Source organism: Myxocyprinus asiaticus, chromosome 33, assembly GCF_019703515.2.
Source record: "Myxocyprinus asiaticus isolate MX2 ecotype Aquarium Trade chromosome 33, UBuf_Myxa_2, whole genome shotgun sequence".
In the NCBI taxonomy this organism is placed as follows: Eukaryota; Metazoa; Chordata; class Actinopteri; order Cypriniformes; family Catostomidae; genus Myxocyprinus; species Myxocyprinus asiaticus.
The window spans coordinates 43,582,522-43,654,610 of record NC_059376.1 but is presented as its reverse complement, the minus strand read 5'-3'; the positions used below and the strand labels follow the sequence as shown (position 1 = coordinate 43,654,610).

The following is a 72,089-nucleotide window of genomic DNA, read 5'->3' as shown; positions in this document are numbered from 1 at the left end:
ATTATGAACGTACGTTAAACTCGAACTCGTTTTTTTGTTTACTTTCTCAATACACACAGACCTGGTCTAATCGTGAACAATTCATCAGTGCACGTTATTCCAAAGAAAAAAAAGAAAACAACGTTTGTGTTCGTGACAGCAGTGTCAGAAATTAACTTTTTTGTTTTCAGGGCCATTTTTTACCTTTATGTGGGCTTATGTTTATGCCTAGAATACAATAATATGAAATACATCAGATGTTAAAAAATAAAACAGAATCCATCGTTTTGAATCTCGAGGGCATTTTTGTCACTTTTGGTGGCATTTTTGCCCCAAGCACCCGTTAATTTTTTTTTAAAACGCTTTTTTGTTGAATGTCTCTTCACACTGAACTACATCACATTATTGAAGGATGACGGGTGTCAAACTAATTTTTTTTATATTGACTTTATATCTACAAGGATTTGCGCACCTGTCCCAGATAGAGGAAAAAGCTGGAATACTGTCCGGCTTCAGGCAGATACGACAGGAATACTGTGACACAGATGAGCAGCACCGTCGAGTCTTTACCAACCTTCCGCAAAGACTGACAGGAAGAAAGAGTTTCAGTGATGTTTCATAACAACAAAACTGTTATGAGCAGAACAAGTGTGCAACTCACAGCAAACGGATCGGCCTGCTCCCAGGATATGGGAAAACCCCACGATGATAATCTCATTTTATCAGGAAGTGACTCCGGAACGACCAGCAGAATAAAGAGAATATCCAGCACAGTGATTATAGTTGCGAGCAGCACCACCAGACTGTCTCCATACCGGACCGACAGGAACGCTCCGATCGCCGGACTCGTCACTAAACTCGCCGCAAACGTTGCAGAGACCTGAAACCAAAAGACCAACAGACAGTCCTGATGCAAACACTGTGGACTAAACATACTCGATTATGTTGTTTAAAATGAAGCATCATGGGTGGAAAAATCTGAAATATCTGGAGTGTCTTTCGTAATGTAAGAAGAGTGAGAAACACTTGTGATATAAATCTGTTCCATAAAGCAGATAGTTCTCTACAGTTTACATGTCAGGGATTAGATCTTCTAGTGGAAGGACGAAGATTTAGTAATAGTTTTATTTTGAAGTAACCGTTTTATGAAAGCAATAAGGCACTCGAGACTAGGGGTGGGAATCACAAGGTAACTGGCAATACGATATTATATCAATATCTATTTCACGTTACAATATTACTGTGATTCTTTATTTTTGATGTATTGCGATTCAAAACTGTGATACGTTAGGGATAATGTACAGTCAGCCAGCTGTTATCGCACAATAAACCCCAACAGGGTGATCAGGTCCCCGACGCAAAGCGGAAAACTCTTGTATCATCATGAAGGGGTTTATTGAGCATTAACAACCGGCTGACCGTACATTATCCCGCTTACTACATGGCTACTAACCAAAGAAATAAATACACGGACATAAAATATTGATTTGGGTTGAAATGATTTAATTTGAGAAGAAATTGCTGAACAGCTGGAATACACCTGTTGGTGTTTATTTTGTGAAAATGACCGTCTGACTCGTCATTATTCAGCTTATTAATTACTTATTACTACTTGCCAAATAAACAAATAAATGCACATGAAACATTGATTTGAATTGAAATTATTTTATTAGCTTACTTGTTGAGATTGCAAAGTGATCTGAGTAGAAGAGACGACTCGCAGAACCCGGATGAGCGATCTGATACGTGGATGTGCGAGTTGTTACTGAGAAACATCTGACCGCTAGATGGCGCCATTGACCAATCAGAATCCAGTATTCCAGAGAGCCGTGTAATAAATTACGATATTTTACTTACTGTTTCTCATCTTCATAAACTTCAGAGAGCTGTTACCAAATCACCAAATGCATTGTTTTTTATATTTTTATTTTCTCCCCAATTTGGAATGCCCAGTTCGTAGGTCCTCGTGGTGGCGCGGTTACTCACCTCAATCCGGGTGGTGGAGGACAAGTCTCAGTTGCCTCCGCTTCTGAGACCGTCAATCCGCGCATCTTATCACGTGACTCGTTGTGCGTGACACCGCGGAGACTCACAGCATGTGGAGGCTCGTGCTATTCTCCACGATCCACGCACAACTTACCACACGCCCCACTGAGAGCGAGAGCCACTAATCACGACCACGAGGAGGTTACCCCATGTGACTCTACCCTCCCTAGCAACCGGGCCAATTTGGTTGCTTAGGAGACCTGGCTGGAGTCACTCAGCACACCCTGGATTCAAACTCACAACTCCAGGGGTGATAGTCAGCATCAATACTCGCTGAGATACACAGGCTGAATGTTTTTTAGGTTTTTAAACTAGTAGTTTCCTTCAGAATCAAAGCGCAAAATCATGCTCTACTAAAAAGAAAGAAACCTAACTTTTTCGGGCAAAAGGAAGTGGTATAATTCCAAAAATTTACTGTGATAAACCATTTAGTCTTTTGTCTCATTAAAAATGATCTGAACAAAATTAACTGGTTATTAACTGGTTACCAACATTTAAAAATAATGTTTTCACTCCAGAATGATTGAAAGGGATTTCGTTCCTCTTTTCGGTTGTGTTCTGTAAAACATTTGTTTTCAGTTTTCGTTCCTTGAACCGTTTTTAGTCCCTTAATGTGACAAACCATATTCTGGATTTGAAGGCGGATTTTCAATAGTATCCATGCTGTAAACAAATTTCGGTGTTGTGGGTGACATCAAAGAGTTCCGTTCTGTCTCAGCGGTAAAGCATAATAACTGCGCCATCTAATGGACTGTTGTTGAAGTACTAGAATGATTAAGTAAAAAAGTTATTTTCCCCTTGACCATAAAATGAATGTTGAGAAATGTACAGTAAAAATATTGCAATGCTTTAACATATCGATTTATTCCCCCACCTCTAAAAACATTCACTGACACCTCGTGGGGATTTGCAATATTCATCCATATTTTTATCCTCACTTCAATGCATATATTGTTGGTTTGATTAGATAATCAATTGCTCTAAATTGAAGCGAGAGCATGCAAAGAAAAATGCGACAATATGGAAACGTGCCCCGTCAGCACATACATTGTTTCTTCAACTTCATATCTTGTGATTAATAATAGAAATATGTGAATACATAGATTATAAAAAGCTTATTTTGGTAAATACTTGTATGTTGGAATGGAGCAAAGTCTCTGTCATTTCAAAATAAGAGTTCCCGCTGGATTTCGGGCTTGTTTGTAGTTAAAAGTCCCGCATTACACACCAAATCATTAATTTTTTCCTGGTTATAATTGGGATTTTGATTCAATAATAAACTGCATCTGGGATTTTATTCATTTTGGACTTCTGTAGCCCCAGTGACTGTGCCCGTCATAGTAAGGAAAAACTTTTTATCATAAAAAACATTCTATAAATTGATAAAACAATTAATTTAAAAAAAAACTATCGGTCGTTGAATTACTGTAGATGGCCTTTTCCACCACCTACAGTAAGTGATCGATATCTGCAAAATCCACTATCGGTCCACCTCTACTCGATTGCTGAATATAGTTGCTCTGTGTAACGAAACTCTTTAGCCGTGACTATATTCTCAACATTACACCACCTCAAGTGCATTTTTGCTTAACTACGACTAAGATGCATGTTCTTACCAGTCCATACGCTGTGCTTCTCTCATGTTCTTCTGTAATATCAGCCACATATGCAAATATAACAGAAAACGTAACAGAGAAAAGTCCAGAAACTGACATCAGAGCAAAAAACCACCTGCAGAGAAGAGACACAAACATAGAAACACAAATCTTTGGCTTTTATGCTTTAAGGAGTGATAAATGCATAGAATATTTATAGTTCAGACACAGAGCAGCACAGAGAAATCGAGCTTTTAAACTAAAAAAGAAACAGTGTTATCAAGTCTTTCTGTTAATCTGTGAATCAATCTTTAAAGCTTTTTGTGCTTGTGTAGAATGAGCAGCCACTGAGTTTGAAACATGGCCGATGGGCTTTAGTCACATGAGAGCCATGTGATGTCACTCACACACACACACACACACACACACACACACTCGGCTCGTACCATGGGCTGATCCTCATTAGTGGGATGGGGGCACAGGTGAAAAACACTGTGAGCAGCAGGAAGGACTTTCTGCCCCAAACATCAGACAAGGCACCGATCAGAGGAGCACTCATGAACGACAACAAACCCTGCAAACACACGCCAGTTAATACACATTTATATCGACAACACACGCATTTATAACAAAGAAGAAGAATCAAGCAATGTCTGCCTCTTTTCTTTTTTTTTATCAATGAAAGCAGTGTTGGTGAATGAGTATTTAGCCTTTAACGATCAAAATGATTGAGAACTGTTTCACAATATGATTGGAGCATGTCAGAAAGTAACAGTGGACACAAATGACATGCTGTTCACCTCTTCAACTCTGGTGCATTTTTTGGCTGCTTCCTGCAATTATTTACACCTCAATTTAAAAGCTCACCTTACATGTATAAAGTGGTCTAATTGCATAAAATTGCTCTCATTTGACAGGCAACCCCCCAAATTTTAAGAAAAGTTTCCAATAACTCATAAATAATATTGTATAATTTTACAATCTTTTTAAATTTTGTTTTTTATTTTATTTTATTTGTTGTCCTAACTTCATAAGCATGTAATTCAGGTTCTGTTTGCTCAATCTCCTTGCAAAAATTCTTATTTCATTCCACTAGATGGCAGCAAGTACAAGAAAAAATAATTTTTCCTCTAACACCTTCCATCGCAATGCACAGCTCTGAAATGTAGGTGGTGCTGTAAAGCAGTTGAGCACTCACACATTTAGAGCGCATAGACCTTCCTCACGGTTTCATCAAATATCTCGACTTCTGAGTTGAGTAGAAGCTCAATCTAGGTGTTGTTGGAAAGCGGAGAACCTTATCCTGAGATTTTTTTTTTTTTCTCAATTTGGAATTCCCAATGTGCTTTTTAAGTCCTCATGGTCGCGTAATGATTCGCCTCAGTCCAGGTGACGGAGCACGAATCCCAGTTGCCTCCTCGTCTGAGACCGTCAACTCGCGCATCTTATCACGTGGCTTGTTGAGCGCGTTGCCACGGAGACATAGCGCATGTGGGGGCTTCACGCCACCCACCGTGGCAACCATGCTCAACTCACCACGCGCCCCACCGAGAACGAACCACATTATAGCGACCACGAGGAGGTTACCCCATGTGACTCTACCCTCCCTAGCAACCGGGCCAATTTGGTTGCTTAGGAGACCTGGCTGGAGTCACTCAGCATGCCCTGGGATTCGAACTAGCGAACTCCAGGGGTGGTAGTCAGTGTCTTTTACCACTGAACTACACAGGCCCCCTATCCTGAGATTCTTAGCAATGGTGTAGAACATTTTATGATCAATAGTTGAAAACATACTATTGCCAATGATTTGTTTAGCATGCTTTTTCTGCATGTTTTGTTCTGAATTTCTGAGACATAACATTGGATTATACTAGCTCAGTGAGTATTGATGCTGACTACCACACCTGGAGTCACGAGTTCGAATCCAGGGCGTGCTGAGTGACTCCAGCCAAGTCTCCTAAGCAACCAAATTGGCCCGGTTGCTAGGGAGGGTAGAGTCACATGGGGTAACCTCCACGTGGTCCCTATAATGTGGTTCTCGCTCTCAGTGGGGCACGTGGTGAGTTGTGCGTGGATGCCGCGGAGAATAGCGTGAAGCCTCCACACGCGCTACGTCTCCGCAGTAACACGCTCAACAAGCCACGTGATAAGATGCGCGGATTGACAGTCTCAGACGCGGAGGCAACTGAGATTCGTCCTCCGCCACCCAGATTGAGGTGTCACTACGCCACCACGAGGACTTAGAGCGCATTGGGAATTGGGCATTCCAAATTGGGAAGAAAAAAATAAAGAAATAATAAAAACAGACTAAGGAAAGAGTTGATATAGAGTTTGTGGCTATTTGTAGCTTACAGAAGCAGTGATCAATGCAGACATGAGACATTTCTCAATATTGTCTTATACAGAGATACTTTCTTTTTGATAACATTCAAACTGTGATGTTATGACAACAAAATAAACTCCTAAGAATGTGAGCTTTCATTTGAGATATGACATGACTATTTATGTGTTATATGAAACACTTTCATATTTATATTTCTACATCATAACCAAAAGGTGGCGCTCATTTGCGACACAGAGGCTTTCAGGTCTTATTTGTTATTTTATGTAACAAATGCAAAAGTGATGAGAGTTATTTGAAAAGTTCAGATTCTAAGCTTTCAAATGGTACCACATATGTATGATTTGTTGATCCAGGGACTTTTATTACCAGGTGTGCAATGATGAAGAGGTTAAATACAACAGATGAGCTGAATGTACCTTCACTCCCTGGATGAGGCCGTTCATGAGAAACGTGTGCTGTGGAAATGTTTCATGCAGGACCTGAAATGAAGAAAAAGCATTTATGTTTTCACAGAGGCAGCCGTAGAGTTTCTCTTTGAAAGGAGTATCAGTTTACTATGGTACTGTTTACATTTGGACATGAATTATCTCCTGAATACTTTGTTTATTATTTGCATCTGCAGTGCATCAGGTTTCTTCTCAATCCTGAAGAGAGACTTTCACTTCTTACTGAATAGAACAGAAACTGAAACTGATGCCCACATACAAAAGCTTGACCATATTATGAGCTTTAAATAAAGTGCAAGTGATGCAATTAATGTTAAAAAAGCAGATAATAAAATCTTCAAATAGCCTATATTCACAGTTGTGTTTTGGAATGACTCACTGTCAGCATCGGTGTGGTCAGGAGACCCCAGGCGAAAAACTCCAGGAAGATCACCACCACTGCATGGGTCACCTTCGCCCGACCAACACTGCGCTGCTGGAATAAAATATTCTGTTTCATTAGCATGAATGGTAAACAAACCATCAAACTAAAATCCACATTCATGTGAAAACATGCACAGTGGTTACTGTAAATAGGCACCACATTTTACTTATATGCTGATAAGTTGCTGCGTAAAACCACACAGTTTTTCCTTATGTATATATATATAATATATATGGTATAAATTGCCATTCTGCAACATGTTGCTATTAATAACATTATAATTACATCACAAATTATAGACAATTTTACAACTTTGTTGCCATGACGACGTAACGCAACAGTAAAAATGACTATATAAACAACTTTACAGCTCAAATAATACACGAGTTTTAACAGTAGAATGAATGTAAGTGCTTTTATAAAATTATAATCTTCACATTTCTGTCTTTAAACACTCTAAAAATTTACCCCATTGACTTCCATTGTAAGTGTCTCACTGGAACACACATTTGTGCTTTTTTAAAGAAAAGTAGCGACGAGACGAAATTAATTTTTGTGGTAATCAACATTATGATACAAATGCTGTCGATTGAGATTAACTTGTATTGTACCTGACATATACCTTTAAATGACTAAATATTGAAATCTCTCACTTTGATATCTTTGACCAGCATGATGTTTTCCGTCGTAAACGCTCACATTGTGTTCGATCTGTCAATCATCATGATCACGTTTAATGAAGATATTTTAATAATTTCAGCGGCTCTTCCACTTAATAACATGAACATTCCTCAACATTAACTTCCTACTTCCGGCTGCGCGGGAGTTGACTTCATAATAAGAGTCTTTTGATGACAAAACATCAATCTGAAGAGAATCTGTTTATATTCATCCCTCCTCCACAATTTAAATGGATTTGGAGGTACAACATGGAATAAAAACATTAACAAAATACATATCTCTAGTGTCAAATTTCCAGCATGCAACATATAATTTTATCAGAATGTTTCCCCAAGCATTTGATTCTTCTAAAATATCCAACATTACTTATAAATATCACTTATATAGTCACAGAAGTCGTTTGGGACTGGGATTAAACTGGTCGGGCAGTATGCTTTTGATTTATTAAAAGAACTGGTTCACACAAATCAATCGTTTGAGAATCGAATGCACTGGGCACGTTTGATTCACTAAAAAGATCCGGCTCATATGAATCAATCGTTTGGGAATCGGAATGCACTGGGCACATTTGATTCACTAAAAAGATCCGGCTCATAAGAATCAGTCGTTTGGGAATCGGAATGCACTGGGCACGTGTGATTCACTAAAATATCCGGCTCATAGGAATCAGTTGTTTGGGAATCGGAATGCACTGGGCACATTTGATTCACTAAAAAGATCCGGCTCATAAGAATCAATCGTTTGGGGATCGGAATGCACTGGGCACGTTTGATTCACTAAAAAGATCCGGCTCATATGAATCAGTCGTTTGGGAATCGGAATGCACTGGGCACGTTTGATTCACTAAAAAGATCCGGCTCATAGGAATCAATCGTTTGGGAATCGGAATGCACTGGGCACGTTTGATTCACTAAAAAGATCCGGCTCATAGGAATCAATCGTTTGGGAATCGGAATGCACTTGGCACGTTTGATTCACTAAAAAGATCCGGCTCATAGGAATCAATCGTTTGGGAATCGGAATGCACTGGGCACGTGTGATTCACTAAAAAGATCCGGCTCATAGGAATCAGTCGTTTGGGAATCGGAATGCACTGGGCACGTGTGATTCACTAAAAAGATCCGGCTCATAGGAATCAGTCGTTTGGGAATCGGAATGCACTGGGCACGTTTGATTCACTAAAAAGATCCGGCTCATAGGAATCAGTCGTTTGGGAATCGGAATGCACTGGGCACGTTTGATTCACTCAAAAGATCCGGCTCATAAGAATCAATCATTTTGGGGGGCTGGGTATCTCAGCGAGTATTGACGCTGACTTCCACACCTAGAGTCCTGAGTTCAAATCCAGGGTGTGCTGAGTGACTCCAGCCAAGTCTCCTAAGCAACCAAATTGGCCCAGTTGCTAGGGAGGGTAGAGTCACATGGGGTAACCTCCTCGTGGTCACAATTAGTGGTTCTCAAATCAAATCACTTTTATTGTCACACAACCATATACACAAGTGCAATAGTGTGTGAAATTCTTGGGTGCAGTTACGAGCAATATAGTAGTCATGACAATGATGAAACATATACCAATTTATAATAAACATCAGATTTACACAACACAATTTACATATCTAATATACACATAATTACGCAACACAATAATAATACAATGTATTATTAAATGCGGAGGCAACTGAGACTTGTCCTCCACCGCCCGGATTGAGGTGAGTAACCGCACAACCACAAGGACCAACTAAGCATTCCAAATTGGGAGAAAAAGGGGATAAAAAAAATTTAATTATAGAATCAGTCGTTTGGGAACCGGAATGCACTGGGCACGTTTGATTCACTAAAAAGATCCGGCTCATATGAATCAGTCGTTTGGGAACCGGAATGCACTGGGCACGTTTGATTCACTAAAAAGATCCGGCTCATAAGAATCATTCATTTGGGAATCTGAATGCACTGGGCAAGTTTGATTCACTAAAAACATCTGGCTCATAAGAATCAATTATTTGGGAATCGGAATGCAGTGGGCACGTTTGATTCACTAAAAAGATCCGGCTCATATGAATCAATCGTTCTAGAATTATTCCTGCAGGTGGCGCTAAAGGTGGGTGACATACTATGATCTAAAGCACATTTACTTGGTTTAATGGCTGTTCTTACGGAGAAGTACATTTTAGGGCATTTTTTATTTGTTCAGAATATAGGGACTCGTTAACGTGTGTCTTTTGTTATCAAATCTACAACAGTCCTGACTCCTGTCATTTATTTTAATAAGATCAATTTATATTTTAATACGAAATATGAAAGCTTAACCAGTCACATATCGATAAAGGTATTTATTTATTTTTTTATTCCTTTGACTAATCAGAGCACACGAGTGAAATTAACTAGAATTAATGCTGTTTACAAATGAATGAGGCGCGCTCACGTTTACGTTGGTCTACTTTGCGCGTCCCCGCGCTGGGCAGAAATACGCTCTCGAGGGATACTGGCTTCGGATTTATTAGTTTGACCGTTTATTATATTTGTAATAAGTCAAGTTAAGATTAAACACCAATGGAGTTTGGAGCAACTACACACAGATGAGAAACGGAGGCGTGAGGTTTGTGTTTGTGTGTTGTTGTTTGTTACGGGGGACACGTGGTCTAGCAGTCAGTAGCACACAAGCACACAGAGAGTTTAAATGTAAACATAACACTCAAGTTAACTTACACTTCACACTTAAAGATCTATGAGCAAAAACATCTTTCAGTGTCGATGGAGTTTCTGAAATGTTCTAGAAAACACTTTGTTTTTGTCTCAAAATCTAGTGTAATCTAGTAGCCTATAAGCTGTTTATTTAGAAAGCACTTTTGGGCATCAGAGGCATTTGCAGAATTGTTGAGCATTTAAATAATATATGTCATTGTGTTGTGTTCTGTGAATGCCCTCACCCCTACAGAAGAGTGTCAGATGGCATATTTATCACAATTGGACATTCAGTGGGTGAAATGGGCCACTACATGGTCTGTGAATGATATCTAACAAACATGCGTGTAAATGTTGATTAATTTATGAATATGTTAAATGTTTAAAATATATATACATTTTCCCCAAATCTTCGCATAAGTGGACATGTTATGCTATACACTATAATCACAAAATAAAGGAAAACATAAATAAATCAGAAGAGTTACACACTTATAATAACTCCCACATAATTTTGCTGAATTGCTAATGTAATTTCTGGTGTGTGACGTCATTTCATAACATCGATCTTCAATTAGCCTAATGACATAATGGGGTGGATTCCAGTTTCAATAGTTAAAGGAATATTCTGGGTTCAATACAAATTAATCTCAATCCACAGCATTTGTGGCATAATGTTGATTACCACAAAAATTAATTTCGACTAGTTCCTCCTTTTCTTTAAAAAAGCACAAATGTGTGTTCCAGTGAGACACTTACAATGGAAGTCAATGGGGCCAATTTTTGGAGGGTTTAAAGACAGAAATGTGAAGCTTATAATTTCAGAAAAGCACTTACATTATTATTTGAGCTGTAAGGTCATTTAAATTGTCATTTTAGGGTTTAGACCGTCACATCGTCATGGCAACAAAGTTGTAAAATTGTCTATATCTTTCCACAGATGTGGTTAGTAAGTGATTTTATGACAGTAAAATCATGTTAACACACATATTGTTTATGTCTTGTGTCTATACTTTTGAAACAGTGAGTATTTTAATGTTTACAGATTGACCCCATTGACTTCCATATTCCTTTAAGTTTAATTGTTTGGGGAAAATGTAGAAATCCAATGATGTAGCACTTGTTTTTGCCAAATGTGATTGACATGCAGCTGTGACGAAATGACGCTATTGATTTTTTTTTTTTAAATAAATATTAAACAATTGAGAAATTATTGAAAATTTCAGTTATTTAAAATTGGACTTTTAGGCCCCCAGCAGTGTGTAACATGCCTATTGAAATTATAAACATAAACATTATAAATACCACAATTTGTACTGGGGAATTGTAGAAGTGACCCATCTGACTTGACTATTTACGTGGCACCCCAAGCCACTTCAAAGTCCAAAAATTATAGTAGCGGTATGGTACATGTTGGCACTTTTTTTGGTAGTGTATAATGCCCAGAGAAGCAGTCTAGGTAGGCAGCTTTTAAGTTGTAACAACTATGTCTGCAAACAGGACGATCATCAGAGTTTGATTAGATTTGTGGGATGGAGTCTTCATATAGAAACCGCTCCAGTTCACATCGCTCCAAAGACACCAGAGGTGAAACAGATCTGTGTGATTACCAAATTAACCAGAATTATTAACAAGTAAACCACTGTTCAACCTGTTATTTATTTGTGCTCTTGTGTTTCAGTCCATGGTGTGTCAAGTGGCTGCTCTATAGTGAAGAAAAAGAGCTCGCACAAGTGAGTAAAGTTTATTTTTATTCCAACCAAATACAAGTTTACAGTGGGATGAAATGTCATTTCACCAGGTCTGCAGGTTAGATTTTAGGCTAGACAATAAACAGTGCTGTTTTCCAGAATTGGTACTCATGACATGTTTTCAATGTCTCTTTCTGTTTTAAAGTTTTGTAGATGTTACCAATCATTTGTAAGCTGTAATCTTTCTAGAATGAGCAAAAGAAACCTACTTTACTCTTCACGAAGACATCTCTTTTATCTTAACAGGCACAAACGCTGGCACGGAGCGGATCACAGCGATCATGTTGGATCTCCTCAAGAAAGCATCGTGGGTTGTCAAATCCAGCACAAGTGGAAAGAATACAGCTACAGTCCAGTTTCAAAGTGGACGGGGACGGTGCTAGTGCAAATCCAAGTGAACCCTTCTCTGTACCTTATCAAGTATGATGGCATTGACTGCGTCTATTGCCTCGAGATTTTCAAAGACAAGAGAGTTGAAAACCTGGAGATTTTACCCACGAAGATTGCCCCGTTTCGAGTGAGTGACAGTCGTCTGGCGGACAGGCTGCTGGGCCGGGCGGTGGGACATCTGTTTGAAACGGAAGACGGGTCGAAGGACGAGTGGAGGGGTTTGGTTCTCTCTAGAGCTCCCAGTATGCCCACATGGTTCTTCATCACATATGAGAAGGACCCAATACTGTACATGTACCAGCTGTTGGAGGATTATAAAGAAGGCGACCTGCGGATTCTGCCAGATTCAGGTCGGTGAACTCAGTGGTCACTCTGTAGAGTAGATCAGGGGTAATTGTAACATTGTTTGTTAAAAGAAACATTTAAATGTTTCAAAAGTAGGTGTACCATTAAACTATTTGCTAACAGAAGTTTGAATGTTAACAATAGTTTGGATATTAACCAGCATGTCCCATAAGAGCAGACCAATAAATAATATTGTTGCTTTAATACTTATTTATGTTACTTGTACAGCAAATGAACAATAAAAGGTTCATTTACCAAAAGGAATAATTGTAATTAGTAAATCAATAGTTAAACTTAAAGTTGAGTCTGAACTGTTAAAGGGATAGTTCACCCATAAATGACGATTCTCTCATCATTTACTCACTCTCATGCCATCCTAGATGTGTATGACTTTCTTTCTTCTGATGAATACAGATGAAGATTTTTAGAAGAATATTTCAGCTCTGTAGGTCCATACAATGCAAGTGAATGGTGACCAGAAACTCAGAGCTCCAAAAAGCACATAAAGGCAGCATAAAAGTAACCCATACTACTCCAGTGGTTTAATCCATGTCTTCAGAAGTGATATGATAGGTGTGGGTGAGAAACAGATCAATATTTAAGTCCTTTTTTACTATAAATCTCCACTTTCACTTTCACATTCTGCTTTTGTATTTGGCCATTCGCATTCTTCCTGCATATCACCACCTACTGGTTGGGGCTGGTTAAAGATGGAGATTTATAGTAAAAAAAGGACATAAATATTGATCTGTTGTTTGAAGGTTTGAACATTCATTATTATAGTAAATGCCTTCCATGTTTCATCAGATGATCCAGCAGTGTTGTCAGAGCCGGGCAAAGCGTTCGACTCGCTGGTGGGCAAACAGGTGGAGTGTTTGAATAAAGAAAACACACAGAAGATGGGCACCATTATCCAACAGGTTCACGCAAAACCGTCTGTTTACTTCATCAAGTTTGATGACGACTATCACATCTACGTCTATGACATGGTCGGATCATAAGTTTGTGGAATATTCAGTCTTTATTTTCAGTGTTTTACAGTCAGTTTCTGTGATTACTTTTTTTTTAATCTTTTGTTATTACAAGAAGTATGTTGTTCACAAATGTACTTTATATGTAAAGGCTCTGATGCGTCAAGTGTTTGATTCATCAGGTTCCTCTTCTCTCTTGAACTACTGTATGTGGAACACATGACCAAACATTGATGTGTTTGAAAATACATAACGCTGGTCTGATTAAGGGCATGTGTGTTGGCTCCTTCTGAGTTTTCATCTTTAGACACATGCTGAACTTAAAACGCTGGTTGGGAGTTTTTGTTCCACGTGTCATGAATGGACAGTTTAACTGGGATCAGTTGGAGTCTCATTTTCTTGTGTTGTTCATTTCAAAAACATGTTGTTACCTTAGAGTTTATCATCTCTTCAACATTAAAGTTCTTGCACTGTAAATAATATCTCAGTCTCTTCTGAGATCATTCTGAAAAGAGACAAACTGTTAAATGCATTACTAAAAAAAATATTTTTCTTTAACATTCGTTGTGTTCCACTTTTTACATACATCACATCATTTAGCAGACACTTAGCTTAAGTGACTTACCAATGAGGAACATCAAAGCAATTTGTCATACAAGTGCAACAATGTCTCAATATCTGTCATGTTTCAAGAGTAAGCTAGAGATGTACAAAAGCATCAGCAGAAGAATAAATGCAGAGAAAACTGGTTTATTTTTACAACTTGTTTGCAAATTTATAGAAAGCACTTATTTTCCCAGCAGATAACTTGATGAATTGCATGCACCTGTTGATCAAAGCAGTCTCATATATGAAGACATTTCCTGTTGGATGAAAGAATATCAGCTCAGTCTAGCAAAGCCGGAGCTTCTCGTTGTCCCAGCAATACAACATGACTTCACCATTGGGGCCTGGGGAGCTCAGTGAGTAAAAACGCTGACTACTGCACCTGGAGTCGTGAGTTCTAGTGAGTGACTCCAGTCAGGTCTCCTGAGCAACCAAACTGGCACGGTTGCTATGGAGGGTAGAGTCACATGGGGTAACCTCCTCGTGGTCGCTATAATGTGGTTCGCCCTCGGTGGGGTGTGTGGATGCCACGGAGAATAGCGTGAAGCCTCCACACGCACTACGTCTCCGCAGTAACGCGCTCAACAAGTCACGTGATAAGATGCGCGGATTGACGGTCTCAGACGCGGAGGCAACTGAGATTCATCCTCCACCACCCGGATTGAGGCAAGTCACTACACCACCACGGGGACTTAGAGCGCATTGGGAATTGGGCATTCCAAATTGGGGAGAACAAAAAAACATGACTTCACCATTCAGCTGGAATCGTCAACGATTACACCATCCATTAAAGCCAGAAACATTGGGGTAGTGTTCTCAAAGACACCCCGATTCTGCAGATTAACACTGTACAACATTAGGGAGATCAAACCTTTCCTATTTGAGCATGCTACACAACTCCTTGTCCAGGCTCTTGTTATATCGAGACTGGACTACTGCAATGCTCCCTCCTCTAACCGAACAGCCGTCTCTCTTGCAACTTTCAAGAGACATTTTAAGACGCATCTCTTTCGTGAGCACTCGACTCAATCATGCCAACAATCTCACGGTCTTCTCTGCTTGTACTTCTCTGAGCAGTTCTGAAATGCAAACTGTATTGCAGCACTTCTCATATCATTGACTGACTAAGATGAATCGCTTATGGTTTATTCAGCATTTGTGAGTTGCTTTGGATTAAAGTGTCTGCTACATGAATAAAGAATGATTAATTAAAGGTAGTTAAAGCACTGTTTGTATGTCGCTCTGGATAAATTAGCTAAATACCAGAAATGCCAGGGACAATACCTGGCAGACACATCCAGTACTTATAAAAAGACATTTAAGTTAGATTTCTCAAGTTTTGTGAATTGAGCTCTAGTTTCTCACCCTTCCAAAACAACTCCGCTTTCATAGTTGATGTGGGAGGAGTCGTGTGGAGCACAACAGAGCATCCAGTGAGCAGAACTCTTGAGTTTCCCCTGAAACCCCAGAGAGAAATACAGAGGAGCCGTTCACAAAACCTCCTACAGGTAATCTGCAAACATGCTGGGGAGGCTGTCACCATGAGGGTACACATTTAAATACAGCTGGTGCTTATAAGATCAATCTTTATCTTAAGTGAGGAATCAAGAACACGGTAAGTAGACATTTGGTTTTTTTGCTATAAGGGGGAATGCGTTTTAAGTGACAAATGATCTGAAGAGGATATGATGGGTTATTGTGCTCTTGATCCATATAGTATGTTTTACAGTCATTTTGCAATTTTGGTGGAAAGTTGCAGTCAGTGTAACAATTTCTAAAGGTTAATTCATCTTTGGGTTTATGTCCAACAACGAGTTTTATCCTGGTTAAATAAAGGTTACTAAACAACTAACTGAAGGTTCAAAGTTTTGCAAACTGACAATGGAAAAAAAACCCCATCTTAAAATATTAAAGCATGCAATATACAGAAAATAACCTGTGTGTATTAGGGCAGCCACATGTGTAAATATTACGTGTTTGTTGGTTTTCAGCGCAAGTGTGTCTTAATTAGTTGGGCAGAAAGTGACTTCAGTAAACGCTGATTAAATCAGTACTAAATTAAAGAACTAAAATAAATAGTTCACTTAAAATGATTAACTTATGGTAAATTAGTTGCACCAACTTAATGAAACTTATATTTTAAAGTTATTTTTACATGTAAATCTACTGTTAGTTCAATGAACTTGCATTCTCGGGGTTAGTTGACCATAACTTTTGAGAATTCTTGATGCATGAATAAATTAATAGTCTTAAGATATCTTGACTTCCATTAAATGGTGTTTGTTAGCTCCACTAGATTACCAGTTACTTGAGCAAACTTATCAAAAGGATTAAAAATCACAGTGACTTCCCCAAACATTAGTCTGTAAGTCTAGAAACTTCAAAGTAAACACTAATCACCCTGATGGAGACAAAGTCTAATTTAAAAAATTCCAAACAATTATTCACATGCCTTCATAAGTTATATAAATACACACACACACACACACAAAAATAATAATTAAAAAAAATACACATAAATTCAAGTGCAAAGAATTGTTTTCCCCCCTAGCCACTATCACAGAGGACAAATCAAAAAATTTTAATTTCCTAATATTTACTTATTTACTTATTTTTCATGTCTGTGGGAGCTCTGGCTTTAGATTTACAACAGTAAACATAACCCTCAAGTTCTGTTCATACTGGGCTAAAGCTTCATGGTCAAAATTGACCGAAACAGTCTTCGTGTATCACCTTTTTTTTTTTTTTTTTTTTACCCAGTACATATAACAAATGTTTTTGACACATTTTCTGTCATACCTCTTAACTAACCTCTTGCATAGCTATTATCACATTTATTTATTTTTTTATTTTCATTTTGGTGGACTTTATGGATTTAGACCTAAATGAGCTCAAATCACACCATTCAATTGTTCTATAAAATTAGCCATTTTTCTTACCTTCAGTAAAAAGCAAACTCGAATTTATATGAAAAGGCTTCTATGAGTCATGCATTATGGTAATCTGCTGCTGCTGGAAGAAAAAAAACAAAAACAAAAAAAAACCATGATAATTTAATTGCAATTACAAGTATAGCCTATAGGTGGCTTCAGTGTTCCCCTTATTGTTTCCTGGTCTCTATAACTCAATGCCTTAACTTAATTTCTAGATATTATCACAAGTTATGCATCTGGATATATGCAGTATTTAGACATTATAAAAGAGTACTATTTCTCAAGGTTAAGCTATTTTTTATTTGTTTTGCAATGGAACAAAAAGATACAATGATTATTTTTTTTCTTAAAGATTAAACTTTCCCTACAGTGGGATCTGACATGTCAAGACATTTTTATTTGTATAGCGCTTTACACAACACGTATCATTTCAAAGCAGCTTTACAGGAAATCATGCATTAACAGAAAATGAAAGTGTAATATCTATAAAGTCTTAGAGTCATCATTGTGTAGTTTGATTTAATATGATTGTAAATTGTGTATAAAAATAATTTAGAAACCCAGTGAGCAATCTGAAGGTGACTGTGGGAAGGAACACAAAACTCCATAAGATGTTGATTAATGGAGAAAAATAACCTTGAGAGAAACCAGACTCACTGTGGGGGCCAGTTCCCCTCTGACTAACATCATGAATATAATGACAATATTAGTTATTTATGTGCAGTACAAGTCATGGGTTAAAATGAGTAAACTAAGTAAGTGTTAAGGGTCAGTGTTTAACAGATTTTATATGAACTGTAAGATTAATGACTAATGTCTTTGAAGTTCATCCTGGATTAACTGCAGAAGTTCACATAGATGCATTGTTCTTTGTTAGTTGGCTGATGAAGGCTTTTGTTGGCAATTAATTTATAATCTATGTATTCCATTATAAGAGTGTAGTCCATCAATAGATAAAGGTGATGCAGTCAGAGATCAGTGAGGTGCATCACAGTTCAACCTGCAGGTCATTTCGGTGAGGTTCAGTGGGGTCCATCCTAAATCCAAGGTTCAGGCAGTGGCATATGAAGTATCTGATGTCTTACAATTGGAGCTGGAATCAGTTCATCCTCTGTGAAGTCCGGAGACATGTAGTGAACCATAAGACATGTAGTGAGTGTGTGTGCGTGTGTATGTATGCTCTGTTTTCTGGCTATGTCACAATCTCACCAAATCATTAGATTTTTTTAATAAGTAATTCATTTTTTTGTACTTCAAATCAACTTTTAAAATATAGATTGTCTGATCAAATGAATTTTTTCAAAGTCAGCCAGATTTAATAATTGTTGATGGATCAATTTGTCTGTTAGTGCATTAATTTATCAATCATTGAATAAATGTATAATAAAATCATGACACCTGTTTGTTTTTGATTTCAGGTAAAGCCTTTAGAAAACGCTGGAGTCTCAGACACTTTTTGGCATCAAGAATCCGGAACCAAATTTATGGAGGAAATAACATGATGTTGAAAGAGTTTTTATTGGAATCAGTCTGCATTATCTGACCAAACTTGTGGCTCGTTAGTTACAAAGCAATCGTACAATTTCACCCACTGTTGTCCTGTTGCAGTCAGTCATGCTGAAGAGATGGTTTCTCGTCTTGACACACAGCAGGCGTGTTATTCTTGTGTTGATGTTCTGCTGTGTGTTGCTCCTCTATTGTCTGGCCTGCAGAACACACAACCAAAGACCTCAACACCAAACCTGGCCAGGACACACGGTGGCTGGAAAGACATACAAGGTTTTACTGCAACATCATGAGGAGCAGTATCTTCAGTACACCAACAACCTAACCAAACGAATCTCCCAGCTGAAGAAAGAGCTGCAGGAGCGGAGCAGACAGCTGCAGAGGTCTGTGGAACAAGCTGCCATCATATTCCCGCTGGATCATGGGGACAAAAGCCCTTCAGAGCTGGAGGAGTTTCTGCAGAAACAGCTCCAACGTTCAGAGGTCCACACAGGTGAACGGGTGCCGAATGAGTTTGCTGTTCTGCCATTTGAAAGTTTCACCCTTCACAGAGTGTATCAGTTGGAGATGGGCCTCACACAACACCCAGTGGAAAGACCGTTCCGTCCAGACCGCAGGAATGAGCTGAACGGAGCATTAGAAGCTGCGTTACATGTGCTGAATGAACCGCAGGTTGGAGACACACAGCGCAGAAGGATTTACTCACCTAAAGATTTCTTGGAGGGTGAGAGATCTCGATAAGCAATGATGATTTCCTTAAGGGAGCACTTTTGTAAAATGACAGAGCTGTCAAACGTTAAAATAATTCATGATTTTTTTTTATACAATAATAACACGACATACCGATTATCTAATTAATAACTGCATATCAATATTTGCTGAGAAAGCCCCTCAAATAAAGGTAAGTAAATAAATAATACAAACAAATAATTCGAAATATAATAAGATATTCAGATTGAAATATATTGCATTATTGTGGCAGACGAGTAGCTAAAGCACAGATTAGACAATACAAAATGGGTCATTATCTTGTTTGTTTTATTCCCATATTGCACAGATAGCAATTTTATTTTGCATTTGAGTTAATCAATCTGTCCTGATCTCACAGGACGCGTTCTTGCATTCTGTCTGCGCTATTTTTAGCTGTTGGTCTATGTATGTTTGCGTCAGATGGACGCTTTTTGAGAGTCTCTATGGTTTTCAGCGTCATAAACGCTGCATTTTTAGGATGCTCTGTTAACTTAAAATTAGTTGAAACTTTGAAAAGTGCATCTTGAGATCTCTGCATTATGTTGTGCTTTGTCCAGCTGTCATGAACGCATCCTGTGTGAGCGGTTCTCATTTTGTGGCAGCGCTGCTTGTGAGGTTTGGTGACACACGCTGACTGCCCCCTGCTGATGTGGCTCGTAAAAACAGCAACTTGAATTGCTCCGATGGTTTAGGAAAATACATACTATTTTAATTATGGAATTTGCATACAGATGAGGGGGGCATGATTAAATGTGTTAATTTATATATAATTAAATCACACTAAATTAACGAATTAAATTGACAGCACTAAAAAAAATAAAAATAGGAAGAATTTGTTAGGAAAGACCAACTAAAATGTAATTTCTCTTTTGCGACAGGAATCTTTCGCACAGAAAAAGACAAAGGAACGATATATGATCTTGCATTCCGAGAAAACAGCGTTCCAGACTTCAGAAGACTCGTTTTCTTCCGTCCATTTGCACCACTGATGAAAGTTAAGGATGAATTAGTTGACACGTCCAAAATCCTTATAAACATAATTGTACCACTGACCAAGAGAGTGGACACATTCAGGCAATTTATGCAGAATTTCAGGTAAAACTGAATCTCAAACATTTGTTTTTAAATGTGAACTAATTAAATAATTAAGTTTAATTTCCTCTTCTTGTGTCTCAGTGAAGCTGGCATTCGTCAGGATGGAAGAACGCATCTTACCGTGGTTTTTTTTGGGTCAGAAAAGCTGGATGAAGTGAAAGGAATTCTGGACTTAATATCAAGGTAGAAAAGACACTTTTAGGAAATAAAATATGTATTGTAAATACCAAGCAAACTCACACTTTACTGCATTGTGGTTGATTGTCATGCATTTACAGTATGGCATCTAATAAATATTTTAGACATAACTGAGAGGTGAATGAGTCATTCTTTGTTTACTTTCGTTATGAAAATTTGCTGATGCTCTACAGGAGGTTGAACTACAAGAACATCACTCTGATTCATCTACATGAAGAGTTCTCCAGAGCTCGAGGGCTGGAGGTCGGTGTTCGAGGGTGGAAGCACAGCAATGTTCTCCTCTTCTTCTGTGATGTGAATGTTCGATTTACTGCAGAGTTCCTAAAATCCTGCCGAATGAATGCAGAACCAGGTCTGGAGAGAATTAAAAATAAAAGATTTAAAGATTTAAAAAAGCATTTGACTGACTTCATGATCAAGTGATAATGAATATTCATACAGTAAGGTCACCATTGAAAATGCTTCTGTTTTGGACCACTTAAGAGTTATTTCAAATGTCAAAAAGTTGCACATTTGACCAGAATTCACACTTTAATGCATATGCTGCCACTGAAGCATATTTGTGTTTCAATAGGTAAAAAAGTGTTTTATCCAGTGATGTTCAGTCAGTATAATCCAGAGGTCCTCTATGGTCACAGTATTCCTCGTGTTGAAGAACAGCTGGTAAGATGCGTTTAATTCATTGTTATAAGTAATATACACTCAAAGAAATAAGTCTTTGCATGAATGCAGTTCAATCATGGACAGTGGTTTCACATGTTTGAAATTAGTTTTCTTGAATTAAAATTATCATGTAATTTCAACTTAATTACTTCAAGTAGAGGGAACCTAACTGAATCAAGTAAACCCAACAAAATAAAATGTAACTCTTTTAGTGATACACTAAATCCTAGCATGCTAAATACATTCTGGTGGAAAATAATAAGTGATAAATTAAAACATTTTATACTCCCTGTCGATTCTCTTGCAATGCATGCTGGGAACTAGAAATCTCCTGCCCAGTTTCAGTTAATCAAACAAAAAACATTCATGTTGTCACAACGCATATGGATTAAGTAAAGATGACAAGATGCTTTTTTAGTTAAATCAACTCAGTTAATTCAAGTCACCTTGGTTACATTAACTTCCTGAGTAATATGAACATGGGAATATTGAGTAAAACTGTCAATAGTGAATTTCTTTGTGTAACTTTTTTTTTTAAGATGTTGGAGATGTCATGTCATTTCTCATGAAAAATGCCTCTCATCTGCAGGTGATCAGAAAAGATTTTGGATTCTGGAAAGATTATGATTTCAGGATGACGTGTCTGTACAGATCAGATTTCATAAACATCGGTAATGAAATTAAACGTTGTTTTATTGCTCATGGCAAGCTTTTGTTTGAGTCCGTCTCATTATGTCTGTTCTTCTGTGTTTCTGTAAGGTGGATTTGATCTGACAAAGGATCGTGCTACAGATGACGTACATCTCTACAGGAAGTTCCTTCACAGCGGTCTGCTGGTGGTGCGCGCTCCGTCACGTGGGCTGTTTCACATGTGGCATGAGATACTCTGTCCTGAGCATTTATCTGCTGAAACATTTAAATTGTGTTTGCAGTCTAAAGCCATGAATGAAGCGCCTCACAGTCATCTGAGCAAACTGCTCTTCCAGCAACACATCAACAATCAAATGCACAAATACAACAAACACAACGTAAAGCCATGAGGAACAATTTTATACACTTCTACTATTGTCTGAAAACAAACACTTTAACACTTTCGCATAGTTACCCACAGGACTTTAAAGTCACAAAATGTGAGTGATCTTTGTTAATTCATTGTTTGTTTGAGGCTAACCATAAAATCGCCCGCTCATGGAGTAATGAATTAAGTTCTGGTGTTTCTCAATGGATTAAAGAGAATGAGCTTGAGTCCCGCTTTAGAAAACACTACTTATTTTATGATAAACATGACATGATTTGTTCAATTAGGAAAGGTCTTTTAATTCTTATGATAATTTTATTTTATTTTTTTGTATTTACTTAATAAAAATTATCTTATTTTATTTTGATTTAATTTGGTTGTATTTCAAATCTAATTTGCTGTCTATTCTCTCAGATCTAAAAAAAAAAAAAAAAAAAAAATGCATGGTATATCTCTTGTAGGACCAGTATTGAAATGTTTGTGAGGTTTTTTTTTCCCATTACAATTGAGAGCATTGTACACCTTTTCTTTGACTGTATTAAAAAAATGTTCTGGTGTCATTTGGAAATTTTTCTTCGGTGGAATAGGTACTGATGTACATTTAAGGAAAAAGGATGTTTTATATACGTATTATAGCAAAGTTGAATATACCATGGTATATTATAAATGTATTGATAATTTATGTGAAATTATTTATTCATAATGTAAATGGTCATCGTGTAAACCAAATTTTGCACATTTAAAAAATAGGCCAAAACATAAATAGCTCATTATTTTAATACATTGACAGGAGTCAAAAACCTGTTGAACCTTTATATTATACACTTTGCTTGTGTTATATTAAAGAGCCTTCTAACACACACACACTCACTCAAGTACAGAACTGAAGTTGCGGGAATTACCCATAAGCCCTTGCACTTTAAGAATAACCAGATGTGTGTGACTTTCTTCAACAACACAAATGAAGATTTTTAGAAGAATATTTCAGCTCTGTAGGTCCATACAATGCAAGTGAATGAGTGCCAAAATTTTAAAGCTCCAAAAAGCACATAAGGGCAACATAAAAGTAATCCATATGACTCCAGTGGTTTAATCCATGTCTTCTGAAGCAATACGATAGGTGTGAGTGAGAAACAGATCAATATTTAAGTCCTTTTTTACTATAAATCTCCACTTTCACTTTCACATTCTTCTTCTTGTGTTTTTGGTGATTCACATTCTTCATGCATATTGCCCCTTACTGGGCAGGGAGAAGATTTTCAATAAAAAAAAGCACCTAAATATTGATCTGTTTATCACTCACACCTGTTATATCACTTCTGAAGACATGGATTAAACACTGGGGTCATATGTATTACTTTTATATTGCCATTATGTGGATTTTGAGCTTTAAAATGTTGGCACCCATTCACTTGCTGTCATGAATGGTTGCTGAGAGGAGACGTAGGATCTAAGTACAGGCTTTAATAATAATAATAATAATAATAATAATAAAAGCCTGACAGTCAAAACAACAAACAAGAACTGACAAGGGAATGCAAAAACTAGAGGGTATATATATACACAAACAAGAGCTAATGAGTGAATGGAAAACAGGTGAGAACAATCAGGAACAGACGGCAGTGATGAGTGCAGTGCATGATGGGAAACGTAGTCCGGGGGAAACACTTCAAAATAAGAGTCCTAGGAAACACGAGGGAGACAGACTGTGACACTTGCATTGTATGGACCTACAGAGCTGAAATATTCTTCTAAAATCTTCATTTGTGTTCTGCAGAAGAAAGAAAGTCATACACATCTGGGATGGCATGAGGGTGAGTAAATGATAACAGAATTATCATTTTTGGGTGAAATATCCCTTTAAGCATGTTTGTTTGGCCAAAAGAACTTGCCTGACCTCAGATATTATTTTCTTAATAGTCAAGTGAATTAAGTAGAAACAGTGGTATAAATGTTAATTATAAAACAATTTGCTATTAGTTTCTAAATGTGTATGTGTGTGGCATACATTAAGTAAATAAAGTTGATTGAACTGATACAATTGTGTATATCTAACAAAGTTTTTTTGGTTGTGCTGACATAAAATGACCACAGGTTGAATTTACTTAAAAAGCGTATTGCAAAAATGCTACATAAATATTTTAAGTAAATCCAACACATCATTTTTTCCCCCCAGTGTTGGTTACTATGTACTGTTTTATTTACTATTTTGAAAGTATTTTCTTTGTCTTTTCCCCCTTCCTTTCCCATTTCTTTTTGTACTCATCTGGACTGTTATTTTACTTATTCCAGTAATAAAAATGTATGACTAGTATTTATTTCCAGTGGATCAGATTGCAGAAGCTCTGTTCTATTTTAAGCATCAGTGAATGGGCGTAGATTTAGCTTGAACATTGAGAGGGTTGCAGTATGAAGAATTTACATGTTTCCATTAATCCTGGTGACTCTGGTGTGACTGCACAGAGAGGGAAGGAAGTGGTGGGTGGAGCCTGCAGATGATTGACACACGGAGGGATTGACCTCACCATCATGCGATATGAAGTAACCGGAGATCTAACGGCGACTTTCATCGGACCATCACCAGAAAACTGAACATGATTCTCAATGATTCATAGCGGCACAGACGAACAACTCGCTTTAGAAGCTGCCGGATCCGAATATCTTCAGCTTAACAAATGTGCTTAATAAGCAGTTGTTTTCATGTGATTTAAGTAAATGTGAAAGTGTACATTGCCCACTGAATACAGAAGTGTGTTTGCGGAACTGAAAATGTTCGAGACCAAAGGAGCTTTCTGCATTTGTCTGGATGTGATCTGTCTGCTGCTCGGTGAGTCAAATACATCCTGACGTCTGGCCTCTCGAAGATTATTTGTCTATTTAAAGCACGATAATAGCATAAATTGTTTTATCTATTTTTCGGTGTTAGTATTTTCATTCATGTCCAAAGAAAAGATCTGAACGCGTTTGATCGCGAACTCGTAAAACTGGTCATGCGATTATTCAAATATTCATACTGTACAAACAGAGTATCCTCTATAACATATTCATACTGTACAAACAGAGTATCCTCTATGACATATTCATACTGTACAAACAGAGTATCCTCTATAACATATTCATACTTTACAAACAGGATATCCTCTATGACATATTCATACTGTACAAACAGAGTATCCTCTATGACATATTCATACTCTAAATACAGGATATCCTCTATAACATATTCATACTTTACAAACAGAGTATCCTCTATAACATATTCATACTTTACAAACAGAGTATCCTCTATAACATATTCATACTCTAAATACAGGATATCCTCTATGACATATTCATACTGTACAAACAGAGTATCCTCTATGACATATTCATACTCTAAATACAGGATATCCTCTATAACATATTCATACTCTAAATACAGGATATCCTCTATAACACATTCATACTCTAAATACAGGATATCCTCTATAACATATTCATACTCTAAATACAGGATATCCTCTATAACATATTCATACTTTACAAACAGAGTATCCTCTATAACATATTCATACTTTACAAACAGAGTATCCTCTATAACATATTCATACTCTAAATACAGGATATCCTCTATAACATATTCATACTCTAAATACAGGATATCCTCTATAACATATTCATACTTTACAAACAGAGTATCCTTTATGACATATTCATACTTTACAAACAGAGTATCCTCTATAACATATTCATACTTTACAAACAGAGTATCCTCTATAACATATTCATACTTTACAAACAGAGTATCCTCTATAACATATTCATACTTTACAAACAGAGTATCCTCTATAACATATTCATACTCTAAATACAGGATATCCTCTATAACATATTCATACTCTAAATACAGGATATCCTCTATAACACATTCATACTCTAAATACAGGATATCCTCTATAACATATTCATACTCTAAATACAGGATATCCTCTATAACATATTCATACTTTACAAACAGAGTATCCTCTATAACATATCCATACTCTAAATACAGGATATCCTCTATAACATATTCATACTCTAAATACAGGATATCCTCTATAACACATTCATACTCTAAATACAGGATATCCTCTATAACATATTCATACTCTAAATACAGGATATCCTCTATAACATATTCATACTTTACAAACAGAGTATCCTTTATGACATATTCATACTTTGCAAACAGAGTATCCTCTATAACATATTCATACTTTACAAACAGAGTATCCTCTATAACATATTCATACTCTAAATACAGGATATCCTCTATAACATATTCATACTCTAAATACAGGATATCCTCTATAACATATTCATACTTTACAAACAGAGTATCCTTTATGACATATTCATACTTTACAAACAGAGTATCCTCTATAACATATTCATACTTTACAAACAGAGTATCCTCTATAACATATTCATACTTTACAAACAGAGTATCCTCTATAACATATTCATACTTTACAAACAGAGTATCCTCTATAACATATTCATACTCTAAATACAGGATATCCTCTATAACATATTCATACTCTAAATACAGGATATTCTCTATAACACATTCATACTCTAAATACAGGATATCCTCTATAACATATTCATACTCTAAATACAGGATATCCTCTATAACATATTCATACTTTACAAACAGAGTATCCTTTATGACATATTCATACTTTGCAAACAGAGTATCCTCTATAACATATTCATACTTTACAAACAGAGTATCCTCTATAACATATTCATACTCTAAATACAGGATATCCTCTATAACATATTCATACTCTAAATACAGGATATCCTCTATAACATATTCATACTCTAAATACAGGATATCCTCTATAACATATTCATACTCTAAATACAGGATATCCTCTATAACATATTCATACTCTAAATACAGGATATCCTCTATAACATATTCATACTCTAAATACAGGATATCCTCTATAACATATTCATACTTTACAAACAGAGTATCCTTTATGACATATTCATACTTTACAAACAGAGTATCCTCTATAACATATTCATACTTTACAAACAGAGTATCCTCTATAACATATTCATACTTTACAAACAGAGTATCCTCTATAACATATTCATACTCTAAATACAGGATATCCTCTATAACATATTCATACTCTAAATACAGGATATCCTCTATAACATATTCATACTTTACAAACAGAGTATCCTCTATAACATATTCATACTCTAAATACAGGATATCCTCTATAACATATTCATACTTTACAAACAGAGTATCCTCTATAACATATTCATACTTTACAAACAGAGTATCCTCTATAACACATTCATACTTTACAAACAGAGTATCCTCTATAACATATTCATACTTTACAAACAGAGTATCCTCTATAACATATTCATACTTTACAAACAGAGTATCCTCTATAACATATTCATACTGTACAAACAGAGTATCCTCTATAACATATTCATACTTTGCAAACAGAGTATCCTCTATGACATATTCATACTTTACAAACAGAGTATCCTCTATGACATATTCATACTCTAAATACAGGATATCCTCTATAACATATTCATACTTTACAAACAGAGTATCCTCTATAACATATTCATACTTTACAAACAGAGTATCCTCTATAACATATTCATACTTTACAAACAGAGTATCCTCTATAACATATTCATACTTTGCAAACAGAGTATCCTCTATGACATATTCATACTCTAAATACAGGATATCCTCTATAACATATTCATACTTTACAAACAGAGTATCCTCTATGACATATTCATACTCTAAATACAGGATATCCTCTATAACATATTCATACTCTAAATACAGGATATCCTCTATAACATATTCATACTGTACAAACAGAGTATCCTCTATAACATATTCATACTTTACAAACAGAGTATCCTCTATAACATATTCATACTTTACAAACAGAGTATCCTCTATAACATATTCATACTTTACAAACAGAGTATCCTCTATAACATATTCATACTCTAAATACAGGATATCCTCTATAACATATTCATACTCTAAATACAGGATATCCTCTATAACATATTCATACTTTACAAACAGAGTATCCTCTATAACATATTCATACTCTAAATACAGGATATCCTCTATAACATATTCATACTTTACAAACAGAGTATCCTCTATAACATATTCATACTTTACAAACAGAGTATCCTCTATAACACATTCATACTTTACAAACAGAGTATCCTCTATAACATATTCATACTTTACAAACAGAGTATCCTCTATAACATATTCATACTTTACAAACAGAATATCCTCTATAACATATTCATACTGTACAAACAGAGTATCCTCTATAACATATTCATACTTTGCAAACAGAGTATCCTCTATGACATATTCATACTTTACAAACAGAGTATCCTCTATGACATATTCATACTCTAAATACAGGATATCCTCTATAACATATTCATACTCTAAATACAGGATATCCTCTATAACATATTCATACTTTACAAACAGAGTATCCTCTATAACATATTCATACTTTACAAACAGAGTATCCTCTATAACATATTCATACTTTACAAACAGAGTATCCTCTATAACATATTCATACTTTACAAACAGAGTATCCTCTATAACATATTCATACTTTGCAAACAGAGTATCCTCTATGACATATTCATACTCTAAATGCAGGATATCCTCTATAACATATTCATACTTTACAAACAGAGTATCCTCTATGACATATTCATACTCTAAATACAGGATATCCTCTATAACATATTCATACTCTAAATACAGGATATCCTCTATAACATATTCATACTGTACAAACAGAGTATCCTCTATAACATATTCATACTTTACAAACAGAGTATCCTCTATAACATATTCATACTTTACAAACAGAGTATCCTCTATAACATATTCATACTTTACAAACAGAGTATCCTCTATAATATATTCATACTTTGCAAACAGAGTATCCTCTATGACATATTCATACTCTAAATACAGGATATCCTCTATAACATATTCATACTGTACAAACAGAGTATCCTCTATAACATATTCATACTTTACAAACAGAGTATCCTCTATAACATATTCATACTTTACAAACAGAGTATCCTCTATAACATATTCATACTTTACAAACAGAGTATCCTCTATAACATATTCATACTGTACAAACAGAGTATCCTCTATAACATATTCATACTTTGCAAACAGAGTATCCTCTATGACATATTCATACTCTAAATACAGGATATCCTCTATAACATATTCATACTTTGCAAACAGAGTATCCTCTATGACATATTCGTACTCTAAATACAGGATATCCTCTATAACATATTCATACTGTACAAACAGAGTATCCTCTATAACATATTCATACTTTACAAACAGAGTATCCTCTATAACATATTCATACTTTACAAATAGAGTATCCTCTATAACATATTCATACTTTACAAACAGAGTATCCTCTATAACATATTCATACTGTACAAACAGAGTATCCTCTATAACATATTCATACTTTGCAAACAGAGTATCCTCTATGACATATTCATACTCTAAATACAGGATATCCTCTATAACATATTCATACTTTGCAAACAGAGTATCCTCTATGACATATTCATACTCTAAATACAGGATATCCTCTATAACATATTCATACTTTACAAACAGAGTATCCTTTATGACATATTCATACTTTACAAACAGAGTATCCTCTATAACATATTCATACTGTACAAACAGAGTATCCTCTATAACATATTCATACTTTACAAACAGAGTATCCTCTATAACATATTCATACTCTAAATACAGGATATCCTCTATAACATATTCATACTGTACAAACAGAGTATCCTCTATAACATATTCATACTTTACAAACAGAGTATCCTCTATAACATATTCATACTCTAAATACAGGATATCCTCTATAACATATTCATACTCTAAATACAGGATATCCTCTATAACATATTAATACTGTACAAACAGAGTATCCTCTATAACATATTCATACTGTACAAACAGAGTATCCTCTATAACATATTCATACTTTACAAACAGAGTATCCTCTATAATATATTCATACTTTGCAAACAGAGTATCCTCTATGACATATTCATACTCTAAATACAGGATATCCTCTATAACATATTCATACTGTACAAACAGAGTATCCTCTATAACATATTCATACTTTACAAACAGAGTATCCTCTATAACATATTCATACTTTACAAACAGAGTATCCTCTATAACATATTCATACTTTACAAACAGAGTATCCTCTATAACATATTCATACTTTACAAACAGAGTATCCTCTATAACATATTCATACTGTACAAACAGAGTATCCTCTATAACATATTCATACTTTACAAACAGAGTATCCTCTATAACATATTCATACTTTACAAACAGAGTATCCTCTATAACATATTCATACTCTAAATACAGGATATCCTCTATAACATATTCATACTGTACAAACAGAGTATCCTCTATAACATATTCATACTTTACAAACAGAGTATCCTCTATAACATATTCATACTCTAAATACAGGATATCCTCTATAACATATTCATACTCTAAATACAGGATATCCTCTATAACATATTAATACTGTACAAACAGAGTATCCTCTATAACATATTCATACTGTACAAACAGAGTATCCTCTATAACATATTCATACTTTACAAACAGAGTATCCTCTATAATATATTCATACTTTGCAAACAGAGTATCCTCTATGACATATTCATACTCTAAATACAGGATATCCTCTATAACATATTCATACTGTACAAACAGAGTATCCTCTATAACATATTCATACTTTACAAACAGAGTATCCTCTATAACATATTCATACTTTACAAACAGAGTATCCTCTATAACATATTCATACTTTACAAACAGAGTATCCTCTATAACATATTCATACTTTACAAACAGAGTATCCTCTATAACATATTCATACTTTACAAACAGAGTATCCTCTATAACATATTCATACTTTACAAACAGAGTATCCTCTATAACATATTCATACTTTACAAACAGAGTATGCTCTATAACATATTCATACTCTAAATACAGGATATCCTCTATAACATATTCATACTGTACAAACAGAGTATCCTCTATAACATATTCATACTTTACAAACAGAGTATCCTCTATAACATATTCATACTCTAAATACAGGATATCCTCTATAACATATTCATACTCTAAATACAGGATATCCTCTATAACATATTAATACTGTACAAACAGAGTATCCTCTATAACATATTCATACTGTACAAACAGAGTATCCTCTATAACATATTCATACTTTACAAACAGAGTATCCTCTATAATATATTCATACTTTGCAAACAGAGTATCCTCTATGACATATTCATACTCTAAATACAGGATATCCTCTATAACATATTCATACTGTACAAACAGAGTATCCTCTATAACATATTCATACTTTACAAACAGAGTATCCTCTATAACATATTCATACTTTACAAACAGAGTATCCTCTATAACATATTCATACTTTACAAACAGAGTATCCTCTATAACATATTCATACTTTACAAACAGAGTATCCTCTATAACATATTCATACTGTACAAACAGAGTATCCTCTATAACATATTCATACTTTACAAACAGAGTATCCTCTATAACATATTCATACTTTACAAACAGAGTATCCTCTATAACATATTCATACTTTGCAAACAGAGTATCCTCTATAACATATTCATACTTTACAAACAGAGTATCCTCTATAACATATTCATACTCTAAATACAGGATATCCTCTATAACATATTCATACTTTGCAAACAGAGTATCCTCTATGACATATTCATACTTTACAAACAGAGTATCCTCTATAACATATTCATACTTTACAAACAGAGTATCCTCTATAACATATTCATACTTTACAAACAGAGTATCCTCTATAACATATTCATACTTTGCAAACAGAGTATCCTCTATAACATATTCATACTTTACAAACAGAGTATCCTCTATAACATATTCATACTCTAAATACAGGATATCCTCTATAACATATTCATACTTTGCAAACAGAGTATCCTCTATGACATATTCATACTCTAAATACAGGATATCCTCTATAACATATTCATACTGTACAAACAGAGTATCCTCTATAACATATTCATACTTTACAAACAGAGTATCCTCTATAACATATTCATACTTTACAAACAGAGTATCCTCTATAACATATTCATACTCTAAATACAGGATATCCTCTATAACATATTCATACTGTACAAACAGAGTATCCTCTATAACATATTCATACTCTAAATACAGGATATCCTCTATAACATATTCATACTGTACAAACAGAGTATCCTTGACATATTGATACTCCCACAGTCATACTTTTAAAAGTATCCTGCACATTATCATATTTCAGAAGAAGAACATTATCCTACTTTACATGCAAATCATTACAGATATGAAAGGACTTTAATATTATTTGCATCATTAGATCGTGAACAAATGTGCTCAGACTATTCATGGAAATTCTGTAATGGGGTGACTGTGGTTCCTAATGCATTTAGGTTAAATAGAAAATAATGAACTGACAAGAATAAATTACACTCCATTATGCAGAACACAGAGCCTTTGTTTATCTATTGTTTACTAATGATTTAAATGATGTCATCTGATATGTTTATTATGCACTACGGGATTTGGACTGAAACACTATTCTTCTCTTAAAACTGTATGCTGCAAGAAACTGTCTGCTAACAAAAAAACGAAAAAATGCTTGTACATTAATACAAAACAAAATAGTAATGGATTGATCCTGAACTGCTGCAATGGGGCACTGTACCATAGACTTCAGCTAATAGTTTGGTTATGCTCTATTTCCAAATGCTATTTTTATTGTGTGTTCATATGGTTTTATGTTATCTACTAAAAGGGATAGTTCACCCAAAACTGAAAATTCTCTCATAAGTTACTCACTCTCATGCCATCCCAGATGTGTATGACTTTCTTTCTTCTGCAGAACACAAATGAAGATTTTTAGAAGAATATTTCAGCTCTGTAGGTCCATACAATGCAAGTGAATGGTGACCAGAACTTCTAAGCATAAAAGCAATTAATATGAATTCAGTGGTTTAATCCATGTCTTCTGAAGCGATCCATATATTTCTCCATATTTAACCATATAATCCATATATAACTCTTTTCTCACTATAAATCATGCTTGACACATGTGCAGAGCTCTAAATGGGCTTGAAATCATGATCGCCAAGGAGACTGCTGATGTCAAGATTTATAGTGAAAAAGGAGTTATACTTTGATCTGTTCACAGCCAAAACCGATCGGATCGCTTCAGAAGACATTACTTTTATGCTGACTTTGTGCTTTTTTGAGCTTCAATATGAGTAAAAAAAAAAAAAAACATCTGTTGGAATTAGAAAAAGCTTATAATAAATAATTCATGTATAGGATCACTGTTAATCTGTTTTTCAGCTGGACTGCCCTTTGCAGTACTGAATATTCAGCACAAACCATTCAAAAGAGGATTTTTCTGCAACGATGACACCATCAATTACCCGTTTAAAGAAGACACAATATCATACCAGTTACTGATGGGAATTATAATTCCATTCACACTGATTATAGTAAGTGTTCAAGTCTAATGCAATGAAGATGAATTCTCTCCTATCTATTAAGTGGAAATCCAACAGAAATCTCTATCTTCCTCTCCACAGATAATCTTCGGTGAGTGTTTTTCAATATATCTGAGGTCCAGATCTTCATTCAGTTATGAATACATTGGATGCGTGTACAAGGTTGTTGGGTCATTTGTGTTTGGTGCGGCGTTGAGCCAGTCGCTTACAGACATCGCCAAATACTCCATCGGTCGCCTGCGGCCACATTTCCTGACTGCGTGTAAGCCGAAATGGAGTCTCATTGATTGCAAATCAGGTTATATTGAGAACTTCACATGCACCGGAGATCAAACCATCAGCAATGAAGGCCGGTGAGTGCTGAACACTGAATGAGCAGTCAGGTGAACCTCACAAAAACATGTTCAGATTACATTTCACACCAAAATAAAAGAAATAACATTTAGCCGACAATCAAAATTAATCAGAGTCAGAATGAACCTTATTGCCATGTATGCTTACACACACAAGGAACTTGTCTTGGTGACAGAAGCTTCCAGTGCAAAGAGAATACAAAAGAATATACATATACAACATATACATACAAACATTTGATATATATACAGTATATACGTAAACAGTGAAATAAGAATAAAAAATAAGATACAACAGATAAATGTATAGAGGAAACTACTGTAGGGCATTAATGTTGTTCAAATATGTTATATACAGATATGTGCAAGGTGATGTAATGTACTGTGCAGAAGAGGTAGGATATGTCAGTAAATATAAATGGAATATAAATAAGAATGAATAGTTGAATATGCACATGATTGTATTGCCACAATGGAGAGTATTTTGGGGCAGTTTAAACTGTTCATGAGAGGGATAGCCTGAGGGAAAAACTGTTCCTGTGTCTGACGGTTCTGGTGCTCAGAGCTCTGAAGCGTCGGCCAGATGGCAACAGTTCAAAAAGGTAGTGGGCAGGGTGAGTGGGGTCCATAGTGATTTTCACTCTGGAAGTGTATAGTTCTTGAAGGGAGGGCAGGGGGCAACCAATAATCCTCTCAGCAGTCCGAACTGTCCTTTGTAGTCTTCTGATGTCTGATTTCGTAGCTGAACCAAACCAGACAGTTATTGAAGTGCAGAGGAGAGACTCAATGACTGCTGAGTAGAACTGTATCAGCAGCTCCTATGGCAGGTTGAATTTCCTCAGCTGACGAAGGAAGTACAACCTCTGCTGGGCCTTTTTCACAATGGAGTCAATGTGTGTCTCCCACTTCAGGTCCTGTGAGATGGTAGTGCCCAGGAAGGTAGTGCTTGTCCGGGACAAGTGGAGCACATGAAAGAGAAAAGTTAACCGGCTATATTTGTGATATAGCCAAAGCCTTATTACAAAGTTAATATTCTTATTCTGTTGTTGAAAATAATCCAGAGCGTGTAATTTTATAATTTGCTAGTGGTCTAATAATAGCTGCATGCTTTCATTGACAGGCAGCTTTGTGCGCTTTCATGCACGTGTGCTCCGAGAACGCTCATGATACCCACCTGAACGATCAAATACATTTCAAAATTCTGCTAAAATGCCCATTTTGTTGAAGTATTCATGTAAACTCAGAGAGTGATGTCTAAAGGAAACTTAAACAGTGGAGAAAAAGCAGATTTGTATCAAAATATCGGACTTGTAAGTGTTAATGTAACCTAATAGACCTGCTGCTGTCTCTGTGTTGTTAATATCAAACAACCATAGCAAGAAAACGAGAAAACCACTCACTGTTCTTGGCTGGATAACCTTATTTGCTTTAAAAAAAGTATTACTATATTATAGAGTACATTATACGGTGAAGACCAGTAGTTTTACTTAGCATTTCATTCTGAATGTTTACACTGCTTTTAACAAAAATTTTCTTAATTCTGTATTTTTTTGTTCTATTACTTTTAATTTATTTCTACTGTTTTGTAGTCTTGAATAATTATTTGATTACAATTCTTTTTTTTTTTTTTTGTGGGGATTTTCTCCCCTTTTCTTCCCAATTTGGAATTCCCAATGCGCTCTAAGTCCTCGTGGTGGCGTAGTGACTCGCCTCAATCCGGGTGGCGGAGGATGAATCTCAGTTGCCTCTGCGTCTGAGACCGTCAATCCGCGCATCTTATCATGTGACTTGTTGAGTGCGTTACCACAGAGACGTAGCGCGTGTTGAGGACTCACGTTACACAAATGCCTGTTTTCCCCATTCTCCAATTATCCCTTAATATAAATACTAAAACTAAACTAAAAACTAACAAATAAACTAAACTAAAATAAACTAAATAAAAATTTAAAATTCAAAACTGTTATAACCTTGGTTCCTTGTAAAGTCCACTATCGTTTCCAATGTTTTGAGTGTGTTCAGCTCAAGGTTGTTTTGACTGCACCAGACAGCCAGCTGTTTAACCTCCCTTCTGTATGCAGACTCATCGTCATCTCGGATGAGGCCGATGACAGTGGTGTCGTCTGCAAACTTCAGGAGCTTAACAGAGGGGTCCTTGGCAGTGCAGTCATTGGTATCCAGGCAGAAGTGTAGTGGGGAGAGCACACATCCCTGGGGGGCACCAGTGCTGATTGTACAGGTGCTGGAAGTGAATTTCCCCTGTCTCAATAGCTGCTGCCTGTCAGTCAGAAAGCTGGTGATCCACTGACAGATAGACATGGGACAGAGAGTTGGTGTAATTTATTCTGGAGTATAACTGGGATGATGGTGTTGAAAGCTGAACTGAAGTCCACAAAAAGGATCCTTGCATATGTCCCTGGTCTGTCCAGATGTTGCAGGATATGATGCAATCCCATGTTGACTGCATCATCCACAGACCTGTTTGCTCGATAAGCAAGTTGAAGGGGATTTAGAAAGGGTCCAGTGATGTCCTTCAGGTGGGCCAACACCAGTCTCTCAAATTACTTCATTACCACAGACGTCAGAGCGACGGGTCTGTAGCCATTAAGTCCTGTGATTTTGGTTTTCTTTGGGACAGTGATGATGGTGGAGCGTTTGAAGCAGCAGGGAACTTCACACTGCTCCAGTGATCTATTGAAGATCTGTGTGAAGATGGGGGCCAGCTGGTTAGCACAGTATTTTAGACAAGTGGGTGAAACAATGTCTGGGCCCTGTGCTTTACTTGTCTTTTGCTTCCGGAAGACCCAGCACACATCCTCTTCACAGATCTTAAGGAAAGGTTGAGTAGCAGGAGGGGGGTTGCAGGAGGTGTAGGATGTTTGTGTGAAGTGAAGGTCAGAGTGGGTGTGGGGTGTGAGATTGGGCCTTTCAAATCTACAGTAAAACACATTCAAGTCGTCAGCCAGTTGTTGATTCCTTACAGAGTTTGAGGATGGTGTCTTGTAGTTGGTAATGTCTTTCAGGCCTCTCTACACTGATGCAGGGTCGTTAGCTGAAAACTTTTTTCAGCTTCTCAGATTATCTTCTTTTAGCCACTCTGATTCCCTTATTCAGTGTGTTTCTGGCCTGATTGTACAAGATTTTATACCCACATCTGTAAGCATCCTCTTTGGCCTGACGAAGCTGTCATGAGTTTTCCTGTAAACCATGGTTTGTTGTTGTTGAATGTTAAATACGTCCTAGTAGGAACACACCTATCCTCACAGAAACTGATATATGATGTAACAGTATATGTGAGCTCATCCAGGTCTGTGGCTGCAGCATCAAAAACACTCCAATCAGTGCAGTCAAAGCAGGATTGTAGTTCCCGCTGTGCTCCACTGGTCCATCTCCTTACAGTCTTTACTACTGGTATAGCAGATTTTAGTTTCTGCCTGTAGGTTGGAAAAAGATGAACCAGACAGTGATCAGAGTCCCAAAGCTGCACAAGGGGCTGAGCGATATGCATCCTTTAAAAAGCCTGAAGCCTGAACCTTGTTTTATTGCATTGTACCAATATTTGAAAACCCTTTAATAAGGTTCTATTTGTTAACATTAATTACAGCATTTATTAATAATTGTTAAATGTTTATGAAAATATAATTCTTAGTTCATAATACATTAGCGAATGTTAACGTATACAACTTTTCATTTTAAAATTGTATTAGTACATACATGTTGTATTTAACATTAACAAAGATTAATACATGCTGTAAAAGCATGGTTTATTGTTTGTTCATGCTAACTCATGTTAATAAATTAAACCTTATTTGTAAAATGGTACCCAATATTTTTAATGGCAACTATGGAAATTTACCCCCAAATTGACATAAAATAATGTCATATTCTTAATGGTCTAAAAATAGTTTGTCTTGATGCAAAATATAAATTCCAATTTATATGCACTCAAAAGAAAAATGTAAGATTTACGCATTCCAACATTATCATTTCCTTCAAATTAAATTTTTCGTTATCTTTAATAAAATAAAATAAAATAAAAGTTTTATTAATGTATTTTTCTTTTTCAATTTGATGGATTTTTATTTTATAAAAAAAAAAGAAAAAGAAAAAAAAGGGTTATTTTTTATTTTTTTTGTATTTTTTTGTGTACCTATTCATATACCTTAATTGCACTCAGTAATTCACTTTGAATAAAAGCGTCAGCCAAATGCATTAATGCATACATTTCTTCCATGTGATTTTGGGACATTATTCATGACAGGTTTTGTGAGATTCACCCAGACACACTCACATTCAGACAGTAAAACAGTAAATTATTTTACTCTTCTAAATTCGATTAAGAAAAGGCAGCATTGTGCTTGCAGCATGTTTGTTAATAATCAATTCTGATCTTCTATTCACAGGCTTTCCTTTTATTCTGGTCACTCATCATTCTCCATGTACTGTATGCTGTTCCTCGCTGTAAGTGTTAGAATGTAAAATTTGTAAGTGCAGTTTATCTGGAAAATATTGCAGAGCATAGTTTGTGTTTGCTGCTAATATGAGCTCTTCCTGGTGTAAAGCTGTATCTCCAGTCTAGACTGCGAGCCAGATGGGCTCGACTCCTGCAACCGACTATCCAGTTCTTTTTTATCGCCGCGTCTCTTTATGTGGGTCTGTCACGCGTGTCTGATTATAAACATCACTGGAGTGACGTTCTCACTGGACTCATACAAGGAGCACTCGTGGCTCTATTCACTGTAAGTAATTCACTGTTTTTAAGAACATTGGTGACACAAACATGTCGTGCTGTGACTCTGTCCTCAAACACACAGATTAATCACATCATACTCTCCCTATGCAGGTATTCTTTGTATCAGATCTCTTCAAAACTCACAGTAAATCTCACAAAGATGATGATGATGATGATGAAATCGCACACACGAGCCTCAATGAGACATCAGACTCGCCAAACCACTACGGCAGCACGCAATGAGGCGAAAAGAGGCAAACGTACCACTGTACATAGAAAAAGTCCAACCACTCTTTCCATTCATCAGATGTGGACTTGGCCGATGAACATACCAACGAGACCTGAAAGAGAAAAATAATTTCGGAATCCAACAATGATGAAATCAAGCTTGTATAGAAGCCGAGTATGTTTTGGGTTTAATGCAGCTGCTGCAGTAACTGACCGCGCGAAATCAGCCAACCAACTACCCAAATTAGACCCAGGCCCACCCAGAATATTAGTGATTATTATATGACTCAAATATATATTTATAAAATAGTTTAAAAAATGCATAAATTCTGATTTCTGAAAATGTGAAAGAAGTGTTTGAATGCGCCGCCTCAACGCTTTTGAGAAAAAGTAAAGACGCTGACTGCCACGCCTTTAGTCGTGAGTTCGAATCCAGGGCGTGCTGAGTGACTCCAGCCAGGTCTTCTAAGCAACCAAATTGGCCCGGTTGCTAGGGAGGGTAGAGTCACATGGGGTAACCTCCTCGTGGTCGCTATAATGTGGTTCTCGCTCTCGGTGGGGCGCGTGGTGAGTTGTGCGTGGATGCTGCGGAGAATAGCGTGAAGCCTCCACACGCGCTACGTCTCCGTGGTAACGCGCTCAACAAGTCACGTGATAAGATGCGCGGATTGACGGTCTCAGACACGGAGGCAACTGAGATTCGTCCTCCACCACCCGGATTGAGGCGAGTCACTACGCCACCATGAGGACTTAGAGCGCATTGGGAACAGGGCATTCCAAATTGGGGAGAAAAAAAAAAAATGGTGCTAGATAAATGATAACGGTCAAAGCTGTTCATCTAGTGTAGAAAAACATTTAAATCCAGATTGGCACATGAAGGTGTCCTGTGTAAGTCCACTTTGCTGTAGATGAATCTCCCATGACAGGCCCCATCTCTCTCCTCTTCACCTGTGTGACTGACTGTGAGCACCAGTGGGCGGGGCCAACGGTGCAATGACGAAAAACAGTTGTTGATGTCTTGCTGAAGAGGCAGTCATTATGCAGATGTATTTGGTCCTTGTGTCTTCACAAGCTCCACAAATTCCAAACCGACTGTTTCTAGAGACTGGTTTAAATAAATGCTCTTTTTCTATTAAGTAGGAAGTTTTCAGTTCTGAAACTTACAGTATGTTTTTATAGTACAATGACCTCTTATATGTCAAAAGATCAAGGAAAGTTTTATTCCTCATGTCATGACCCCTTTAAGTCAGTTGCCAGAGTTATTTTTCAATTGTCTGGTTGTAAACAGCTCAGTGTCATGCTGTATGGAATGTTTACAGATGGCCCTTGACCTTCATGACCTCTACTAGCAACCAAATTGGCCCGGTTGCTAGGGAGGGTAGGGTCACATGGGGTAACCACCTCGTGGTCGCTATAATGTGGTTCTTGCTCTCGGTGGGGTGCGTGGTGAGTTGAGCGTGGATGCCGCCGAGAATAGTGTGAAGCCTCCACACGCGCTACGTCTCCGCGGTAACGTGCTCAACAAGTCACGTGATAAGCTGCGCAGATTGACGGTCTCAGACTCAGAGGCAACTGAGATTCGTCCTCCGCCACCCGGATTGAGGCGAGTCACTACACCACCACGAGGACTTAGAGCGCATTGGGAATTGGGCATTCCAAATTGGAGAGAAAAATGGGAGAATACTTTTCGTAACTTGGTTGTTATGGAGAATTTGTTTCCAGAGCAACACATCTTAAGTCTTGTGTCAAATTAAACTGGTTTGATGATTATAGGAAAGTATGTATATGGCCAAATATAAAAAAAACAAAGTGTTAACTTCAATTGATTTTGTATGAAATGTAGGTCACACTTTAAAAACAAGGTTCTGTTTAGTTAATGCATTAGGAATCATGAAGTAACAATGAACAATATATTTTTGTACAGTATTTATTAATCTTGATTAGTGTTAGATAATAAAATTACAGTGTATTAGTATGTTGCAATAAACATTTACCAACATAAATAAATGCTGTAAAAGTATTGTTCATTGTTAATTGTCTTAACTAATGTTAACAAATGCATCCTTATTATAAAGTGTTACTGAAATTTGTATTTTTAAGTCTGCTTATTTGTTGTCATTTTTAATCAAATAGTAAGACTGCAAGTGGTAAATGCAATTTTTATACTGTAATTTCTGTTTAACGGCACTATGATAAATGTAACTTTTTATGTAACCAATATGTGACTATGTAAAAATTACTTTAGCTGGTTATTGATATGTTATTAATAGCTGTAATTCACACTTTTGTTGTTTTAAGTTTTATGATATTGTGGTAGGATCACTTCTAAGAGACTTTGCCGCTGTACTGTAATTGTTCTGTTTAATTGTAACTGGTTAACTACAGCACAGCAGGTAAATATACAACTAAAAAGCAGCTGATTTAATTAGGTTGGATGGAGCCCTTGAATTGATATGTACACACACACACACACACACACACACACACACCACATCTCCTACCATTATTTCCTAATGAGCCAGAGGTCACAATACTATTGCCAGTTTTACAAAAGTTTACAAAAAAATTATTTGTGAAATTTCATTCCAGTTATTACAACTATGATATTGAGATGTCCAGAGTAGAGAACCAGTAAGAGGACCTGTAAAAAAAAAAAAAAAAAAAAAGTTAAATTAAACCCCAAACCAATTTTAATTGTTGTTATTAACATTTAAACTAATTAACTGCGGGCGATGAAAGTGGCGCCTCTAGTAGTCAGATGAGGTCATCGCTCCTCCAGCAGTCTCATGTTTTTTTAATTTTTTTTTTTATTATTTATTTATTTATTTATTTATTTATTTTTTATATAGCTTTAGGGAGTCTTTAGTTTCAAATGCGAAAGTTTAACCAGAGTTAGTTTAGCAGATACGAACCTCTGGTAGTTATTTAAATGAACAGGATAAATTGGAGCCAAACACCTTTTAAAAAAACAGACGTCGTCTACTCGCATGCGCATGCGCATTTGCTGGACTACTTGAAAAATTGCGTTTCTGAGCAAAGCAGCACAATTTGTGTTACCATAGTCATCAGATTTTACTGCTGATTAAGTTCTTTAATCGTAATCTTGACCATACGTTTGGGAGATTTTGGTCTTTCCCTATTCAAGTATATAGGAGTGTACTTTTATGCCAAATGTTTACATCTAAAATAGCTGCCTGAGAGAGCTCCAGATATGCCCGCCGAGTGGACGGGCTTGCCTTGAGTGGGACTTTGGTTTAACTTGGTTAGATGCCACTTTTTATGACCATTTTCGAAAAACGACTGCGTTAAATTGCATGTTGTCTGTGGTTATAATGTGTCTCCCACCTCATAGTTTTACTCACTTTACTTTATGTAGTCATTTGACTTAAAGTCAAAGGATTACGCTTTGCGAATCGGTTAGATCCAGTCATTCAAATGAACCGATTCAATAGAACGATTCGTTGGTGATTCGAACACCACTACCGCTCTTTTGTCCTCGCGGTGACTGACTGCATATGATCCCGCTGAATATAAATTATTTATTCCTCCGTTGACACGATATATTCATCAATCAGAAGCTCGGAAGGATGGTGTTAGTTCATGTCGGATATTTGGTTCTTCCTGTCTTCGGCTCAGTGAGAAATAGAGGTATTTATCACACTATTTCATGACCAGATCACATCTCAAGGCCTTGTGCTTGAATATTGCATGCTTATTAAACCTATGATTGATCTTTAAGCTTTCATCCGGCCGGACTGAGGAGAGAATCAATCGATATCAGACGATTCGATGTTTTATTAGTGGATATGTGAGGTTGGATTGTGATCTGAGCTAATCTGTTAGCTAGCTGACCGAGTGACGCTTTCCGCTTCATATTTCACTCAAAAATGCATTTAAACCTCCTTTTTATGGGAACGTGAGTATTTGGTATTTATATAAACGGTAATGATTCATTTGATTGTGTATCTGACAGGGGCAGTGCCACGATTTTTTCACATGGGGGTGGGGGGGTTTTGAGTGTAGTGTATACTGTCCGACCGATTGGGGGGGTGGGGGTGAGAGGTTTATATTGTCCCACGGAGGGGGAGGTGCGAGTGGAGTGTTATATTTTCCGGGGTTGGGGAGGGAGGGGGCGTGGTTATATCGTACAAGGGGGGTTGGGGGGGGGGGTGTAGTGGTGGTGAGTGGAGTGTTATACCATCCGACCGATGGGGGGGATTGGGTTATATTGTACGAGGAGGGGTGCGAGTGGAGTGTTATACTGACCGATTGGGGGGGGGGTATTGGGTTATATCGTACGGGGGGGGGGGGGGTTTGCGAGTGGAATGTTATATTGTCCGACAGGGGGTGGTTATATCGTCTGGGTGGGCTTAAATCGTAGGACGGTGGGGTGTGAGTGGAGTGTTATACCTTCCAACCGATTTGGGCGAGGGGTGGGGTTATATCATACGGGGGGGGTTGCGAAGGAATGTTATATCGTCCGACGGGGGTGGTTATATCGTCTGGGTGGGCTTAAATCGTAGGACAGTGGGGTGTGAGTGGAGTGTTATACCTTCCAACCGATTTGGGGGAGTGGTGGAGTTATATTGTACGATGGGGGGTGTGAGTGGAATGTTATACCATCCGACCGATTGGGGGGGAGGGGGGATTGGGTTATATCGTATGATGAGGGGTGCGAGTGGAGTGTTATATCGTCCAATTGGGGGGGGGGATATTGGGTTATATCGTACGAAGGGTGGGGGGGGGTTGCGAGTGGAATGTTATATCGTACGACAGGGGGGTGGTTATATCGTCTGGGTGGGCTTAAATCGTAGGACAGTGGGGTGTGAGTGGAGTGTTATACCTTCCAACCGATTTGGGGGAGGGGTGGGGTTATATCGTACAGGGGGGGGGGTGCGAGTGGAATGTTATATTGTCCGACAGGGGGTGGTTATATCGTCTGGGTGGGCTTAAATCGTAGGACGGTGGGGTGTGAGTGGAGTGTTATATTGTCCGACAGGGGGTGGTTATATTGTCTGGGTGGGCTTAAATCGTAGGACAGTGGGGTGTGAGTGGAATGTTATACCTTCCAACCGATTTGGGGGAGGGGTGGGGTTATATCGTAAGGGGGGGGGGGGGGGGTGCGAGTGGAATGTTATATTGTCCGACAGGGGGTGCTTATATTGTCCGGGTGGGCTTAAATCGTACGACGGGGGTTGTGAGTGGAGTGTTATATTGTCCCACGGAGGGAGAGTAGTGAATGGAGTGTTATATCGTACGACAGTGGTGGGGGGGGCAGGCTTCTGTCAGACCCCCCGTCTAGAACCGCCCCTAGTATCTGAGTGTTGTATGCGTTTTTGAAGTGTTAAAGTTTAGCATTGTGTTTACTACAGAAAGCTAAAGTTGCTGATTCAGGCCCGAGATTAATGGACCGCAAATAAACGCATGTATCCTCATCAACAAATAAGTTAGCCGAGTCACTGAAAGTCATTTTTAATCAAATTTGGGTGCAAAATGTGTGGGTTTTTTTCCAGGTTTGTTTATCAGCAGTTCATCAAACAAAAGCCAATGAGCTTTATCCCAAAATATGTGATTATTTGTGATCAGTTAACGGTTCTCATTGTAGCACACCTTATAAACTGAAAACATTTACACCTGTTTATACACTGGCGGCCAAATGTTTGGAATAATGTACAGATTTTGCTTTCAGTACTTTTAATTCACCAAAGTGGCATTCAGCTGATCTCAAAGTATAGTCAGGACATTACTGATGTAAAAAACAGCACCATCACTATTTGAAAAAAGTCATTTTTGATCAAATCTAGACAGCAGCCATCACTCCAACATCTTATCCTTGAGTAATCATGCTAAATTGATCATTTGGTGCTAGAAAATCACTTGCCATTATATCAAACACAGTTGAAAGATATTTGGTTCATTAAATGAAGCTTAACATTGTCTTTGTGTTTGTTTTTGAGTTGCCACAGTATGCAATAGACTGGCATGTCTTAAGGTCAATATTAGGCCAAAAATGACAAAAAAGAAACAGCTTTCTCTAGAAACTCATCAGTCAATCATTGTTTTGAGGAATGAAGGCTATATAATGCTTGAGATTTCATACAAAGGTGTACACTACAGTCTTCAAAGACAAAGGACAACTGACTCTAACAAGGACAGAAAGAGATGTGGAAGACCAGATGTACAACTAAACAAGAGGATAAGTACATCAGAGTCTCTAGTTTGAGAAATAGACGCCTCACATGTCCTCAGCTGACAGCTTCATTGAATTCTACTCGCTCAACACCAGTTTCATGTACAACAGTAAAGAGAAGACTCAGGGGTGCAGGCCTTATGGGAAGAATTGCAAAGAAAAAGCCACTTTTGAAACAGAAAAACAAAAAGAAAAGGTTAGAGTGGGCAAAGAAACACAGACATTGGACAACAGATAATTGGAAAAGAGTGTTATGGATCTTAACCCCATTGAGCTTTTGTGGGATCAGCTAGACTGTAAGGTGTGTGAGAAGTGCCCGACAAGACAGTCACATCTATGGCAAGTGCTACAGGAAGTGTGGGGTGAAATGTCACCTGAGTATCTGGACAAACTGACAGCTAGAATAACAAGGATCTGTAAAGCTGTCATTGCTGCACATGGAGGATTTTTTGATGAGAACTCTTTGAAGTAGTTTAAGAAGTTCTGAACATGTTTTTCAAATTGTAACAGTAATTTATCACATTATTAATGTCCTGACTATACATTGTGATCAGTTGAATGCCACTTTGGTGAATAAAAGTACCAATTTCTTTCCATAAGAGCAAAATCTGTACGTTATTCCAAACTTTTGGCCACCAGTGTAGATACAAACACATGAAACTGTAGTGCAGAAATGAGCTGCTAACTTTATCTGATTATTTCATGAAGCCATCATTGATTTCATGAAGCTTTTTAGTTTATTTCTGTTTTCTGATCTTCTGTCCCATAGTTTGATTTCATGTGCTTTATTTCTGTTCTTATCTCCTGTCTCATAGTCTATGGAGGCTGAATCTACATTCTGCATTATCAGATCATTGTGTTTTAATGATCATCTGTTCTGATCCCTCATTTCCTCTTTCCATCAGAAGACGACAAACATCTCAGATCTGCTCCCTTCCTGAGAGAATAAAAACACTAAAACATATAAAGCTAACTCATTTAGAGCAACTATTGTCTTTATGTCAAGTGCTGTAGTTATGTATAACTCACATCAGTAGCGTTAGACGAGTGACTCATGTATGTCCCATCCAGCTTTGGTAGGCAACATGTATGTAAATTCCTGTGAAATGGATGCATTTTGTGCTTCAATTATCACCAAACCCACATTTATTTCCCTGTGTTTGGGAAAACCTCTAGGGCCAAAACATACTCTTCGCAAGTACGTGAACGCAGACGCATCTTGCAACAAGCTCGATTTTTAGGCCTACATGTCGTTGCGTTCTGAAATTCTTAACACAACGCAGCTGCACATTGCCACAAGGGGCGCTATAGCGCACAATAGAGTGAACTGTCCGCTTGTACGGTGAGTTTCCTTTTTCAACTCAACAACCGTGATGGCAGTGCAATATAGTCAATATGTTCATAGCAACTTACCAGAATAACACCACATTCAGACATTTGAAGGTAACTCTATTGCCCCCTTGAGTGCCGGTGTTTGTTCCCGCCACAGTAACGCAAGAGCGCACGTTTAGCATGTTCCACGCAGTGGCCAAGCGCTCGCATCTGCGTTGACGTACTTGCGTAGAGTGTTTTGGCCTCAAGCGTGCTTCATTCATTCCTCTCTGCCTTTCTCAGTTGACACAATCATTCCATTTCTAGAGGAAAAACCAAAAACAACAGACACAGATGGAGTTGCTCAAGTAACAAAGCAACTTCTAATTGGCTCATTCCATTAATTCCAATTGGCAATGAAATCTCAAGTGGCACAACTTCCAAAATGCGATCCATTTGGCAGGGATGTTGATGTCCTGCACTGCTACTGAAATCTATTAGAGTGCAAATGTCTATTGTTTGGTTGTGGTTTCTCTACCTTTTGTTCTGATAATAGACTTGAGTGCATGAATCACATTATTATCATTATTATTTTGATTCTACATTGAATAGACTCCAATGTAATCTTTCTGTAGTAAAGATGTACCCTGCTGTACTGTAATGTGCTGTAGCCGATGCATCTGCTCATTTGGATGTTGCTTTTGTTCTGTTAACCCTGTACTGAGCATGGTGGGCCTTGCTATCGGTCAATATTTTATTTGTTGCATGGACTTATTATGACACAAATCTACATATACTAATATTTTTCAATAAAGAATATAGTATTTTTCCTAACCTCCAGTGTGCTTCTTGCTGATTTCCATTTATTGTCTCCCCCACCCCACCTCCTCCCTCCCGCTGTGTGACCGAGATAGATTTCCTCGCTTTTTTCCATCTTCATGAGACCTCAATGAGTTGATCTGTGGCCATTTCTGCTCGTCATTGAGGCGCTTGAAGGTGCAGTGTGTACGGAGTCAAATGAGATGATAGCGTCCATGAGTGGACTGCAGTTACCGCAGCATCTGAATGAGATTCTAGTAGTTCCATTTCGAATTAAATGGGACATATAGGACAATAAAACTGCACCTTGAAGTCTTCTGGCAGTAAATGATCCGGATGTGATGTAAACGTGGCCTTTTCTGTGCTGTTCCAAAGTATATCCACACATTTCATCTTTGTGATTGAATCTTTTCCCACTAACACACAGAATACGTAATAAGCACAAAATCAATGATTTTCTCTTGTCATTTTATAGATTTGATTCCTTGATTCTTAAAGGGATAGTTCACCCAAACATGAAAATGCTCTCATCATTTACTCATCCTCATGCCAAACCAGATGTGTATGATTTTCTTTCATCTGCAGAACACAAATGAAGATTTTTAGAGGAATATTTCAGCTCTGTAGGTCCATACAATGCAAGTGAATGGTGACCAGAACTTTGAAGCTCCAAAAGGCACATAAAGTCAGCATGAAAGTAATCCATACGACTCCAGTGGTTAAATCCATAATCATTTTTGGGGTGAACTGTTCTTTTAAGAATCTGTCAAGTGTCAATAGAATTCAAGCTAGTTCCACTCTACAACTTTTCTATAATGTAATGCTACTAAAATAGGCTAACATTTGTTTATTTGCGGTTTTCTTTTCCAACCATGAATAATGAGTCAAGTCACTTTTATTTGTGTAGCGCTTTTCAAAACACATTGTTTCAAAGCAGCATGACAGAAAATCCTACCGTAGTGTCTGCAATGTCTTTAGGTCCCCGTTGAGCAGTTTCATTGAAAACTTCACCGAAAATCATGCATTAATATTTTTTCTTTAGGCCCCAGAGAGGAAGCCAGCTGTTACAGGGAACAAAAACCTCCATAAGATGTTAGTTACTGGAGATTTTGTAAATTTTTTTATGTTTTCTTAAAAGGTGACGTGTGTAATTTCTGTGTTGTAAGTAGCACTAAATGGAATAGGAGTGCAACAATCTGGTTCCGGAAGAAAAAATCCCATTCATTTTCTCCATAGGGGAATTGATTATTAATACTAACTTATAAATCTTTAAAGACAGACCTCTGAGGTTGTTCATCGATGGTATATACTGCTGTTAAAGTCATCAACTTTATTTGGAAAAAATTGTTAAATAGTGGAATTCTTGAAGAACTACACTACCCATAATCCTAAAGAAAGCTCCACCAACCAGAGAATCACATTCAAAAGAGCTCTGTAGCTCCGCCCACTCCCACGATGCACTGTGAATGATGCAATCGAGTCGCTCTTCCCTACACTCTCAAACTACTTAAAACTACAATATATTGTTTCTATACTTATAAACAACAACTTTAAATCAATAGATTTATATTTTTCCATTGATTACATCATTGGCAATGCTTCAAGGAATTGTAGTTCATTTCCTCATTAAAGTACGTTAAGTACACACTGCTGTATCTTTGCCTTTGTCCAATTTTTCATATACTTTTTTGCTTCAAAGTTTGTGATGTTGTGATTCACCTCGGAGCTGGTTAGTTTAGTTCATGGTGCACAACTCTTATGAAGGATTTTATGAAATCACAATGGAAAAAAGAATGGGAAAAATACTTCCGGATCCAAGACGGCTGTAAAAGTGTGCGGGCACTCTTGCAGTGTTTTGTAAATAGCCAGCAGGTATGCATCACAAAACTGACAGACCTTCCCACAGATCACCTGCCATTTGTAAACAGTACAGTGTAATGTAAATGTTTTTAGCTTATAGCAATAATACAGTACCTCTAGCTTCTACAAATGCATGATTTAGTCCAGAATTGTGTAATACTTGGTTGTTTTGCACCCTGAATTTCATTACGCTCAGTGTAATTGTTGCTCTATAGATTAATGTTCACTTGTCAGCTCATAACAATAGCATGCTAGCTTCATGTCTTGCCCCCTGTGATGAGCGAAAGCCTTCTGAGTTCCTACAATTTATTATGCTGCTTACAACAGTAAATGAATGCTGAACAATTTGTTTAAGTTTTGCTTTATGGTCCAAAAGTACAGGGTTAATCTTCATTCCACAGCGATGCTTATTGTGATTCATTCAAGTAGAGCATGTCTGCAGGATGAAGGATGTCCACAACATTTCTATCAACCACAGTATTCAGACTGTAGGTTTTAGGTTGGGTTATAGGGGCTTCTACAACATTCTTATCAACCAGTCATTTCCCTCAGATCTTCCCTCAGGAGATGGTTACGGTTAGGATCAAGGTCTAGGGCCAAGACCATAAATGCAGGGGCGGGGCCAGAAGGGTGGCACGGGGTTGCAGCTGCCACCCTAAAAATGAGCTTTGCCACCCCAACTCGGACCCTGCTCGCGTCTTGGAGACAGGGCGCAACGGCTTAACCCGTCAGTGTCGCGCATGGTCCATAAAAACATTCCGGCCATGTCACAACACAGCGTTCCTCCTCAGTAGACAAATACCCCCCGACAGACTAACTTACTGGATGCCACCTTTTACTCGACTCTTGCCGCCCCTTTGACACCCCTGGCAAAAAAAATCCTGGGCACGCCCCTGCATAAGCGTATGACAGGAACGTTGTTTCAAAAATCAACAAAGGATATTGATCCAGGAACAAGTCAAGTCAATTTTATTTGCCTAGCGCTTTTCACAACATGCATCGTTCCAAAGCAGCTTTACAGAAAAACGTCATGTCCCGATTTGCCAAATCACTTAGAAAGAAAACCCAAATCCAAATATTTGGCAGTCTAAGATCTCACATATACAGTGCATAAAGCATAGAAACATTTAGCCTACATCTTGCTCTGTGGTCTCAGCTGTAAGAGTTGATGAATCAGTCATCTGAATGAAAGCTGCTGAACATTTGGCTGAGAACCTAATACAGCAGTTTTGGATTCCTACAGCTGTACAGGATCTCCATGTTGGAGACTCCATTATTTGCTTTCAGTATTTACTAACAGTGATTCTCATGAAGCATTTAAAAAAAAGTCTGGGTCATAATAAAAAACAAAAAACAACCAAAAAAAATTATATGTATATATATATATATATATATATATATATAAGTATTTAATTTTTTTTTAATTTTTTTTTTCTGGACACTTGAGCACCAAATTCTCATTACCGTTATGCAAACATTTTACTTTTACAACCCCCATTGTTTTCAATGAAAGGCACACAGCACAACATTCACACAGCAGCAGAATATGGTTGTCACTCCGGTTTGAGTTCCTAATACAGTTCGTTTCACACACAATTTAGTTATGAAAGAATTTCATTCAACAACCAAATTGACAACCTTAAATTTACAGGAGTCACAATCAAAAGTTCCATTAAAAAGTGTTGTATTAAGGCTAATTTACAATTACTGGGCAAACAGGCTTCTTTTAAACCGCCTAAAAGTTGACAAAACGCACTGACATTTCTGTTCTGCTAAGGTGTTCGTTTGGTGATATTCCTCCTGTTCACACACATCCCTGAAATTCTTGACATAGAGAACTCGGCAAGTTAAAGAGCATTGATTATTGGTTAAAACTAATTGTAGGTGTGGTTTGGATGTGACATTCTTTATTTTCCTAAACAAACTTATTTTAAAACGATACTGCATTGAGTATAAACACAGGCTTCATTCACCTAGTGTTCTTTAGTTCGTTTAGGAGAAAAGAGTTTAGCTTTTTCCAGTGTACAAATTAGGTTTAATGGAATTACAGAGTAGACAACCAGTTATCTGTCATACAATTGCACGTTTGAAGTGAAGAACTTTGTAAACAATTATCATACAAACGAATTTACATTAATTGGACAAAAATAGAATGAGAATTTTTGACCACAAATCTGAGGATGAAAGCAGTGGGAGTTGCATTAAATAGAATTAGAATAAAAGTTGCATACATGGTTGTCACAATGGTTAAAGGCATTACTCAAAACTTTTGCAGTGAATTAACTTTTGGTTCGTTCATATCATGTTGGAATTACTGTAATCACGAGATAACAACTCAGAGACTCTACTCTGAGTTATTCACGTCCCCATACTTGGAAATCATTTGTTTCTATGGCAACACTCATAATACCATAATGAATCCACCTGTGGCATTTGATGACAGCTAAATATTTAATCACTACAATAATCTCTATATGATCAAGAAAGTGCACCAGGTGATGTGTACTACTTTTAACTGTTGAGGATGCTGCCATATTAGTTCTTTTCACATGACAACTCACCTGTCAATTCAGAGCTTTCATAGAATTCAGAGTTTACAACTTGTAATTTCAAGTTCTACGAGATGCGAATGTTTTCACAAGTTGGAATCTCGTTATTACAGTAATCCCGACATGAGGTGAACACACCATTTAGTGTGTCCATACAGATGTTATTCGATCCACTCCTGTCTGCTGTTGTATGTACAGGACAATTTGAGCGTCACATCTGATTTCACCCGTTGTCAAACACTAAATGTGTACACAGTGTCTCAGAACCAAAATCAAACCACATTCATAAGCACGCTGTTCATTTTTCCCAGCACAAGCAGAAATCACACCCGCTTCATCCTTCATTCTCCAATACACCTACAAAGGCTGATTGACTTTAGAGAACACTGAAACTTCTGGAAGTTCAGGAGACGATGAAACCCAGAGTCCCTCACATTAGCTTACAGCAGAGCGGTTTAATCGCACTCATAATTTGCTGTGATGTCATTGTGTTGTTGCAGGATCTAATTTTAACAGGCATCAGCAGAGTCATGCTACCTCCTGCAGGCATTTTCATGTAGGCCCTCAGGCCCAGATCCCTGTTGATTTCCCAATGCCCCATCCAGGACAATCTCAGAGCGGGATGAGTCATCACCTCGGCCCTGCGCACCAGCCCGCTGCAGCGTTACATACCCCAATCAACCACATACCAGCACCACCCTTCCAGGACATCCCAGCCCCACCCTTCCTACCTCAGGCTTTACACCAGCAATACCTCATCCAGCAGCAGATCCTGGAGGCCCAGCACAGGAGAATACTTCCACAGCCCAGGTAAGATGGTGCCATGCATGATACTCAACAGTTAGAGAATATTCCAGTCTATAGACCACAGGTGTTGCTTATCATTGAAAATTTCAACTTGTGCTTCATTTAAGTAATGAATGTACAATTGACGCCTAGCAGGGCAGCACCATGAATAAACATTTAAAATAAGAATCCATCACACAGTTTTGAAAGTATAAACTTAATTACTCTTTACATGAGTCTTGTGTGACAGAATCACTTACCAACTCTGTAAGTGCAAAGATTTAGCCAATCTTTCCATTTCAATCACATGACCTGCCAACAATTAAACCCGGTTACTTTCATGCAACGATACCAGGAATGGACATGGAAGAGATGTGACGTAACTATGCCCAAAGCACTGTTTACAACATGGAGCAAGAATTCCCACAGGAATGAAGTCTGTAATGTATAACCAGAAGTTCATCCACCTTGAAAAGTAGTCCCACCTCAAATTATAAGTACTTTAACAAAAATACAGGCGTCACATTTCTTCTTTAAAACCCTCTGGCCTTCTAGTCTTCCATTGTGAGTGAATTACTGTACACACTCTCATCTTAACAAACTTAGAGATGAGTTGAGATTTGCTGTGGTAATGCAAGCAAAAACGATGATGTATTTCTAGCCACACAAGATTAAAATGGACTCAGTTAGTACAGGCTCTAACTATTTTGCTGTTATTTTTCTTAGCAGACACGCTCAAGACAGACCACTCCATCACCCGCAGACGCTGCGCCCACCGTATGAATATCCACCATCCATTCACGTGCCTCCACCACCACCAGTACCACAACAACCACGATACCTGGCTGAGGGAACAGACTGGTACGTCTATATTTAACCGGGATCATATTTGGTGAGCGGTGAGTCCTTGTCATTATATAAAATGATTCTCTACTTTGTTGTGTTCAGGGATTTGAGTGTGGATCCAGGTCTACCACAGTATCATGTTCCTCCGCTCACTCAACATTATCAGCATTACCTGACCTCTCAACGTCTGCATCACTTCCCCAGAAACACATCCTCTGCACAAGTGGTCAGTCTTTACCTTCTACATACTATAATAATTCAGATGTGTTTTACGTTTCAAAGTTTAAATCGTACCATAGATGGGAATATGCTGTTTGAGGATCTCTGGACGAGTTCATAGCAAGGCAAAATAATTTGTGAAAATCACAAACGTAGGTGCACAGTTGGAACTTTTCTTGCCAGGACAGACATTGCCTATGTATGTCATATGCCGGAATTGTCCGGATATGTTGGCTATGCTTCAAAAAGATCAGAGGCAAACATGAAAGTTTAAATTATTTGAACTTTTGAGCATAGTGTTAAAATAACTGACCATTATGCAGCGCTGTAGCCTGTAGCAAACACTTCTCTTCATGGAGATCAAGTCTCAATGTGCAACTCTGATACAAATCATATGAAAGAGTCTTTAATGCAGTTGTTTTTGTTTGATGTGTTGTGGTATGTTTATTAATGATGCTGTCCTTCACAGGTTGTTCATGAGATCCGAAACTACCCATATCCACAGTTACATCTGCTGGCTCTTCAAGGTCTCAGTCCGTCTCGCCATGCATCTGCTGTACGTGAGAGTTATGAGGTACTGTGATCTAAACTGCTATCAGATTTTAAACATTAATGTGGCATGTATTTGATCATGCGTTTGGTTCCAGGAGCTTCTGCAGTTGGAGGACAGACTGGGCAACGTGAACAGAGGAGCCTTGCAAACCACCATAGAGAGGTTTACATTCCCTCACAAGTATAAAAAGGTAAAACTACACCTGTGACCAGGGATTATATGGTTTACTTGGACATAATGATTCCTCTAGCTCAGATTCTGCAGCAGTTGGATGGGGTTCCTCTGGCATTGACAAAACCAATATACTGTTAATGCTCAAAATTGGGTCAGGGTTTGTTTTCAAAATCCTCAACACTTTTCTGATTCTAACTCCTAGAATGTTCACACTATATCCAGCCAGTTATGACTTGGTGTTCTTTGTCTTTTCAAACAGATTTACAGTTTTCCTAAAGCAGACTATAAAATAACCCATAAACTTCTTTTGAAAAATGGACTGTAAATTCTTCAAGAGCTTTCAAGCTACAGACACCAAATTTGTTACAGACCTTCAGACTTTTTTTACTTTGAAGGCTTTATTTTTTCAAACCAATCAGACTTACGGTTTTCCTGTAACAGACAATCAAATATCCCCAAATATCACGTAGATTTACACTGAATGTTCCTGATTTCAGTTCTCTACCTCTGAATGCATCTGTCCCTCATATTCAAGTATTTACAGTATACTAGGCCTACTGTATAACCTACCTTCAAACTTCAAGGCATTGAAAACTTTAAACTTTCAGAAAAACCTTTTGTCAATCCAACAGTGTCTTAACAAACTTGTAGCCCAACCGTAGCACCACCCATACATAATGATTTCTCTAGTTTAGATTCTGCAAGGATTGGATTGGGTTCCTCTGGCATTGACAAAACCATGGGGTTATTGCTCACACTTGGTCATTGTTTTTGTTGTTTTTAATCCTCAACTCTTTTCTGATTATAACAGCTAGAACTTTCGTACTATATCCAGCTGATTAGGACCTGGTGTTCTTTGTATTTTCTAGCTGATCATATTTACAGTTTTCCCAAAGCAGACAATCAAATAACCCTTAAACTTTGAAAAATGGACTATAAGTTCTCCTAGAGCTTTCAAGCTACAGATGACAAATTTGGTACAGACCTTCAGAATTGTTTAACTTTGAAGGCTTTATTTTTTCTAAACAATCAGACTTATAGTTTTCCTGTAACAGACAATCAAATATCCCCAAATATCCCAGACTTACACTGAAAGAATATTCAAAGACTGCTTCAGAATATTCCCTGCTGCTTCAAACGCTCCACCATCATTCCTTTCCCAAAGAAACCCAAAATCACAGGACTTAATGACTACAGACCCATTGTTCTGACCTCTGTGGTCATGAAGTCATTTGAGAGACTGGTGTTGGCCCACCTGAAGAACATCACTGGACCCTTTGTAGATCCCTTTCAATTTGCTTAGAGCAAACAGGTCTGTGGATGATGCAGTCAACATGGGATTGCATCATATCCTGCAATAACTGGACAGACCAGGGACATATGCAAGGATCCTTTTTGTGGACTTCAGTTCGGCTTTCAACACCATCATCCCAGCTATACTCCGGATTAAATTACACCAACTCTCTGTTCCCATGTCTATCTGTCAGTGGATTACCAGCTTTCTGACGGACAGGCAGCAGCTAGCGAGACGGGAAATTAAATTCCAGCACATGTACGATCAGCACTGGTGCCCCCCAGGGATGTGTGCTCTCCCCACTACTCTTCTCCCTGTATACCAATGACAGCACTGCCAAGGACCCCTCTGTCAAGCTCCTGAAGTTTGCAGATGACACTACTGTCATTGGCTTCATCCAAGATGACGATGAGTCTGTATACAGAAGAGAGGATGAACGGCTGGCTCACTGGTGTAGTCAAAACAACCTGGAGCTGAACACGCTCAAAACGGTGGAGATGATTGTGGACTTTAGGAGGAACACCCCAACACTGACCCCCCTCACCATTCTAAACAGCACTGTGGCAGCAGTGGAGTCATTCAGGTTCCTGGGCACTACCATCTCACAGGACCTGAAGACCCACATTGACTCCATTGTGAAAAAGGCCCAGCAGAGGTTGTACTTCCTTCGCCAGCTGAGGAAGTTCAACCTGCCACAGGCCCTGCTGATACAGTTCTACTCAGCAGTCACTGAGTCTGTCCTCTGCACTTCGATAACTGTCTGGTTTGGTTCAGCTACTCAGTCGGACATCAGAAGACTACAAAAGGACAATTTGGACTGCTGAGAGGATTATTGGATGCCCCCTGCCCTCTTTTAAAGAACTGTACACTTCCAGAGTGTGTAAAAGGGCTGGATAAATTACTCTGGACCCCACACACCCAGCCCACTACCTTTTTGAACAATTGCCTTCTGGACGGCACTACAGAGCACTGAGCATCAGAACCGTCAGGCACAGGAACAGTTTTTTTTCCCCCTCAGACTATCCATCTCATGAACAGTTAAAACTGCCCCATTGAGCAATAATTATGTGCAATACACAGCTTAGTCTATTTATATTTATTCAACATACTTGGCAATGAAGCTCATTCTTATTCTGAATGTCTGAGACAGAATGCACCTGATTTCTTCAAACTTAAAAGGTTTTTAAACTTTGGCAGTTTAGACAAGGCTTTGTCAAACCAACAGTGTCTTTTTATCCATCTGTTTGTGGGACCCAGCTAAAGAATTACTGGGATCATTGGCCCTTTAGACACTCAGATTTGTTCTAGAGGAACTGAACCTGTAACTAAGTTTTGTATAAGTAAGTGTTTGCTAAATGACTAATAAATGATTGTGTGGTCTGTAGAGAAGACCTCTTGAGCTGAAGATCGGGATGGATGAAGACGAGCTGGACACAGATGAGAAATGCACCATTTGCCTCTCAATGCTTGAAGATGAAGATGATGTCAGGTAGTTTGACGCTGTACTCTTAAAGCCAGTTTGCATTAATCCTCGTCTCCAACCCTCACTTAAAATAGCGACTATGAGGCATGTTCTGAATGCTGCTTAATGTTTTTTCTTTTCTCAGGAGATTACCCTGCATGCACCTCTTCCATCAGGCGTGTGTGGACCAGTGGCTGGCAACCAATAAGAAGTGTCCGATCTGCCGGGTAGACATCGAGACACAGCTGTCTCCAGATAGCTGATGTCTCATGTAGCACTAGTTCAAAGCCCTGTTGTCTTTCTTCGTCCCTTTGTGGGTTCTTTGCCAAATGTGTGTCATCTCCATCACCTCTCACCTTTGACCTTTGCCTTCTGAGCCAACTGACGATGATGTAGACTAGGAAAGATGCGAAACTCTAAAGTGAAATCCAGGACAGAATCAGAAAGCACATGGAGAAGATCGTTCAAGCAAGAGATGTTTCAGTATAGTCTGATTTTGCAAAGTCTGTCAATGAAGATTTCAGTCAGACGTTTAAGATGGTCAGTGCTGCCCCTCAGATTTCAGAATGATTTTGGATGAAGACAACCAACTGTTTTCAGTAGGTCACTGATAAAGCATTACAGCATAACCACCACAAATGTTCGAAATATTACATGTGATCGGTGATGAACTTTAAGCATGCTGCGTTGCAGTTAAAAGTATTTAGAATTAATAATTTCAGAAAAACAATTATGGGAATCAAAAACATTATCAACCAAGAGGTTTGTCTTAAAGTCAAGTGAATTGATTGAGCAATCTTTGCCCGTGTAAGCCAGCTTTCCACACGAGTAGAACAATGGATCTGTATTAAAAAGACTCGCAATCAGCCGTTGTATCTGTAATTATCGGAGATGATTCTCAACGTTTTTATGTAAACAGTAAGTCCAGGTTTGATCTGAACCATAACAGTGTATTTTGTGCTTGTGGCACCTCCATGCTTAGAAACGTATCCACAAAATGCATGTTGAAGTGCGAGGCCAGGGCAAGATGTGACGAGCATGAGGACGTTTCCTGCGAGATATTCTACAAATCCTAAAGACACTGTGTTCTTAATACTTCTCTATTGCATACCCTTTTGACATTTAATCATGTGCATGATATGAATTATAGATGAACAATTCAATTCTGACTAGTTAAAACACTAATTCTTGATATCAGCAATGGAATTACTACTAGTGAAAATGCTAATTCTTGATATATGACTCAAAAATGGAATTAACTAGTAAAAAAAAAAGAAATTCTTGAAACCTTTAATTCCATTTCCACTAGTAGAATTTCACAAGGATCTGTCACTCACTCCCATTTAAAACACAATTACACATATCTATAATATGACAACTACATATCAGCATAGTAAGAGTTTACATATTTAGTAAATTAGAAGTACAAATATCCATTCCTGATAATTGCAACTAGTAAAAATGCAATGTTTTATGTCTGCAATTAGGTTTGCACAAGTAACAATGTTAATTCTTGATATAAAAAAATTACATAACTTGCAGAAATACCCATTCTTGATAGCAAAAATGGAATTTCAACTAGTAAAAAACAAACAAAAAAAAAAACAGTTCTTGAAATCTTTAATTGCATTTTCACTAGTAGATCTGTCATTCACGCTTGTTCATAACACAGATTACAAATATCTATGAGATAATTCAAATTTCACATATCAGAAAAGTATTTTTATTAGTAAAAAATATACATTTTATTTCAATAATTACATTTAGTAAAAATATCCATTCCATATAACAATTGAATTACAAGTAAAAGTGCTCATTTTGATATCAGTAATTAGGTTTGCACTAGTAAAAATGTTAATTCCTGATATGACATCATTACTTGCAGAAATACACATTCTTGATATCAAAAACTGGAATTTCAACTAGTAAAAGCATAATTAATGACATCTGTAACTGCATTGTCACTAGTAGAATGATTTGTCATTCACTCCTGTTTAAAAAATAACTATAGATATCTATAATTTCTGACTAGTAAAAATTCATAACAGCAAAGTAGTTTTATTAGTAACATTTTAATTTTGATATCAATTACATTGTTAATATTACAACTTTCCATTCCTGATATCAACAATTTAATTACATCTAGAAAAAATGCAAATGATGTAAACATGTCAACATGTTAGAACCCTAACATTGCCACTAGTGAAAACCAAAATTGCAGATGACAAATATTAGCAATTTTACTAGTCGTAATTCAGTTCTTGATTTCAGGAATGGACATTTGCACTAGTAACAATGTAATTATTGATATAAAAAAATGGTTTCACTAGTAAGTGGTACATTGCTTTGAACAGTGTGAATGGCAAATCATTGTGAAATTCTACTTGTGAAAATGCAGTTACAGATATCAAGAATTAGCCTTTAAGCCAGTGAAAACTGAATTGTTGGTATCCATAATTGCTATCATGCACATGATGAAATGTCTACAGGGCTTTGAGTGAAATATGTACCTTAATGCCTGTAGCACAAGCACACGTTTTACTAGTAACAGAATAACTCTGAGTGTTTTCATTAGCTCTGTGACTTGTGGTATCGCTTGGTCATACAACAGCATTTGTTGAGCAGCTCTAACGCCATAATGTGCATGAAACCTGTTTGCTGCCATTTCTAGAGGACATAAGGGAGTAAAGCCATTTGTTTAATAGAAACCAAACATAACTTTTCTAAACTTTTCATTATCATGTTTGTCTGTTTTTTTCCCCCTACTGTTGCCAACCTGTGTGTGGGGCTGTACAGCTTCTCTACATAAGTAGCTGCGATGCTGGAAATAATATTTATTGTTGTCTTAAAGTAGTTAGCGGTTATTTTCGTAAATGCACTCTTTCTCTCTCTGATGAGTTCGCCTGATTTTGATGTGATTGTTGAAGTCCCCGCTTTCGCTTTTGCACTCAGTAATCGGTTTCCTTGCGTATCATGCACTCCATCCAAAACAAAAACAAGGGAACTGACTTTAACAGCACATTTTATTTTCACGTAACAATAGTTGTTGCTGCCTCACTGACCACTTTTTTAAATGTACGTGACTGTTTCCGTAGCATTTCAGATGTTTCGACGATGTATTGAAGTGATGTAGTACATTTTGACAAAATGATGTTCTTGCTATTTTTCTGGGGGTCAAATTCTTGGACCGTGAGCCAGGATGTTGACAGACTTTAATTTGATCGAACAGTTCCAGTTAATCATTAATGTAGCGTGTCAGTGAGCATTACCTGTACGTTCAGTTTTTGTGGCTGTGTAGCGCCTGTTTACACATGATATTGTGCATCAAAAATGCCTTAAGTATTTAACAATCATAATTTATGACTAACTTTACCTACTATGGATTCATATTTAAGTTCTGTATCGCAATGTAATCAATCTATTTATTTACGTACGCTTAACGTGTGTATAAATACCTCATTGTGCTATACTTTAATGGGAGTGCTTTGCATGTGGTTGTACTTTAAAAAGGGGCATACGTGTCAAAACAAGCTAAAAAAAAAAAATCCAAGGGTGGGCTGAAATGTGATATTATGTGTTGCTGTAGTTTTTGGTCACATTCCATTTAATGCAATTTATAAAGCATCTGTGAGCTAGTAGACAGTAAACTGTTAAAATGGACTGGAATTGTTTTGCATGTTTTATTTTTTGCACCTCTCACTGGCATTCTGAAAACATACGTGCACCATTGTCCGCTTATGTTTTTTTTAAAGGAATAGTTCACCCACAAATGAAAAATTCTCTCATTAACTCACATTCATGTCATTTTCAACCTGTATTACATTCACAGTGACCACGGCTGTCAAAAAACTCCATAAAAGTATTAACTTTCAAGTCTTTATTCACTGAAAATTTCTCCTCTCCTCTGCTGCAGATCTTAAATCTCATTATCCATTCTGCAATGTGCAGTTGATTTTTACCCTCCTTTGTTATTGAAAAATTGCACCTCCCTTTGGTATTCACGGTCATATTTACCGGAAGGGTCAGATTTGAAACCCTCTTTTTTTTATTTTTTTTATTTTTGATGATGATGATGATGATGATGATAATGGTGATAATACCATTTCTTCTTCCCTGAAGAACAATACAATTATGCATTTCTTTGGTTTTTTTTTTGTTGCTATTTTGACCTTATTTGTATTTCCCCATTAATCTGCATATACAAATAAGCACATTTTTGAATCAAATCAAATCAAATTCAGAACCTACACTTCTATAAGTTGAAAAATGAAGAAAATGAGAATGTGACATACATTGCAGGCAGATTGCTGCCATCTGGTGAACAAAATATAAATAACATGACTTGAAAACCATTCAATTTCAAACTTTCTATAGTAAAAATGTATTTTGCAAACTTGCATGTATGTGTGTGTATGTGTGTGTGTTAGATTGCTGTCATCAGCTGGAAAATAGATGAATTGTACTGCCAACAATGACCAAAAGATAGCTGTAGAGGTCCACTTATTGATGCCCTGGTTCAGTGTGTGTGTGTGTGTTCTGCATTGTGAATGTGTTATCGTCTCACCCCTTCATTTCTGAGTGTGTGTTTAGCATTGTGACTGATTTATTTATTTATTTATTTATTTATTTTTGGACAAATATAAAAAAAATCTCTGTGTTATGGTCTGACCAGTTCATTTTTTATATCCTCTTTTTCTCCTTGTCCTCATGGTGGCACGGTTACTCACCTCAATCCGGGTGGCGGAGGACAAGTCTCAGTTGCCTCCGCTTCTGAGACTGTCAATCCGCGCATTTTATCATGTGACACGTTGTGCATGACACCGCGGAGACTCACAGCATGTGGAGGCTCATGCTACTCTCCACGATCCACACACAACTTACCACACGCCCCACTGAGAGCGAGAACCACTAATCACGACCACGAGGAGGTTAACCCATGTGACTCTACCCTCCCTAGCAACCGGGCCAATTTGGTTGCTTAGGAGACCTGGCTGGAGTCACTCAGCACACGCTGGATTTAAACTCTCGACTCCAGGGGTGGTAGTCAGCATCAATACTCGCTGTGCTACCCAGGCTCCCTCACCAGATCATTTTTGTGTGTTTGTGTGTGAGTGGGTGTGTATGTTTTGCACTGAGGATGTTTTAGAGTCTCACCCTGTAATTTCTGTCTGTTTTTTGGTCTTTCCCATTCATTTTCAATGGTCAGTCAATTTTGACCGTGAATACCAAAAGGTATTTTCTTTACAACCACTTATTGACTTATCGAATCAAGCCCTAACCCTATTTTTTTTTTTTTTTTTTTTTTAGTATGTTCAGATGACAAATGGGGGAAAAGTCACCAAGTTTTGTACTGCTCAGACAAAGGAAACCATTTGTATTAAATGAGGAAAATTTATTTCGGTCAAAAATGACCGAATACCAAAAGGAGGGTTAAAGACGTCCAAACTTGCACGCCGCACCATTTTTTTAAAATTTATTTCTGAAGCAGATGTGAATGAGATTTGAGATCTTTGGCAAAGGGGAAGATTTTTAGAGAATATGACTTAAATTTGGATCTGTGTGCACAAATCTATCATATGACTTCAGAAGACTTGAAATATAGTTTGTGAGTCATATGGGCTACTTTTATAATACTTTTAAAAGGTGGATTTGTCATTTTTGGAGCTTGACAGACGTGGTCACATTGAACTGCTCTTGTATGGAAACAAATTGATTAAAGTTATTCTCTTTGTATATAACAGCAGAGGGGTTTGTGTTAGCATTTTGACAGAACTTTCATTTTTGGGTGAACTTTTCTTTGGTATTTGAAAAGGTGGTGAATCTGTGTGACCTAAAAGTGAGGAGTGGATTAAATGCTTGTTTACTGTGATTATAGCTGCTTGTCTTTACTTTAGCTTTTGATTACAGCCACGTAATTGTACAATGTATTTTTGTAGATTTCAAGTGATGCTTATTTTGCCCATTAGTAGCAAATTTGTTTTCTTTTTTGTATTGTACTTTATAAGAGGGGCTTTAAAATGTCTGAATGCATTAATACCGGTGGTATTGTGGTACATTATAATAGAGCTACCGTATGTTTTATTTCTCACAATGTCATATTTCTCAATATTCTGCCAATACAGAATTGTGTTTTAAAGTAGAACACAGTACCATATTGATATGGCAGACAGCTATTATTTTCAGTGCAGATGGGCAAAAATGTAGATAATTTTTTTCTGCCATACAAAATGGACAGTCAAGTGGAATTTTACCTGGAATACTGGTTGTTTTCTAGTTTTGTGCACATGTAAACACTTCCGATAGTTTCAGAAAGCGATACAAAGAAAAAGAAAAGTGAAAAAAATGGCTTTATATTTTATGATTTCTTTCTCTAGCCTGTGTAGCCTTAAAGTGTCTTTGATTTGATCCATTTCTCCAGCAGATTTTGGACATAAGCAATAGTAGTTTCATGTGTCGCTAACAGACTGATTCATAGATTCTAAAGCACAAGCTCTGTAATGCATGTCTTTCTCAGGTTTTAATATGCGTATGAGAATGGATACATATGTTAAAATATTTCTGATGTTTTTCTGCTGCTGACATAAAGAAAAATAGAAAAGAAAAAAAAAAGTTGAATAACCTGCCAGTGAAGGGAAGAGGCTCTTTGTACGAGACACTGCTGTGTGCTGTTACTGCGCAATGTTTCTGACATCAATATTTTATAGCTCAAGTAGAAAAATATTTAAGCAATAGCTTGGTGATTCTAATGTATGAAAACTAGATAAGTGTATATTGCGTAAAAAAAAGAAAGAAAATCTTAGATTCACTTTTGGTGGATTTTGTACTGTATTTATTACTAATGATAATGCAAAAAGTTGCATAGCTTAACCCAAATTTCTTTCTTTTTTAATTTCTTGTCTTGTATATGACCCTTTTTGTATGTGTTTTTTCAAATAAAATGTTGAAAATGCTCAAAAGGTTACAGCTGTACATTGCACTTTGTAATCTGCACTTTAATTGGTGAATATTAGATATATGGTAGATAGCTGGCGGTTAAAGATTTTGACCATCAGCACAAAGTCTGGTCCACTTTGCATCTTATTCTGTTCACTTACACAGAAAGAGACCGTCTGACTGACACATTATCAACCACAGTTTGCTTTTTTCATGACACTACGGAGTGGGTTTATCTGAAGCAAAACCACACAGGGTTGCGTTTTCCGTACAACGACATACCTCACTGCTTAATCACCATAATATAATGTGACGCTGGAGAAACTGACTAGCTTGTCATAACAGTTCTGTATGGATTTTATAGGCTTGACAGAATGAAAGATATAGAATGCACTGCATAGTGTGGTATGATAGTGTTTTCTGGTGATGGAAAAAAGTATATGTTTTTTTTAATCAAATATTGACAGAGCAACACGATAAGATTGATTTTTAATCATTTCAATAAAAAGGTGACTGATTTACTTGGTTGCTGTTGTGTACCTGTTGCTTATTTTTCTCAAGAGCATTATTAATTCATGTCCACTTAATCCTGCGCTAAAGACGCAGGACTAAAAATGACAGAAACCACCATTTTTTTCTCTCTCCCCAATTCCCAATGTGCTCCAAGTCCTCGTGGTGGCGTAGTGACATAGTGACTCGCCTCAATCTGGGTGGCAGAGGATGAATCTCAGTTGCCTCCGCGTCCGAGACCGTCAATCCGCGCATCTTATCACGTGTTTGTTGAGCGCATTACCGCGGAGACATAGCGTGTGTGCAAGCTTCACGCCATTCTCCGCGGCATCCACACACAACTCACCATGCACCCCACCGAGAGCGAGAACCACATTATAGCGACCACGAGGTGGTTACCCCATGTGACTCTACCCTCCCTAGCAACCGGGCCAATTTGGTTGCTTAGGAGACCTGGCTAGAGTCACTCAGCACACGCTGGATTCAAACTCGCGACTCCAGGGGTGATAGTCAGCGTCAATACTCGCTGAGCTACCCAGGCCCCAGAAACCACCATTTTTAAAAAATACGGTCTCAAATGTTGACAAGATATGTTAGTTGGAACGATGGTTTCAGGAAACAACAAATCATTGAAGCATGTTGGTAATGATGGAACGTGCGACCATAGTTCGTTAAAGATGCTTTAGAGAAACCTACACACATAGATACATTAGTTTTGCTAATGCAGGCCAACTGTGGCAGGATATTCAATGCTCAGGACATGTAAGAACTACTGACTGGAATGCAGGTTCTAGACTGACCAGAATCAAAGCTCAATCCCATTCCCCCCCCTCTTCTTTCCAGCCTACACTCCATTTTCCTCTTAAAGCCAAAAAGTCCCAGTGACCATATCAAGTTAAAATGCAATCCATTCATTTAGCAAGAACGTATGCTTTTCCCCCACACGTCTTCAATCTGCTTTTTTGTGGATTTTTCTTTCATACCAAGAGCAACCAGCACTCAGGTCATTCATTCACTCTGAATTAAAACTGGTTTCCTGAAAGGTGTTGTGAGAACCAAAAACAATAAAGAAAAGAAAATATAAATGTGGTAAACAACCACAGAAAAGAGGAAATGAAATAATGCCCATTGAGAAAGCTGTGAGCTTTTAAAGTCTCTCCACAGCTGATCAACATCAGTCATCAACACTTCTCATGACACCATCAGAGCAATCAGCCAATCAGTGAGAGTAATCAATTCCCTTTAATGCAAGACACACCCACAATCAGTGGAGGCACCACACCTTTAAAAGTGGAGCGGCAACATTTGGTGAAGGTTCTTCTGGCGTTGATATATGTGGTGCTTTGATGAACATTTGCAAGATGTTTAATGAATTTAAATGTGGCAATCATACAAGCATTCCATGAGTTGTATTCAGTTAAAACGATGGGGGTGGGGCTCTCTGTCCTAGAAAATTTTAATTTCATTCTAGAATGCAAAACATCCCTGAATTTAAACATTTTCCTGATGTGTTCACCCATATGAGAACTGCTTTATATGGACTCTATTCAAGGACAAGAAACTGATCAAACTCTCCTAAACCACGCTCTTATATGAATCATTAGAAATCATTGTAGTGAATCGGTTCATTTGGATGATTTATGTAGATGAATCATATACTGAATATTTAATTAATTGCAATTTAATTCAATGCATTTATTTTCATAATGGTGTATCTGTTCAAATGCTGTTTAATGCTGATATTACTGTTAAAAAAGACAATGCGTTCATTTATTTTCACCCTGTTGTTAATAGCTTGTAGTGTAACTAACAATTTTTAAAGGTTATAGCTTCAACTCAAAATGGCTCAGAAACAGAATTAAATAATTTTGATAAACTTATACACAATACAATTACTGATTTTATTGTCTGAATGAATTATATGCAGTTTTGCTGTAATTTCCATATCAAATAAGGCATAAACAGTCCCAACCAAAAAAAAATAAAAATTAAAAAAAGGGCAATGTCGCCACATGGCAACTCTATACCACAATTGAAAAAGTTCCAAAAACTATTTTTTCTTAAAAATGATACTTTCATTTTTTATTAGTTGGGAAACAAATGTATATACATAGAACTCCTATAAGCTCAAATTGAGTGAAAAATGATCACGCATTCTTCAATATTGTCGATTATCGTTGTCACTTTAGCTGAGCTCATCGGTTGTCATTCAGAAGGGCTAACTGCACTCTTCATGCCTTTTCCTGAAAAGAAATATAAATCATGATTTTGTTTTATTTATGCATAATCATATGCAATTATATTATGGTAAACCCTGACAAATAAATAAATAAATAAATAAATAAATGCAATAATATAATTGTGTCTATAAAAATTCTCAAAGTAGTGCAATTCCATTGTGGTACAGTGTTGCTATAGGCTATGACAACGTTCATGTTTTCTTAATCTTCTGTAAATCGTTTGATTAAGTGTTAGATAAAGTTGATCAGTAAACAACAACTAATTAACTTCTTAAGGATGCAGCTAAAACACATACAAAAACAAAAAACATACTAAAATGTGTTTAACAGAGCAATTTGTGGAGCACTTCAGGAGTCTTTGAGACCAAATCAAACGTCATGTTGTTTAATAACTGCTTATTATTGGTTACTTTATAGACTGCCCTTTCATTTCCAACAATGCATTATGTTGTAGTTCTTTCTGCAAGGTGAGAAGGACCATGCAGAATTAAGGTGGAACTCTAACTAAACCATATTACTCAAACAAACAAGCTGAATAAACAAACAATTTCAATGTAAAACAAGATTGTTGGGAAATATCCTGAGATGAAGGTTTTGATTGGTTTGTCTGTCTTGTCCATGTCTTCAGGTCATTATTCCAAGTGATTTGAGAGAATCTCTTTGTTTGTTTTCAATTAAGCCACAGTTCACTGAAAGAGCGCTGATGTCACTCCAGTAAATTACAGTTTCAAACATCAGTTTGCCTGTTTTGGCTGCCTTACCCACGGTTCTCTCTCTCTCTCTCTCTCTCTCTCTCTCTCTCTCTCTCTCTCTCTCTCTCTCTCTCTCTCTCTCTCTCTCTCTCTCTGTGTGTGTGTGTGTGTGTGTGTGTGTTTTGGCTGCTGACACAAAAGTTGCAGGTTCAAATCCATGAGAATGTAACAACCCTGCTCTTTCAATAAACAAGGTATTTGGCTCAAGAGATTTTCTCTGCAGTTAGTGATGCACACTTACTGAAATGGCAACAGTAATTCTCATTACAAAAGAGGTTTATTGACATTTTTGTAAAAATGTACAAATAAGTCTTTGTCCCGGGCCTGAATCAGGCTTTAGTTATAAAATCATACATTTAATATTTTGGGTACAGCACTCTTTGATATATGTCCATCTGCTTTATTTTTTTCCAACCACTTTCCACAAACGAATATGTTGGTGACCCAGTTGGCGGTGTTCGTGACCTCCACACACTCCAGGAACCAGCCGGGTGACGTGCTGCTGTTGTCATGTTCAACTTTGACCCTCAACAGTTCACCCAAATCCAGCATCTCCAAAAGGAAGTGGTCCGTTCGACCTCTTTCAAACAGGTTTCTGAACTTCTGTTTCAGTGCTCGCTTGCCCGAGTCTCCGTTGACGCCGCAGATCGTGATAAAGACGTTGGCATCGGTGGCGGCTCCCTTCATGTTTCCAGTGATGACGATAATTTAATATTTGATGGGAACCAAATTGTGGACTTTGCACAGATTTGGTACACTCAAAAGTCATGAATTCATCTTTCTTGGCTGCCAGTGGGATCTGAGCATCACAGGTGAAATAATATCTGTGGAGGATAGACAGAGCCAGAATGACTGTCTGTTGTGTTTATGAGTAATTAGAAATTTACTTATATACTCACTTGTTGCCAATCTCTTTCTCGGTCCACCACCTCATGCACGTGCCAGAAAGATCCACTCTTCACTATTTTCTCCTTCGTTATGTGGCCCAAACAAATACTAACTATCTCTCCCAAATGTTTTGAGGACACACTTCATATAATTTTTGTTTCTTATCTTACAAACCTTTTGTGTCACAACAAAATTGCCATACTTCCATTTTGTGTTATTTGATTCTTTAAATTACTTTACGGTTAAAAATGGTCATTATGAAGAATGAGAAGGTGTGTCAGAACGTTTCACTGATAGTGTAGATATTAACTCCTTCAACTCTTGGCGGGGCTAGAAGCGTGCGATAAGTTTACGCTTAAATTGTATATGTTCCCGAATATATGTCAAAATGTGGTACCATTTGAAAGCTTAGAATCTGATCTTTTCAAAGAATGATATCACTTTTGCATTTACATTACATAAATTAAATCCTTAAAAACTTGACGTCGCAAATGAGCGCCACCTAGAGGTTATGATGTAGAAATATGCATATGAACAGAAAAGTTTTTCACATTCATCTTAAGGAGACAGTGATACAAAAAGTGCTGCATTACAAAGTTTCACAAGCATTAGAATAGTAGTATCCAAGACAGATTAGAGTGCAACAAGAATATATATAATATATATAATATATAATTAAATATTTCTTTATTTTTTTAATTAGTTTTAAATGAGGTTAAGTGCTCATGGAAAAGATGTGTTTTTAGCTGTTTTTTTGAAGACAGAGAGTGAGTCTGCTTCACGGATGGAGTTGGGAAGGTCATTCCACCAACATGGTACAGTGGAACTGAAATCCGGGAAAGTGTTTTAGTGCCTCTTTGTGTTGGTACCACAAGGCACTGCTCATTAGCCGACCGCAGGCTTCTAGTGGGTACGTAGCTCTGCAGAAATGATTTTAGGTATGCTGGAGCAGACTCAGTAACTGTTCTGTATGCCAGCATCAGAGCCTTGAATCTGATACGTGCATCAACCGGCAGCCAGTGAAGAGAGACAAGGAGTGGTGTAACATGCGTTCTCTTTGGTTCATTAAAGACCAGATGTGCTGCTGCATTCTGGAGCATTTGCAGGGGTCTAACTGCGCATGCAGGGAGGCTTGCAATGAGAGCGTTACAGTAGTCCAGTCTAGTTATGACAATTGACTGGACAAGAAGTTGTGTGGCATGTTCAGAGAGGAAGGGTCTATTTTCCTGATATTGTAGAGTGTAAATCTACATGATCGTGCTGTCTTTGAGATTGAAACTGAGTTGATTATTGATGGTTACCCCTAGATTTCTGACTGTTTTGGAAGGTGTTACTGTAGTTGAACCCAGCTGCACGGTGATGTTGTGTTCAACAGCAGGGTTGGCAGGAAAGACGAGGAGCTCAGTCTTGGCTGGGTTAAGTCGCAGGTGGTGTTCCTTCATCCAGGCCGAGATGTCTGTCAAACAGGCCGAGATTTGAGCAGTCACCGTGGTGTCGTTGGGCTGGAAAGACAAGTAGAGATGTGTGTCATTGGCATAGCAGTGGTAAAAGAAACCGTGTGCCTGAATGATGGGTCCCAGTGATGTTGTGTATATAAAGAAGAGAAGTGGCCCAAGCACTGAGCCCTGAGGTACCCCAGTAAGTAGCTGATGTGACTTGGACACCTCACCTCTCCAGGCTACCTTGAAGGACCTTGAGAGATAAGAATTAAACCAGTCAAGCACAGTTCCTGTAATGCCCAGAGAGGGTGGATAGTAAGATCTGATGGTTGACTGTGTCGAAGGCTGCAGAAAGGTCCAGTAGAATCAGGACGGATGATCTGGATTCAGCTTTCGCCTGTCTCAGCGACTCAGTGACAGACAGCAGGGCAGTCTCTGTGGAGTGTCCACTTTTGAAGCCTGACTGACTGTCATCCAGCAGCTTGTTCTGTGAAAGATCTGATTGAAAACTGCCCTTTCAAGTGTTTTCGCCATGAATGGGATGACAGAGACTGGTCTGTAGTGTTCTACTTGTGTGGGGTTAAGTGCAGGTTTTACTCAAGCCTGCTTAAATGTAGTGGGAAAAATGCCTGTAAGTAGAGATGCATTAATTATTTGTCTGAGTGCAGGTAGGATGGACGGAGAGATGGCTTGGGGAAGGTGGGAAGGAATGGGGTCAAGGAAACAGGTGGTGAGATGGTTGGAGAGGAGGAGTTTAGAGACCTCCATTGTCAGTCAAAGGAGAGAACATAAAGATAGAAGAGCTGCATACAGGAGACGGGTTTTTGAGAGGGTGTGGTGCTGAGAATGTCCTGCTGATGGCTGTAACCTTATTAGTAAAAAATGTGGTGAAGACATCTGCTGTCAGGCGATGGAGGGGGAGGACAGAGAAGTGTGTTGAATGTTCTAAATAAGCTGCGAGTGTCTGTGATGTTGTTGATCTTGTCCTGGTAATAGGAAGTTTTTGCAGATTTAACGTTATCGTAAAAAGCAAGCAGCGACTGATAATTACCCAGATCTGCTGGATCTTTAAATTTCCACCATCTCCCCTCAGCCGCCCTGAGGTCAGTCTGATGTTCACGAAGAACGTCAGAGAGCCAGGGGCTGGGCGGTGTCATACGTGCTGGCTTAGAGGAGAGAGGACAGATGCTGTCTAGACAAGCTGGGGCTTGTCTTGGTGTATGGTGAAATCTCCAAGAACCACAAGTGGCCTGTCATCTTCAGGGAAGGAGGACCACAGGACATCCATCTCCTCAAGAAAGTTAATCAAGACGGTCTTACTGAAACTTTTGGGATGCAGTTCTGAGGCTCTCCATGTCAGATTCAGCAACTGCAGGATCCACAATAAAAATTTGTTCAGATGGAACATGAAGATACAAACAAAACACAATGAACAGTATAAAATCAACTTTTTTTTTTAAATTTTAGAATCATGTCCATGTTTGCACAATTTATCATAATAATTTTTTTATTATTCCATAAACGTTTAAAGGGATAGTTCACCCAAAGCACCTTTAGCAACAGCGTCTTCTAGATTATCTTCTGGTACATCTTTTATATCACTAGTCCTTTGCTTTTTTGGTTTTGGTGTGGGCATGTCATGTGGCACACTGTAAAAGTGGGATTTACTGTTTTTGCCTCTTTCTGCTCTCTTTGCCCACCTCTCTTCTACAAATGCCACATTTCTTGATGGCTTCTTTGGTCAGGGAAAATT

The 72,089-nt window shown here is 37.5% G+C and overlaps 5 protein-coding genes across 10 annotated transcripts in view; 4 read left to right on the top strand and 1 right to left on the bottom strand.

Moving 5' to 3' along the window:
• Positions 1-7,643, bottom strand: part of mfsd14bb (major facilitator superfamily domain containing 14Bb) — a 13,815-nt gene extending 6,172 nt beyond the window's left edge. Inside the window, exons 1-7 of one of the 3 annotated variants that reach the window (XM_051668527.1) lie at positions 7,488-7,643; positions 6,790-6,882; positions 6,381-6,443; positions 4,067-4,194; positions 3,642-3,756; positions 641-859; positions 452-565 (exon numbers count right to left, since the gene is read on the bottom strand). In XM_051668527.1, the coding sequence (XP_051524487.1) occupies positions 452-565; positions 641-859; positions 3,642-3,756; positions 4,067-4,194; positions 6,381-6,443; positions 6,790-6,882; positions 7,488-7,508 (753 nt within the window). In that variant the 5' untranslated portion in view covers positions 7,509-7,643. Of the gene's footprint in view, positions 1-451; positions 566-640; positions 860-3,641; positions 3,757-4,066; positions 4,195-6,380; positions 6,444-6,789; positions 6,916-7,487 lie in introns of those variants that run through there. The other 2 variants (XM_051668525.1, XM_051668524.1) reach the window with 2 other exon arrangements.
• A 2,042-nt stretch (positions 7,644-9,685) lies between these two features.
• spinb (spindlin b) lies at positions 9,686-14,161 on the top strand. Its single transcript, XM_051668552.1, has 5 exons — positions 9,686-10,111; positions 11,698-11,784; positions 11,879-11,930; positions 12,195-12,688; positions 13,491-14,161. The coding sequence occupies exons 2-5, from the start codon at positions 11,730-11,732 to the stop codon at positions 13,682-13,684; spliced, it is 795 nt and encodes a 264-aa protein (XP_051524512.1). The 5' UTR covers positions 9,686-10,111; positions 11,698-11,729; the 3' UTR covers positions 13,685-14,161.
• A 1,667-nt stretch (positions 14,162-15,828) lies between these two features.
• csgalnact1b (chondroitin sulfate N-acetylgalactosaminyltransferase 1b) lies at positions 15,829-22,685 on the top strand. Its single transcript, XM_051668520.1, has 8 exons — positions 15,829-15,875; positions 18,612-19,423; positions 20,328-20,544; positions 20,626-20,727; positions 20,916-21,094; positions 21,317-21,405; positions 21,995-22,076; positions 22,165-22,685. Exons 2-8 carry the CDS (start codon positions 18,808-18,810, stop codon positions 22,443-22,445), a joined length of 1,566 nt encoding a protein of 521 aa, XP_051524480.1. The 5' UTR covers positions 15,829-15,875; positions 18,612-18,807; the 3' UTR covers positions 22,446-22,685.
• A 2,232-nt stretch (positions 22,686-24,917) lies between these two features.
• LOC127423879 (phospholipid phosphatase 1) lies at positions 24,918-41,729 on the top strand. The gene is made up of 6 exons (XM_051668548.1): positions 24,918-25,250; positions 34,041-34,192; positions 34,283-34,554; positions 38,955-39,012; positions 39,114-39,290; positions 39,395-41,729. Exons 1-6 carry the CDS (start codon positions 25,193-25,195, stop codon positions 39,524-39,526), a joined length of 849 nt encoding a protein of 282 aa, XP_051524508.1. The 5' UTR covers positions 24,918-25,192; the 3' UTR covers positions 39,527-41,729.
• A 1,099-nt stretch (positions 41,730-42,828) lies between these two features.
• On the top strand, positions 42,829-59,285 carry LOC127423877 (E3 ubiquitin-protein ligase RNF165-like). 4 transcript variants are annotated; one of them, XM_051668547.1, is made up of 8 exons: positions 42,829-43,159; positions 52,741-53,050; positions 53,756-53,887; positions 53,975-54,098; positions 54,561-54,665; positions 54,739-54,834; positions 57,498-57,601; positions 57,720-59,285. In XM_051668547.1, the coding sequence occupies exons 1-8, from the start codon at positions 43,099-43,101 to the stop codon at positions 57,835-57,837; spliced, it is 1,050 nt and encodes a 349-aa protein (XP_051524507.1). In that variant the 5' UTR covers positions 42,829-43,098; the 3' UTR covers positions 57,838-59,285. The 4 variants fall into 4 exon arrangements, 3 of the variants coding, with proteins under 3 accessions (XP_051524507.1, XP_051524506.1, XP_051524505.1); XM_051668546.1 differs by having other exon boundaries at positions 53,753-53,887; XM_051668545.1 differs by lacking the exon at positions 42,829-43,159 and having other exon boundaries at positions 52,664-53,050.
• The last annotated feature ends 12,804 nt before the right edge of the window (positions 59,286-72,089 follow it).

Bases quoted from the DNA above. Each gene is read 5' to 3' on its own strand.
- spinb (XM_051668552.1), top strand. From the start codon at position 11,730: ATGGAGTCTTCATATAGAAACCGCTCCAGTTCACATCGCTCCAAAGAC. The intron at 11,785-11,878 runs GTGAAACAGATC...CTTGTGTTTCAG, and splicing joins TCGCTCCAAAGACACCAGAG to TCCATGGTGTGTCAAGTGGC. The intron at 12,689-13,490 runs GTCGGTGAACTC...ATGTTTCATCAG, and splicing joins GCGGATTCTGCCAGATTCAG to ATGATCCAGCAGTGTTGTCA.
- csgalnact1b (XM_051668520.1), top strand. From the start codon at position 18,808: ATGCTGAAGAGATGGTTTCTCGTCTTGACACACAGCAGGCGTGTTATT. The intron at 20,545-20,625 runs GTAAAACTGAAT...CTTGTGTCTCAG, and splicing joins CAATTTATGCAGAATTTCAG to TGAAGCTGGCATTCGTCAGG. The intron at 20,728-20,915 runs GTAGAAAAGACA...GATGCTCTACAG, and splicing joins ATTCTGGACTTAATATCAAG to GAGGTTGAACTACAAGAACA.
- LOC127423879 (XM_051668548.1), top strand. From the start codon at position 25,193: ATGTTCGAGACCAAAGGAGCTTTCTGCATTTGTCTGGATGTGATCTGT. The intron at 25,251-34,040 runs GTGAGTCAAATA...TCTGTTTTTCAG, and splicing joins TGTGATCTGTCTGCTGCTCG to CTGGACTGCCCTTTGCAGTA. The intron at 39,291-39,394 runs GTAAGTAATTCA...CTCCCTATGCAG, and splicing joins CACTCGTGGCTCTATTCACT to GTATTCTTTGTATCAGATCT.
- LOC127423877 (XM_051668546.1), top strand. From the start codon at position 43,099: ATGGTGTTAGTTCATGTCGGATATTTGGTTCTTCCTGTCTTCGGCTCA. The intron at 43,160-52,740 runs GTATTTATCACA...GTGTTGTTGCAG, and splicing joins CGGCTCAGTGAGAAATAGAG to GATCTAATTTTAACAGGCAT. The intron at 53,051-53,752 runs GTAAGATGGTGC...TATTTTTCTTAG, and splicing joins AGAATACTTCCACAGCCCAG to CAGACACGCTCAAGACAGAC.